The sequence below is a fragment of the Somniosus microcephalus genome, chromosome 10 (assembly GCF_052327205.1).
Source record: "Somniosus microcephalus isolate GS21.2 chromosome 10, FLI_Smic_1.0, whole genome shotgun sequence".
In the NCBI taxonomy this organism is placed as follows: Eukaryota; Metazoa; Chordata; class Chondrichthyes; order Squaliformes; family Somniosidae; genus Somniosus; species Somniosus microcephalus.
In genome coordinates, this window is record NC_140996.1 from 88,481,443 (window position 1) to 88,553,531 (window position 72,089).

Sequence of the window (72,089 nt, forward strand, 5' to 3'; positions counted from 1 at the left end):
TGTAGCCTGGTTCTGCTCCTGCTTCTTGTGTTCTAATTATGTGTTAGATTCCAGGAGATGGTTCTATTCCTGTTCCTGGCTGGGGTGGAGATCACCTTTTACAAAAGGTAAGCACTGTAGAAAATATAGGGACAGTGATCTCCTGGACGAGTTTCGATCGCCTAGATGGGTCGGAGAGGAATTGCCCAGATTTTTTTCCCCCACATTGGCCATTGGGTTTTTTATCTGGTTTTTCGCCTCTCCCAGGAGATCACATGGGTTTGGGAGTGATAGTAGATTTGAGGTTAGGATCAGATCAGCCATGATCTTATTGAATGGTGGAGCAGGCTCGAGGGGCCAATTGGCCTACTCCTGCTCCTATTTCTTATGTTCTTATGTTCATTCACACCTTTGATTGCTGTGATTATCTCTCTGCTGAGGTGTGATAAATGGCAGTTAGAAAGATTACCTGTAATCATCTGGCATTATTCTCTGACTATATAAGCTGTGTCTTTATGCATCTCTGCACTTCACCTGACGAAGGAGCAGTGCTCCGAAAGCTTGTGATTTCAAATAAAACTGTTGGACTATAACCTGGTGTTGTGTGACTTCTTACATTTATCGGAGGAAGGCAGCAGCAGCCAACTTCCTGGCACCAGGACGGGAGGATAAAGAGCAGATAGAGCTATAGTGATAGGGGATTCTATTGTAAGGGGAATAGATAGGCGTTTCTGCAGCTGCAAACGAGACTTCAGGATAGTATGTTGCCTCCCTGGTGCAAGGGTCAAGGATGTCTCAGAGCGGCTGCAGGGCATTCTGGAGGGGGAGGGTGAACAGCCAGTTGTCATGGTGCATATAGGTACCAACGCTATAGGTAAAAAATGGGATGAGGTCCTAAAAGCTGAATATAGGGAGTTAGGAGGTAAATTAAAAAATAGGACCTCAAAGGTAGTAATCTCAGGATTGCTACCAGTGCCATGTGCTAGTCAGAGTAGAAATAGAAGGATATTTTAGATGAATATGTGGCTAGAGGAATGGTGCAAGGGGGAGGGATTCAAATTCCTGGGACATTGGAACCGGTTCTGGGGGAGGTGGGACCAGTACAAATTGGACGGTTTGCAACTGGGCGGGACCGGAACTGATGTCCTAGGGGGAGTGTTTGCTAGTGCTGTTGGGGAGGCTTTAAACTAATATGGCAGGGTGTTGTGAACCTGTGCAAGGAGACAGAGGAAAGGGTAGCAAGGATAGGAACAAAAGACAGGAAGGAGAAAAGCAAAAGTGGAAGGCAGAGAAATCAAGGGTGTAAATCAAACAGTGCCACAGTAAATAAGAATTTTAAAAGTACTAAGAGTGTTAAAAAATCAAGCCTGAAGGCTTTGTGTCTTAATGCAAGGAGCATTCGTAATAAGGTGGATGAATTAGCTGCGCAAATAGATGTAAATGGATATGATATAATTGGGATTACGGAGACATGGCTCCAGGGTGACCAAGACTGGGAATTCAACATCCAGCGGTATTCAATATTCAGGAAGGACAGGAAAAAAGGAAAAGGAGGTGGGGTAGCATTGGTGGTTAAAGAGGAGATTAACACAATAATAAGGAAGAATATTAGCTCTGATGATGTGGAATCTGTATGGGCAGAGCTGAGAAATACCATGGGGCAGAAAACGTTAGTGGGAATTATATACAGAACCCCAAACAGTAATGCTAAGGTTGGTGACGGCATTAAATGGAAAATTAGAGATGCGTGCAATAAGGGCACAGCAGTTATCATGGGTGACTTTAATCTACATATAGATTGGGCTAACCAAATTAGTAACAATACTGTGCCGGTGGAATTCCTAGAGTGTATATGGGATGGTTTCCTGGACCAATATGTCGAGAAACCAACTAGAGATCAGGCCATCTTAGACTGGGTATTATGTAATGAGAAAGGATTAATTAGCAATCTTGTGCGAGGCCAGTTGGGGAGGAGCGATCATAATATGATAGAATTTTTCATTTAAATGGAGAGTGAAATAGTTGACTCAGAGACTAGGGTCCTGGATTTAAATAAAGGAAACTATGATGGTATGAGGCAGGAGTTGGCTAGAGTGGTTTGGGGAACATTACTTAAAGGGTTGACAGTGGATAGGCAATGGCAAACATTTAAAGATCACATGGATGAACTACAGAATTTGTTTATCCCTGTTTGGCATAAAAATAAAACAAAAAAGTTGCCTCAACCGTGGCTAAGAAGGGAAATTAGGGATAGCATAAGATCCAAGGCGAGGACATATAATTTGGCCAGAAAAAGCAGCTAACCTGAGGATTGGTAGCAGTTTAGGATTCAGCAAAGGAGGACAAAAGAATTAATTAAGAGGGGGAAAATATTTTATGAGAGTAAGCTTGCAGGGAACATAAAAACTGACTGTAAAAGCTTCTATAGATATGTGAAGAGAAAAAGATTGGTGAAGTCAAGCATAGATCCCTTGCAGTCAGAATCAGGGGAATTTATAATGGGGAACAAAGAAATGGCAGACCAATTAAATAAATACTTTGGTTCTGTCTTCACAAAGGAGGACATAAATAATCTCGCAGAGATGTCAGGTAACATAGGGTCTAATGAGAGGGAAGAATTGAATGAAATCAGTATTTGTAGGGAAATGGTGTTAGGGAAATTGACAGGATTGAAGGCTGATAAATCCCCAGGGCCTGATAATCTACATCATAGGGTACTTAAGGAAGTGGCCCTAGAAATAGTAGATGTATTGCTGGTCATCTTCTAAAATTCTTTAGATTCTGGAACAGTTCCCATGGATTGGAGGATAGTTAATGTAACCCCACTATTTAAGAAGGGTGGTAGAGTAAAAGCAGGGAATTATAGACTGGCAAGCCTGACATTGGTAGTGGGGAAAATGATAGAGTCCATTATAAAAGATGTAATAGCAACGCACTTGGAAAACAGTGACAGTATCGGACAAAGTCAACATGGATTTACAAAAGGTAAATCATGCTTGATTAATCTACTGGAATTTTTGAGGATATAACTGGTAGAATAGATAAATGAGAACCAGTGGATGTGGTGTATTTGGACTTTCAGAAGGCTTTCGATATGGTCACGCATAAGAGATTAGCATGTAAAGTTAAAGCACGTGAGATTGGGGCTAAGGTACTGTCTTGGATAGAGAAATGGTTGGCAGACAGGAAGCAAAGAATTGGAATAAACGGGTCTTTTTTCGAGTGGTAGGCAGTGACTAGTGGGGTACCGCAGGGATCGGTGCTAGGACCCCAGCTATTCACAATACATATTAATGATCTAGACGAGGGAAATAGATGTAATATCTCCAAGTTTGCAGACGACACAAAGCTGGGTGAGTGTGTGTGCTGTGAGGAGGATGCAGGGAAACTCCAATACGATTTGGACAGGTTGGGTGATTGGGCAGATGCATGGCAAATGCAGTATAATGTGTATAAATGCTACACTTCGGTGTCAAAAACAGGAAGACAGATTATTATCTGAACGGCAATAGATTGGGAAAAGGGGAAGTGGCAATGAGACCTGGGTGTCCTTGTGCACCAGTTGCTGAAGGTAAGTATGCAGGTGCAGCAGATGGTTAAGAAGGCAAATGGTATGTTGGCCTTCGTAGCGAGAGGATTTGAGTACAGGAACAAGGAAGTCTTGCTGCAGTTGTACAGGACCTTGGTGAGACCACACCTTGAGTATTGTGTGCAGTTTTGGTCACCTTACCTGAGAAAGGATGTTCTTGCCATGGAGAGAGTACAGCGAAGATTCACCAGACTGATACCTGGGATGGCAGGAATGACGTATGAGGAGAGATTGGGTCGATTGGGCTTGTACTCGCTGGAGTTTAGAAGAATGAGAGGGGATTTCATTGAAACTTATAAAATTCTAACAGGACTGGACAGACTAGATTCAGGAAGGATGTTCCCGATGGCGGGGGCGTCCAGAACCAGGGGTCACATTCTAAGGATAAGGGTTAAGCCATTTAGGACAGAGAGTGGTGAACCTGTGGAATTCTCTACCACAGAAGGCAGTTGAGGCCAATTCAATAAATATATTCAAGAAGGAGTTAGATATATTTTTTTAAGGCTAAAGGGATCAAGGGATATGGGGAAAAGACAGGGACAGGTTACTGAATTTGCATGATCAGCCATGATTTCATTAAATGGCGGAGCAGGCTCGAGGGGCCGAATGGCCTACTCCTGCTCCTATATTCTATGCTCCTATGTTTCTATATAAATGATTGTTATACATGCACAGTGCTTGAAGGTGGTCACTTCAAGCAGTAATTTGTTCTCTTCTACTATCTTAGGAATGGAGCAACTACAGCTTGTATCCCCAAGGAAGCTTGAAACTCACAGCGTCCTGAGTCACTATGACCACCACTGCCAAGCAGCAACACACTGACACACACCCTTCTTTATCATGAGGACCGCAAGCAAGGTGGAATTATGGAGCATTCAGCTGACAACAATTATTCATGAGACCATAAGGACATTGCACAGCCAGCATCAGCAAAGCATCTGAAGTGTTGTCTTGAAAAATGAACAAAGACTGCGCCTTTCATGACCTCAGGATGTCCCAAAATGCTTTAGAGCCAACAAAGTACTTTTGCAGTTTATTCACTGTTATAATGTAGGAAACTCGACCGCCAATTTTCAGACAGCAAGGTCTCTGATAAAGACCAGATAATCTGTTTTAGTGCTGTAAGTTGAGGGATAAATATTGGCCAGGACACTGGTCTCCTGATCTTCTTGAAAGTAGTGCCATGGGATCTTTTACATGTACCTGAGAGGGTAGATGGGGCCTTGGTTTAATGTCTCACCCAAAAGACTGCACTATTGTGCCAACCTTGATTTTTGTGCTCACGTCTCTGGAGTGAGACTCTGAATCCATAGCCTTCTTCCTCAGAGGTGAGGATGCTACAACCCAGATTCCAATGGTCTGTTTGATAATAATTCTGGTTGTAGCATTAACTTCAAAGTATCTGTACTTACTCCTGGCCAAAATTCACACAAGAGCATCAGGATCATGGGCACACGAGATACTCTTGCACTCCCAGGAGCCATCTTTACACTCTTCATTCTTCTTCAAATGGATGATTGCCTTAAAGTAAAGGTATCATCAAAGCTCTCAGGTTAATCAGGTTTTCAGCTTCCGCGTTCTGTGCAGGTGGTCACCTACCCTTTGACTTACTTAATGCATAGCCTTGTGCTCAACAGCTTAAATGACAATATAGGTGCAATGAATGACAGCCTACATTGTGAGATAGCCAGTAGAGCTATAGAATTGTATGGCAATACCGTGATGCTCCTATTGATCATTATCAGTGCCGAAAGAGAAGAAAATATTATCCCTGCTAAATAACATTGAAGGGGGCACCCAAAGCACCCACCTGTCTCAGGCGTCCAATACAGTTTGAGGCTTCCCAACAACTGGCTGCCCCTGCTGCCAGAAAGATAAGTGCTAGGACCACATTATGCATATTAAAAGGGGCTTACCGCTGGACATATATGGATGGTAGACCTTTTCTAGAGGTCTTCTTGAAGGAGATGGAACAGCACCATCATCCTCCCTACTACAACCTCACCCTCCTTAGACGCATCTCATCTATCATTCCCTGGTGGCTGTGCCTGGGTTGGTACACACACAGTGACGTAATAAAACTCACTACGCACTTGGTTTGAGCATAAAGCAAAGCTTTAATCAACTTGTTTCAGAACATGGAAGTCTAGTTGTATCCATTAGCTCCTTGTCTTACAAAATGTCCCTGGCAAGCTGGGGCCAACGCCTGAGTATTAATACTCCTTGGATGGTGCCACCAGCTGGTCGTCCAGTGATATTTCCTAGGTAGTTTCTCGATGATGAGATTTATGACATTCTTCCTGCCTAAAAGATTTGGAAGTCCGACGACTTCCTCTTAACGGATTAGGCGGACCACGAATATCTGCAGACTTTTAGATTTTTGTTTATGGCCAGAAGGCACGTTTCCCCGGACCATGTCTTGGTCCCTGGGCTGCTTGATCCGTGCCGGTGGATTGACAGGGCCCGTGTTGCTCTGATCGACCCGAGGGAGGCTGGGGAGATCGTGACTCCGGGTGCGGGTCCCCACAGGCGCAGAACTGGTATCGTCCCATTGGTTAGCCGGAGATTGACTGGCGTCCTGGCCCGGGGTGGCCATTCCATGGGGAGCGCTCAGCTCCCTGAGCAGATCCGGCGGGGCAGGTAGGGCGTCATCCTCGGGGGATCGCAGGGTGTCGGCCTCATCCCCGCGAGTCCCTCCATCAGTCGGGTCTGCGGAACCGGCCGGACAGGGAGACAGGTCCCGGAGTGAAATGGTGGACTCCCGGCCATCTAGGTACCGCACGTGGGCGTATGTGAGGTTGACGTCTGTAAGTTCTACCTTGTTGACTAGAGGATCAGTTTTTGACGATCGGACGAATCTTCGGAGCAGCATGGGGCCAGGAGCTGCCAACCATGACGGCAGAGACGTCCCATGGGTGGAGCGACGCTGGAAGCTGAAGAATCGCTCATGAGGTGTGACATTGGTAGAAGTAGAAAGGAGAGAACTGATGGAATGCAACGCGTCAGGGAGCATAGTTTCCCACTGCTGGTCTGGTAGATTGCGTGACCTCAGCGCAAGACGAACAGTGTTCCAAATGATAGCATTGTATCTCTCAACCTGTCCGTTACCGGTGGGATGGTATGGTGTCGTTTTACTTGTGGCGATTCCCCATTGGGAGAGATAACTTTTGAGTTCACTTGACATGAAGGAGGGACCCCGATCAGAATGGATGAAATTGGCCGTACCGCCAAGGGAAAAGGCTTGATCAAGGCATTTGATCACTGTGGAAGTAAGCATATTGGAACAGGGGAAAGCAAAGGGAAAGCGTGAATATTCGTCCACCATAGTCAGTAAGTAGGTGTTCCGCATTGAGGAAGGCAATGGCCCTTTAATATCAATGCTGAATCGCTGCATAGGCTGCATAGCGTGTATGAGCGAGCTATCTGATGGACGGAAGAATTGTGGTTTTAACTCCGCACAAATTTTACAGGAGGAGCACGTTCTTTTCACATTTTCCGTAGAAAATGGGAGATTTTTAGATCGCACAAAGTGCAACATACGGGTAACGCCAGGATGGCATAAGTCAGTATGAAGATTCGCCAGAGTTGAAGTTGACATAGAAGAGCAGAATGCCCGTGTGAGGGTATCCGGGGCCACATTCTCTTTGCCATGTCAATAATGTATGGTGTATCCAAAGGCAGCCAATTCCATCCTCCAGAGTTGTATTTTGTTATTCTTGATCTTTGTGCGTTTCCGGTTATCCAGCATAAAGGCCACGGAGCGCTGATCGGTTATAAGTGTGAAATGGCGATGAGCAAGAAAATGACTCCATTTATGTACCGCTTCGATGATGGCCATAGCCTCCTTCTCGACAGGAGGATAATGGAGCTCGCTACCCTGCAAAGTTCTGGACAGAAATGCAACGGGTCGACCACCTTGATTCAAGGTAGCAGAGATCGCCACATCCGATGCATCGCACTCAACCACGAAAGGCAGATTTTCATCAATGGAACGAAGCGTGGCTTTTTCCAGTTGTCGCTTGAGGAGGTTGAAAGCTGAAATAGCCGTTGCCTCCAATGGAAATTACTTTGCGTGAAGCAGGGGCTGGATCTTGTCAGAGAAGTGGGGTATCCATTTTGCATAATAGGCGAACATGCCGAGTGCCCGACGAAGAGAGCTAAGATTCGTAGGGGGAGGGAGCTCCTGAAGCGGACAAAGTCGCTCCGGATCCGGTTTGATGACACCGTTGCCCACCCAATAGCCAAGGATGTTGACTGATGGTACTGATTTCACAGATTTGGACTCATTTAAGATTAAATTGCGATGACGGAGAACGTCAAAAAATTTCTGGAGGTTGGCATCATGCTCCTTCTGGTCATGACCAGCAGTGGTGATATTATCCAGATATGGAAAAGTGTCCGTTAAGTTCTACTGTTTGACTAAGCTATCCATTGCCCATTGAAAGACGGCCACCCCATTGGTGACCCCAAATGAAAGGCAACAAAACTGGTAAAGCCGACCATTGGCCTCAAAGGCTGTATACTTTTTGTCAGAGTCCTTTAACGGTACTTGATGGTATGCGCTCTTTAAATCAAAAGTTGAAAATACCTTGTAGTTGAAAGGTTATTGACCATGTCATCGAAGCGTGGTAGTGGGTAGGCATCCGGGTTGGTATACTGGTTAATAGTTTGCGAGTAATCGATGCAAAGACGTTTCTTGTGTTGCTTCAGAGGATTTTTTAACAATGACGACTTGAGCCCGCCAGGAAGATGAACATGGCTCAATGATACCGTCAGCTAAAAGGCGAGAGATTTCTGCCTCGATAAAGGCTCGATCATCTTGGCTGAAACGTGATTTAGTGACTATGGGCTTACATTGGGGGGAAAGATTGGCAAACAAGGAGGGCTCATCAAGCGAAGCCGCCGAAAGCGCACAAAACGGTACATTGGAAATAGTAAGCTCTGGCTTTGACCCTCCAAACTCGAAAGTGAGTCTTTTGTGTTGTTTCTGGAAATCCTGCTCCAGGAGCACATCACAGCATAGGTTCTTGAGCACCCCAAGCCGGGTGGAAAAATAAGTGCGGCCATTGAGAATAAGGTCAACAAGACAAAAGACGGAAGAATTGGTGGGCAGTGTTGTCAGAGCCATTGCAATTTCCCTGTCCGAGGGGTAAATACGCAGTTTTAACTTACTGACAGCCCACTCACTAATGAAGCTGTCAGAGCTGCATGAGTCGATTAGTGCGCTCAGAATGTATCCATTTTCCAAAACCTTCGTGGCTGCATGGGTCAAACTTTGAGGAAAAACAGCTGTGATGGGAGGAGGGGCAGTTTTACCCTTGACAGCTGTAACCTTCATAGTGGTTCTTGGGGGAGGAGCAGTTTTATAGATTGCAGCTGTAACCTTAGTAGTGGCTCTTGGGGGAGGAGCAGTTTTATAGATAGTAGCTGCAAAACTAACAGGAGCTCTCGACCGGTATACCTTAGAAAAGTGGCCTTTCTTACTGACAGCGGCTCTTGACTGGCATACCTTAGAAAAGTGATCTTTCTTGCTGCAATGATTACGAGCAGGACAAAATTTCCTATAATGGAAAGCACCTCCACAGACGAAACACTTCCTTCCAGATTGCCAAGATGCCGCTAGGGCAGGGTCATCATCAGTGTAGATTTCTAGGGTAGGGTTTTCATCAGCCGGGTTGGAGTCGTCATCCGTGAGGGCTTCTGCCCGAGGCCTATCAAAGGAGTCACTAAAAGAGATAGCAGCAGCCCGTGCACGTGGTGAAAGATAGGTGTCTGCATTCCTCTTTGCTAAGTCCAGAGTACATGCCTGGTCATAGGCAGCCTGTAACTTGAGGGTTTTATTCTCCAACAGACGCTGACGTATGAAGGGAGACGCAATCCCATTTATAAAGGAATCACAAATTAACTCCTCCTGCTACTGCTCAGCCAGAACAGCTTTAAGGTTACAATCCTTGCTGAGACTGCGAAGTTTCTGAAGGAATTCGTCAAGTGATTCCTTGGGTTGTTGTCGAGTTGTGGCCAGTAGCTGCCGAGAAAAAATTTCATTTGCGGACTTGACATGTAGCTGCTGTAGTATTTGGATAGCGGCGTCATAGTCTACACAGTCTTCGATATAATCAAACAAATGAGTGGATACGTAATTAGCAAGTATTTCTAATTTATCAGGAACATTTTCACCACACACCCTGAGGAAGTTGCTGAAAGTACGATACCAGTTTTTCCATACCTTAGCAGCTGTAAGTGAATTCGGGTCCAGGTCAAGACGGGCGGGTCTGAGTTGTTTCTCCATGATGGATCGATTACTTGTCTGAGTTCCCTTCTACGGTTTGAGTCATAGCTGGCTGTTCCCGAAATCACCCAAAGCGTGGAGTCGCTATCAAGTTGATTAAATTGACGTAATAAAACTCACTACGCACTTGGTTTGAGCATAAAGCAAGGCTTTAATCAACTTGTTTCAGAACATGGAGGTCTAGTTGTATTTCACTAGTTCCTGTCTTACAAAATGTCCCTGGCAAGCTGGGGCCAACGCCCGAGTATTTATACTCCTTTGCCGGCGCCACCAGCTGGCCATCCAGTGTTATTTCATAGGTAGTTTCTCGATGATGAGATTTATGACACACATTCTGTTATGTATTTCATATATGTCTTGTGTGCCACCTTTCTTGCTCTTGGTGATCACCCATTGTCAATTGCTATGTTAGTGGAGCAGTGAATTCAAATCAGGTATAGACTTTCACTCAAGTACACAGCAGGCCACTTGTCAATAAATAGGCAAACAGACTGCAACCCTTACAGCAACACTACACTCCACTGGAGTGGAGCTAATTTACAGAACAAATGGGAAACTGTTCAACCTCCGTCACCTCCAGTCCAGATCCAAGGTCGTCCCATCCTCTGTCGTCGAATTACAGGATGCTTGCGTCTGCACTCACTCGGAGATCGAACTCCAAACCATCGTCAAAACCTTCACCGAAGTGTACAAGAGCATAGGCCTTACACTAAACATCGATAAGACAAAGGTCCTCTACCAACCTGCCCCTGCCACACAGTACTGCCCCCCGATTATCAAAATCCACGACAAGGCCTTGGACAACGTGGACCACTTTCCATACCTCGGGAGCCTACTGTCAACAAGGGCAGACGTCGACGACGAAGTCCAACACCGTCTTCAGTGTGCCAGTGCAGCATTCAGTCACCTAAGGAAGAGAGTGTTTGAAGGCCAGGACCTCAAACCCGGCACTAAGCTCATGGTCTACAGAGCAGCAGTGATACCCGCCCTGTTGTATGCCTCAGAGCCATGGACCATGTACAGCAGGCACCTCAAAGCACTGGAGAGGTACCACCAACGCTGCCTCCACAAGATCCTGCAAATCCATTGGCAGGATAGGCAAAGCAATGTCAACGTTCTTGCTCAGGCCAACATCCTCAGCATCGAAGCTCTGACCACGTTCAATCATCTCCGATGGACGGGTCACATTGTCCGCACGCCCGATACGAGACTCCCAAAACAAGCGCTCTACTCAGAGCACCGGCACGGCAAGCGAGCCCCAGGTGGGCAGAGGAAATGCTTCAAGGACACCCTCAAAGCCTCCTTGAAATAGTGTAACATCCCCACCGACACCTGGGAATCCCTGGCCCAAGACCGCACAAAGTGGAGGAGAAGCATCCGGGAAGGCGCCGAACACCTCGAGTCTCTTCAGCGGGAGCAAGCGGAAGCCAAGCGCACGCAGCGCAAGGAGCACACGTCAACCCAAGCACCCCACCCACCCGCCCCTTCAACCACCGTCTGCCCCACCTGTGACAGAGACTGTAGGTCCCGCATTGGACTCATCAGTCACCTGCGAACTCATTTTTAATGTGGAAGCAAGTCATCCTCGGTTCCGAGGGACTGCCTAAGAAGAAGAAAAAGAATTCATATGAGGCCCTGTAGCCTACCATGGGTGCAATGTGATTATTCTTGTAATATGGTGCGATTTGCATTGAAGTATCTATTATTCTGACCATAATAATGTCAACTATCAACCCATGCCTTCAGCGTACCAAAGTCTGCACAGTAATTTGGCAGTATACAGGAAACAGGCAGGAATTTTGTGCTACAACACGTTCCTGATATTACTGGTCTACAACCTTCCACAAGATCAGGCATTACAGCTATAATCCTCAGCTATAATATTAGGTGTAGAAGTTGGAAGTGTGTCCCTAGTGATGCCATCCTTCACCTCTGAATTCACCCCCAATCCATTTGTCACTTTATTGGTCTGCTCCTTATTCCTTGTTCTACATCTTGTACTATAAATCTTTTGTACTTGCAAATAGCAATAAAGTAGTTTCTTTTTATGTATGCATAAATTAATTATTGGATCATCTACGACTGATGGTTTCTCTCCGATCTTGTTTAAGACTACAGGTACGGTAAACTCAGGCCCCATGCCTTGCCGCTTAATTTTTCAATCATTCAACTTCAGCTGGGAGTCTGGAATTAAATTGTGATTTTATGCAGTTAATTACTTGGGTCGAATGCTCGATTAGTAACCGTGAGTGAGAGCTGTTCCCTACTGAGCTGCAGCAAAGCAGTCAATGTTATAACTTTGAATGGTGCCAGAATCTAATATTATAATCTTAAATGCAAATCTTACTGTTGGTGTAGTAGCAAAGACATGCGTTATTTATATTGTAAATTTATATGTTAACTGATCTTACACTGAAGTACTTGTGTTATGTTAAATAAAACATCTTTTAAGATATGGGAATCTGGGGGAAAACTCTCCACTGGCTAAAGTCATACCTAACACAAAGGAAAATGGTTGTGGTTGTTGGAGGCCAATCATTTCAGTTCCAGGTCATCGCTGCAGGAGTTTCTCAGGACTGGGGCCTCAGCCCAACCATCTTCAGCTGCTTCATCAATTACCTTCCCTCAATCAACGAGACCATACCTGGAGTACTGTGCACAGTTTTGGTCTCCTTATCTGAGGAAGGACATGCGTGCCTTAGAGGCGGTGCAACAAAGGTTCACTCGATTGATCCCTGGGATGAGGGGGTTGTCCTATGAGGAGAGATTGAGCCTATATTCCCTGGAGTTTAGAAGAATGAGAGGTGAACTCATTGAAAGATATACGTTACTGAGGGGGATTGACAGAGTAGATTCTGAGAGGTTATTTCCCCTGGCTGGAGGTTCTAGAACTAGGGGGCATAATCTCAGGATAAGGGGTCGGCCATTTAAGACTGAGGGAGGAGGAACTTCTTCACTCAGAGGGTTGTGAATCTTTGGAGTTCTCTACCCCAAAGGCCTGTGGATGCTGAGTCATTGAGTATATTCAAGGCTGAGATTTTTGGACTCTAGGGGAATCAAGAGATATGGGGATCAGGCGGGAAAGTGGAGTTGAGGTCGAAGATCAGCCATGATCTTATTGAATGGCGGACAAAGCTCGAACGGCCGTATGGCCTACTCCTGCTCCTAATTCTTATTCTTATTCAGGTTTATCATTTTGTCATTGTTCTCATTTGATATGGTGTGAACAGACACAGTGATGCCATTTAGTTGCAGAAAAAAAGGAGGCAGGTATAAAATGGTTTTGACTATAATAAGAAGCACTACCAGAAACGGTTGCCTCTTTCACTTATATCCTGTGGATTCAAATTGCAGATTTTAGACTCGGTAAGATGAGGAAAGTAGAAAAACGCTTATTCACACAGAGAGACATTTAGGGCTAGAAATTAGGTACCTTAACACCTCCTGTTAGCGCCTGCAGGGGTGCTAATGGAGCGCTAATGACTTACTGCCCGGGCGCGGCGATGTTAGTGCCACCGGCGAAATTCACCATGCAGTTTGCGGCGGCGCTAACCACTATCGCCACGCCCGCCTGGGGCCGGAGATTGTGAACTTCCGGTTTTTTTTAGTCGGCAAACAATGCTGCTTTGTCAGTTTGACAGAAGTAGACAGGCGTTTTGACCCATTTGAGGTTTTCCTACTTGAAGGAGTTTTGCTCCTGAGAAAAATTTATCAGTTTCATTTGTGTTACATTTGATACTGCAACATTTCCAACACTTAATGGGTGTGAATGGCATGGGACTTTGACCTCCAGCTTCACTGTCAGAGACAGCGGAAGCAGAGAGAAAGATTGGAAAACAAGGCCAGAGGGAGGAGGGCCAACAGGGCTCATGACAGGAGACCTGTCCCAGGGTATTCCGGGAGCAGTTCTCCTACATTCATCTGTCAGAGGAGCAGTGCCTTAGAAGGCTCCACTTCAGCAAGGAGGTGGTCACAGAGCTCTGCCACCTCCTGCAGCCAGACCTCCAGCCTCAGCCCAGGACCAGGACGTCCCTCTCAGTGGCAGTGAAGGTCACAGTCGCTCTCAATTTCTACACCAGTGGATCCTTCCAGGCTTCAACAGGGGATATTGCAAACATTTCACAGTTCGCCTTCCATTGCTGCCTCTGGGAGATGCTCTGTATATCTCATTCTCCATGACCAGGGAGAAACAGGATGAACAGGATGTGGTTTTGCCAGGATAGCAGGCTTCCCCATGGTTCAGGGTGCCATTGACTGAACCTACGTGGCTTTGCGGGCAACTCATCACAATGCAGAGGTGTTCCATAACCGCAAAGGTTGATAACACCACTCCGCAAGCACAACACTCCTGCTCAGCACGCATACAATGAGAGCCATAGTGCCACCAGGAAGCTGATCGAGCACACTATCGGGGTGCTAAAGCAATGGTTCCGCTGCCTTGATCGCTCTGGAGGAGCCCTGCAGTACTCCCCTGATCGAGTCTCCCTTTTCATCGTGGTGTGTTGCATGCTGCACAACCTGACCATTCTGAGGGCCCAGCCATTGCCACCAGATATTGGAGGTCCACCTCAGGAGGAGGGAGAGGTAGAGGAGAAGGAGGAGGATGATGAAGAGCAGGAGGAGCAGCAGCAACGGAGGAGGGAGGCACTCAATCTTGTTTCTGCAAGGACCGTTCATGAACGCCTCATTACACAGCGCTTCCAATAAATGAGATGGTACATGGCCTTTGTGCAGAAAAATGATGGCAACCATATCATTACATCCAGCTCGCAGCCCCTATCACCAGGCAAAGGTCAAATGAGAAACATCACAAAATATGCTATGTTGAATTAAAAATGTATTATTGTGCACAACTCTCTTTTATGAAACACAACCAATAATAAACAAACACAACAATTTAACAACAAACACAACTGGTTCTTAGCAAACTGAACTATTTGTTACCAAACTCAACAATATATTTACAAACACATCAAATTATTTAAACACACTCCTCGCATTTGCCAATAACATAATGGCCCAGAAATCCAGGTCGGGGGCTTCCCGCGGGTGTAAGCCCCCGACCTGCACTTACCTTGCGCGCCGGCCGTTGAGCTGTAGGGCCCCGTGGAATTCCGATCCGGGGCCTGGCCCAGCTGCCGGCGCGCTGTGCTTGCGTATCCCAGAGCGCAGTTAGTTCGATGCGTTCCCTGGGATCACGTGAGCCATGGGCAGCCAATCAGAGGAGGGAAAAGCCCATTCATAAGTCTGACAGGAAGACCTGTCAAGACTTATAAATACTACGGCCCCAAAATAGCAGTAATCCTTCAAATAATTTTTTTTTTAAATCACACTTTTTAAATAAACTATAAATTACATTAAATAACTATTTTAAACAATAATTTAAATTTTTGAAAAATATAATTTTATATTCTAACGGGGCTAAAAATAAACTTACCTTGCTTTAAAGTATTTAAAAATAATAAACCTGTGGAAAAAATGTTTTAATTTTAATTAATTGACCACTTACTTACCTTGTAAAAAGCAGGCCTTACACCTGCTTTTTACATTTCTAAATCCTGCAGGCTTACGATCCCGGGAAAACCTGCAAAAAAAACCTAAGTTCAAAGTGCACGCGCAGCTTCTCCTGCGCACGCGTTCGGCCTCTGAACCCCTTCGTTCAGAGGATCGGAAGTACCGGTTTCCCGCGCATACGCAGTGCATGCAGAAAACCGGCACTTCCATTCGGCCTACGGGTGAGTACCCCGTGCGTACTCACCCGTGGAGACCCAAATTTCTGGGCCATTATTTACTCTCCCTTCCTCAACGATTTCCCTCCTCTTTCAATTCCCACCTTCCCACCCTACTGCTCCTCCGTAAAGTGGTCCCAGTGGCTGCAGCAAGGCTGGTGGAAGGCTGCTAAGTCTGGGAGCCAGAGACTGCAGATGACCTTAAAGAAGATGCCCTCGACCAGCTCTGGGCCTGGAAGTCCTGGCTGCAGACTGCAACACCTCAGCATGTGCGGCAGCAGTTTGAGATTGCTGGCCGGCTGTGGCACCGTGAGAGCCCCGGTGGACTGCAGGCAACACAGCGGCGATGGCAGCAGTCAGCGCTTGCGTGGCGTCAATCTGAGACTGTATGAGAGCAGTCTGAGACTGGATGCCAGCAACCACTGACTCCATTACAGCACTAAGCCATTGCGTTGCCTCGGCCTGTGCTGCAATAGCTGCTGCAAAGTGCCAAGGATGGGCTCAATTGTTTGTGCAGAGATGAGAGCAATGCTGGAGGTGGACTCCTCCACGCTCCTAGCCAGTGTATCCATGCTCTCGGGCACCCTTGCCATTGCACCCATGAGCTCAGTATACATGCTCATCACCTGTGTGGTCAACGCCTCCACATCGAGGTACTCATCTGAGTTCTGTGCAGTAGCACTTGTGCGTGCACTCACTCTCTGGGGAGATGGTTCCCGAGCTTCCCTTTCCCCATGGTGTTGCTGCAGCCCATTGGGTACCGGAGCTTCGCCCACATCAGCCCCATTTCCTAGGCTCCTCTCCAGCGACCGGGTGGCCCCACTGTCGGACCTCTCGCCCTCGGGAGACACAGGCAGTGAGGCTCTGGCTTGTTCTTCCTCCTCCTCTCCTGCGTCACTGCCACTGGGAGGCTGAGGGCAGGCTGGTCAGATGGTAGCTGATTATCTGAAAGCATAAAGGCACAAGAGTGGGCTTAACATCAGGGGAGGTGGGCCGGAAGGGAGCAAGGAATGGAGACAGTATACTTCGATGGAAAGTGGGAAGCGATTGTGTTGTGAGGGGAAAGTGGTATGAGAGAAGAGGTCAAGGTGATGAACATACTGTTGTTGTCCCCAAGGGGGTCAACCTCTCCAACTGCCACAGCGCCCACAACCTGGGCCGCAATGATACTGCACACTTGCTCCTCCAGGTCTGTAAGGGGGTGCAGCTCCGCCTGACCTCCTCCCATGCATTGCTGCTCCCTCCTGTTATGAGCAAGCTTGGCCTACAAGAAAAAGGACAGCGTGTGAGTGAGTGTGCAGCCATGTGTTTGGCAGGTGTGCCTACCATAGTTGAATAGCTGTTAATGTATGCACGGAGTGAGATGTGGATGTCACTTTTAGTAGGTAGGCATAGTTAGTGGGTGACTGATGGGGATTTGGCGGTTTATACAGTGTGTGCATAGATTGAGGTTGAGATAGTGAGATGTAGAGGTTTTTGAAGTATGTACTCACCCTGACCACCCGAGTGAGGTCGTTGAACATCTTACGGCACTGGGTGTGAGTTCTGTGGACCACACTTCCAGCCGAGACGTACTGGGTGACCTCCCTCCACATCCTCCTGAAGTCCTGCGGCAATGGCCTCCTGCCAGAGCACTGTGCATTGGTGTTCCACGGCTGCGACCAGAGTCTCCAAAGTCAGGTCGCTGAACCGGCGAGCTCTCTCCCTAGGCCTCTGATCAGCCATGAGATTTTTCAATGATGGTTTGCAGCTCCTTGCAGGCCCAGGTCACAAGCAGCAATGATCAGAGTGAGGCTGTGCAGCATGATTGAACCTCCCTTTAAGAACTGGAAGGCACCAGTCTGTCTGAGTACTTGTAATTGGCAGCGCCAGAACTTGAGTAGCGCTCTGCGGTAGCGCCCCGCTCTCTGACGTTAGCACCCGAAGAGGAGTGTGTAGCAATTGGTTTTAGCGCTCCACTTCCCTCTTGGGGCGCGAAAAGTGAATTTCGCAGTCGCCAGTGCTAATTAGTGCCCAGGCGATGTTAGCGCCCCAAAATGGTCGATACCGAATTTTTCCCCCTTAAAGCCTAAAAATTGATTGTGTTCATGTACAATAGTTTAATGCATTTGTATGATCGCCCTCTCTTGTGTTTTAATTAAGGAATTCAAAGGATTATCTATTGCATTAACACAGTGGGAAGAGTCATTTCTTGAAAGCGTGTTAAACAATCATACACTAATACTGCAAACAATAATTCCTTAGCTTTAATTTATTCAGACATGGGGAAGTCATAAAAAAGGTACAGATCAACATGAAACTGCTCCCAGTGTGACTGCGAAGAAAATTAACTCAAGCTGACCAATTGAAGGTGCTCTCTGGGGGTTTGGATTTCAAACTACTCTTTTAAAAAATAACAGCAGTTTATAGTAGTTTTACAAGAATAAAATTGTAACAAATACCAATGGTGAAGCGGCAATCATTGCATAAAAAATGTGCAATTTCAAATAGAAAAACAAATCAAATCTTTCCCAAATTATTTACGTATTAATGACCGAGAAAATTATAGGGAAACTAGGGGAAGAATTTCAAAGAAAAAGAGAAATTGTTGCTTATTAAAATGTGAGAGCAGAAACAACTGCAAACAAAAACAATCCTACAATGAGAGCCAGTGGTGTGGAGAGGTGGGGTGCGCAGGGGTGGGTGAGACAGAACAGACCCACGCAGAAAATCAAGAAACACAACGTAATGTCAGTGAACACCTTAAACTCATTTAAATCTTAGTCCAACATTCGTGAACCTGCAGAAATGTCGATAAAATATGCATGAGGATGCAAACCTTGTTATATCCCCTGCAGCACACTTTAGGAAGTTTGGATTACCAGTGATGTTAATGAACTCCCAAATGGTTAGTCCTTTACAGGGCCTTTAATTGCTCCTCATGCAGACAAATATTTGTGTAGCCTCCCAATCCTTGTCTCAAATGTAAATGGGGATGAGAATATGGAATTGGGGCAAGGGGGAGCCATTGCAGTTTAATGAGGGCAGGCATAACAGAAGGACAGGACTTCATGCAAGGATATGGTTGGTGCCAGGGAAATTCAGGCTTGTTGCTCATCTCTAATGGGCAAGAATATAGGAACATAGGAACAGGAGTAGGCCATTCAGCCCCTCGAGCCTGTTCCGCCATTCAATGAGATCATGGCTGATCTGTGACCTAACTCCATATACCCGTCTTTGGTCCCTATCCCTTAATACCTTTGGTTAACAAAAAGCTATCAATCTCAGATTTAAAATTAACAATTGATCTAGCATCAATTGCCATTTGCGGAAGAGTTCCAAACTTCTACCACCCTTTGGCCTAGAAATTGAGTTGACGCCGCGCCAGGTCTTTAGCGCCGGAAATTTAGCGCCGGCGCTAATTCCGTTGCGCGCGCCAAAAATTCAGTAGCGCCGCGCCCAGACGGCTGCCGGCGCTACTGGCGGGCGTGAGTGCCTCCCAATGGGCGCTGAGTGCCACATTGCGGCGCTAATCCGGCGCTGCGGCACCCGATGCGGTGCGGCAGGCTGGGGAAGTGCAGGCCTCCTCCTCCCGTTAAGGAGGCGCTGCCTTCACCCGATCGCTGGCCGTTTGATTTTTTCAAAAATGAGCCCGGCACCTCGGACAAGTGCCGGGCTTGCAGGCCAGACGCATCTGTTCCGCGGGGGGGGGGGGTGGAGGAGTCCGGGGAGGGAGGGGCGGGCAGGCGGCCGGCGGGAAAGCGGCCGGCCGCCGCGCGACCTTAATGCGCCGGCGCTAACTTGTGTAAGACTCGGTTGCCAGATTCTTAGGCCTAGAAATTCACTGGCCTTAGCGCCGCTTTTGAGGCGCTAGAGGGCCTAGCGCCGAAGTTATGGCCAGTTTAGAAATTGACAGGGGCCCTAAATCGGCGTTAGGCCGGTAGCGCTGCGCCGGCACCGATGACGTCATCGGTGTGCGCAGCGTCCCGGTTGCCGTGGTAACCCGCCCGAACTCCAAAATTGAGTTGCGGCCGCCTCGCCCGTGGCAGCCGCAAGTAACGTTCTGGCAGAGGTGCCTTACTCCAGTTTGCGCCGGCGCATTAAAGGCCCCGCGGCGGCCGGCCACTTTCCCGCCGGCCGCCTGCCCGCAGCTCCCTCCCCGGACTTCTCCCCCCCCCCCCCGGAACAGATGCAAGCCCGGCACTTGTCCGAGGTGCCGGGCTCATTTTTAAGCTGATTTGCGCAGGCCGCGGCCGGGTGCAGGCAGCTCCTCCTTAATGGGAGGAGGAGGCCTGCACGTCCCCAGCCTGCCGCACCGCATCGGGTGCCGCAGTGCCGGAATTGCGGCGCGAAACGGCAGTTAGCGCCGATGTACCGCCGCAAAGACCCTTCAGTAGCGCCGGCAGCCGTTTGGGCGCGGCGCCACTGAATTTTTGGCGCGCGCAGGGGACTTAGCGCCGGCACTAACTTCCGGCGCTAAAGCCCTGGCTAAGCCAAAACCCAATTTCTAGGCCTTAGTTGCGGCTGCCACGGGCGAGGCGGCCGCAACTGAATTTCGGCGCTGGGGCCCGTCGGCATGGCAACCGGGACGCTGCGCACACCGATGACGTCATCGGTGCCGGCGCAGCGCTACCGGTGCAACGCCGCTTTAGGGCCCCAGGGAATTTTCCAACTGGCCATAACTCTGGCGCTAGTCCCTCTAGCGCCTCAAAAGCGGCGCTAAGGCTAGTGAATTTCTAGGCCAATGTGTGTAGAAGTGTTTCCTAATTTCACTCCTGAAAGGTCTGGCTCTAATTTTTAGACTATGCCCCTTGTCCTAGAATCCGAATCAGCGGAAATAGTTTCTCTCTATCTGCCCTATTTGTTCCCCTTAATATAGATTACTTTTAGAATCTCCCTCTCCTCTAACTTATTCTGCTTGCTGAGGTTAATTTTTGGGAGTAACGGATGAACTTTAATGTTACTGTGCAGCTGGCACAATTACAGCCATAACGTCACTCCACAGGGGGAATTTTCTGACTTAGTACTGCCAGTGGGGAGTCAACAATCGTCCACAGGTTGCACCAGAAATGCAGTTGATGCAGTTGGTGAAGTTATGGATGAGTTACTCAGGAGGCCTGCGAGGAGTTGACAAAGAAATGGTTGAGGGTTTCAACAACTGTTGGAATGTGGATGAGTTACGTACTCTATTCAGTGAGTAAAGCCTCAATTACTTTCTGGTGGTAAATTTATAATTCCAGTGTTTTGGCTTAAGTGTCAGCTGTGGCTCAGCGGGTAGCACACTTGCCTCTGAGTCAGAAGGTTCTGTGTTCATAGTCCCACTCCAGAGACTTGAGCACAAAAATCTAGGCTGAAACTCCACTGCAGTGCTGAGGGAGTGCTGCACTGTCTGAGGTGCCGTCTTTTGGATGAGACATTAAACCGAGGCCCCGTCTGCTCTCTCAGGTCGACTTAAAAGATCCCATGGTACTATTTCAAAGAAGAGCAGGGGAGTTATCTCCGGTGTCTTGGCCAATATTTATCCCTCAATCAACATAACAAAAACAGATTATCTGGTCATTATCACATTGCTGTTTGTGGGACCTTGTTGTGTGCAAATTGGCTGCAGCATTTCCTACATTATAACAGTGACTACACTCCAAAAAGTACTTATTAATTGGCTGTAAAGCACTTTGAGACATCCGGTGGTCGTGAAAGGCGCTATATAAATGCAAGTCTTTCTTTTTCTTTTCTTTTTAATTCCAGAGAACAAGGTTTACCACAAATCAGAGAAGCATCTGTTTAGAATACGGAGACCTTCATAATCCAGAAACACACAGACACCCAATTGTAATTAAAAACTTATGTTTTCATTTAGCAGCTTATTTGGCAAAGCAGTATTGCGGTTTGTTTGCATAGCAGTAGATTGACTTACAGTGGTTAGTCTCCATAAGTAAATAGTTATCTTTATTAGTTTGTTAAAAAAATAACGACAAGGTGGTCTCGTTGATGTGCTTCATTTCATCTTTTTAAGCTGGGAGTCTTTGTCTCTCTCACCAAAAATGTGCTTGCGTTGCTCCCATTACTGTGCTTGCTGGTAGTTGCAGGGCCTTGTCACTAACTCGGTCTTATCCCACTGTCACTGAGGCATTTTCACTGGGATTTGCAGATTCCATGGCGCATTCTCCAAATGTTTGAAACTTGAAGAGTTTGTTAACTGCTTCACAAGCATGAATGATCATTATTGTTGCTGTATCATAATTGTTTTTTATTTCATTATGCTGCTGCCAATCAAGTTACCTATTTTATAGTTGACACTTAGGAACAGTGGACACTCTTGTGATATCAAAAGCATTTTTCTTAAAATTGCCATTTGTTTCACACCAACAGGAAAATGTTAGCCCCAGATGTTTTGGCAAAGTTTGTCATCTCAGATCTGTACATATACAAGGGAAACAATGTTATGTTAGAGTAAGGAATTCCTACGCTGGGTAAAAGATCAGATTAGTAATAGGGCACTAAATGGTGAAGGATACAAGGAATCCTGTGTGAGACCAGAAGTGCAAGTTGATCATTGGAAGACATTCGACAATCCGAGAACTCCATGCGAGAAGTGGCACTCTCAGGGATACAGGAAACTTTGGTTTATCCAGAGGTTAACTGTCTGGAATGCTCAAGCCACCGGCAAAAATCAGGAGCCGTTTCGTTAGGTTTTTTTTCTTTTTGTTGCTTTTTTTTCACCAGTCAGGCTCTGCAAGGTCTCGCTGAAGCTGTTGTTAAGCTACAGAGACGCTTGCAAGGTACGGCCGACTGTTTAGAAGCTGTAAGCAACAGGGTTTGTTGCCAGATACGGAGCTCAAAATCTCCGTATGTTTCAACATTAGTGCTGGTTTGTCCGGCAGTTTTGATTGGACGGCAACAGCTCGGTCCCGTCGGTGCCGGATAGCACAAAGTTTCCTGTAGTATCTTGAGGAATCACCAGCATGCAGCAAGTGACGTTCTGCCCGGATGCAAAATCACTGGCTGTGCCACTGCAGTGTCCTATATGCACCATCTGTAAGCACCATTCCCCTCTGGGAGTATTGGATCATAGAACCCCCCCCACCCCCCCTTCTGAAAAGTAAGGAAAACTTAACAGCATAGACAAAAGGAACTAAAAAATAAATGTAAAACATTCTCATCATAAATAAATGTTTGCAGTTGCTGTAACTCTACATGTAAACTGTAGATGTAGTTCTCACTATGTGAGAGCTTACCTTCCACAGCACGCCTTTTTCCAGGAAACTATACTTCTGTGGAAAGTCCTTCCTTCACTGGAATTAATTTGCTCGCGAGCTAGTGCACACGCTATTTTCAAATTAAGGTAGTTTAATTTTATGAGTAATGATGAATGAGGCAAGCACTCAGAACCAACATTAAGCTTTTTTGCTTGTTAAATACTTGTTGAGGAATAATTATGTGGAAGGTTCAAATTTACCCAGCATTTACTTTACTCCCATATTGTGTTAATTAAAGCAGTGGAAGGAGCCAACAGAGCTTTAGGTTCCATGGCGAGTAATGCAGAAGATATTGCCTAAAGCCTCTCCATGGTTGATTCCTGAGATGAGGGGGTTGTCTTATGAAGAAAGGTTGAGCAGGCTGGGCCTATACTCATTGGTGTTTGGAAGAATGAGAGATGATCTTACTGAAACATATAAGATACTGAGGGGGCTCGACAATGTAGATTCTGAGAGGATGTTTCCCCTTATGGGGGAATCTAGAACTAGGGGGCATAGTTTCAGAATAAGGGGTCGCCCATTTAAAACGGAGATGAGGAGGAATTTATTTTCTCAGAGGGTCATAAATCTTTGGAATTCTCTGCCCCAGAGAGCTGTGGAGGCTGAGTCATTGAATATATTTAAGGTGGAGATAGACAGATTTTTGAACAATAAGGGAGTGAAGGGTTATGGGGAGCGGGCAGGGAAATGGAGCTGAGCCCAAGATCAGATCAGCCATGATCTCATTAAATGGTGAAGCAGGCTCGAGGGGCCAAATGGCCTACTCCTGCTCCTATTTCTTATGTTCTTATGTTCTTATGGTAGATATTTTGGAGGAAGAGGAGTGACAACAGCGAAACACATCAGAAGGTTGAAGTCCATAGGACTTTTAGGACTCACTGCTGCCTGATGCATTGAAAGTACTAGCGACATGTCACTTACCTGAACCTCATATAGAAACAGTGTGTGAGGAAGTTTTGCTTCAACATTGAGTCACAGACCTGTGTCAGCATTAGAACTACACCAGGTACAACAGTCAGGTGGTGAAAATGGCTCCTGTACTCAATTTCCATGCCATGAGTGCTTTCAGCTGCCAATAGAAAACATCAGATCAGTCAGGTCAGAGAGTGTGCAATTCACCACTATAACACTGAAGTAACACATGCCCTGTCTTATCATGCGGTGAAATACATCAATTTGAACAGTAGTGCTCAGCATCAGCTTGCAGAGACTGACTCAATGGGGCAATTTTAATCCGCCAAGTTACTAACCAGGTGGCGAAGTTGGAAATTACTCTTGCTGTCTTTCTGATGAGATGTTTTACTGAGGCCGTCTGTCTGTTCAGGCCGATGCAAAAAATTCCATAGCACGATTTGAAGAAGAGCAGGGTGTTCTCCTGGTGTCCTGGTCAACTATCTTCCCTTAACTGACATTACCAAAAACAGATTAATTGGTCATTCAGAGAGTTTTAAAGAAGGGCAGAAACCCAGAACTTCAACAGTGTTCTCTCCAAAGATGGCTTACTGAAGGAGTGGGTACATTTAATTTTGCTGGGCCAAAGCTGTTGAGCAAAATTATCACATTTAAGCCCTGTTTCCTTACAGTTTTCTTGCGCAGGGAAACACCCTGCTCTTCTTCAAATCATCCTGATGTAATGCACCTTGCCTGTTTTAGAAATTTCTTGTAGTCCTAGAACATCAGTAAAAATGAAAGGGCTACCTACAGATTTAGCTTTACCCTAAACTGTAACCCAAGATAAACAATAGGTAAAGGAGAGAAAAAGTTATAGATGAAAGAGATCTGCAATAAGAGCTATGGGCAAGCGACACTGGGCTATCCAATTATCTGCACCTGAAAAGATTAACGTATCATATTGCCGGCCACAACATATGTTCTGTCTAGGGCAGGGTTGCTCATTATATGGTCCGCAGGTGAGTCTCTCTTTAAACAGATTCAATTCAGTGCTGTGCTTCCGAGCCCACCCACTCCTGCGCCCAGTCACTTAGCTTTTAAAGTGTAAACCATCGAGGAGATCCTCCTTCATAACAGTTACTTCTGGATTTGGGCTGAGAGCGCAACAATTTTTTTCATCTGAATCTCCTCAACAGCTGGTACCTACAAGTCAACCAATAAACAGCACAATCTGCTGCTCTCTCAGTTAAGAGTGGTCTTCTAAAACAAAGGACACCGAACATATAACCAGTGGTGCTAATACAGCAAGGGGCCTTCTTCACTTGTGAAGTTGGAAATGGAGGGGTAATTTAAAAATAACTTCAGACCACTATGAAGCGTGCTGAAGAGAGGGACTTGCAATTATTGCCACAAACTGCCACCAATCTAAAAGATGCCACACAATCCACAACCCCTCCCCCTCCTCTGCCAGCATTATTCAAGTTGAGCTGATTTTTTTTTAAGCTACCCCCTCTTACCAAAAATCGCTGGGTGCTAGAGTATCTGGCTGCAGGGAGCATACGGGCAGCAGAGATGTGCCCACAGTGGCACATGCACTCACGGGCCTCACACAAATTAGGGTGGCCTACTATTCAGCCTTTAAACTCCTGTGGGAGCAATGCTGAGCAGTGAATGCAAACCAGGTGTAAATAAGTTAGGAGGCACAGTAAGTTGTGATGGGAGCAGGAAGTTATAAAGAGACATAGACAGACATAGACATATCTGCCCTGCAAAACTGTGGCAGATGGAGCTCAACGTGGGGAAGAGTAAAGTGCTTTGGATCTAAGAAAGCCAACTCAGAATGTATTCTTAATGACTGTAGGGGGTGGCGTGTGCCCAGTCAGCTCTGCCCCTGATTGTCTCTGAGCGGTTCGAATCGCTCCCACACCCCTGGGTTCTAGATACTGGACTTAGGTACAGGCGACGATACAGAAAATAGATTAGACAACTGGTTTGGTACAAGAAACCGTAATTTTTATCAAAGGCACAATAAACTCACAACACTGAGAATTACTAGAATAATTACAGGCATATAAAATTACACTTATTTGGGAATGGGGAACACATGGCACATCGAGGGAACAAACAAATAAAAAAAAAACCCTTACCCTTATCCCACCCCCAATACCTAACTAGATTAAGCTACGAGGGGCCAGGGATTCATGCTCACCAATGGGGTTTCTTTTTGATGGTTCGAAACCTGTCGATCAATCCGGTTGTGGTTTTGGGGTTCGCTCTTGTTGTCCTTTGGGGCCTGCCGTCGTCACGTGGTCACAGGGCATGGCGATGGAGTCATCTGTGCGAAGTACCCTCCTTTTCCTTCGTTAGAGTAAAGTCTTTTGTTGGGTACTTCAGCTTGCAGGAATGGTTGTTCTTCTGGTGGTTGTCTGGTTGCCGACGGTTTTGTTGCAGTTGGGGCTCGGTTGGCGGTTTATATTGTCATTTTGATTTTTCTACCCATGCTTCAAGCACCAGCTTATAACTAGGCTGGGGTGTGTGCCCGCTTGTCCCCAATGCTTCTTTTTCGCTGCCCTTCTCTGCCTATCGGTTTTGCCGTTCATCTTGTCTCGTCTGCCCATTTGTGGCCCCGTGTATTATGTGTGTGTTCGAATCGGGTTCCGTTCTCCTCCCGCGTTTGGCCCCCGGTGTTATAATGGGCGTCCTCGGTGTCGGGAGAGGCAAGAGCAAGAGGCAAGAGACAGGAGAGCTTGGCTACCGGTGAGACTACAATTATACCCGGTTCTTCACCCCTTATCTGCGCGCCAAATCAGGTCAGTTCTTTGTTTAATTTTGGCAGGCTCATCTAAAGTGATTACAGTCATCCACTTTAACTGTTTTTGGGGTGGTTGTCTCCTTGTTTAATGGCTTCGATATCCTGGCTGTTTGTTATTTATGAAATTTAATCGTCTTTTCCTGGTTTGGTAGCTACCTTGAGCTGTTACCGATTATTTATGCAAAAAGTTAATGGCCTCAAGATTAGGTCCATCCTGAGTTGATCTGTTACAAGATGAAGAATGCATATTCTGTGTTTACCTAGCTGTCTGGCTTTAGAAAATGGCAAGTCTTTCACAGATCCATGCATGTTAGGTTCCGTTTCAGGATTTGAATGGGCCTGCCTTCTGCAGGGCCTTGCTTTTAAAATCCTGCAAGCCTTGGTCACGAGGTTTCAGAAGCCATTTTGGGTACCCTTTTTAATAACTGGTCCATACAGGGTCCCTTTATCCATAACTTTTGGGGAATGTGGGAATTTTGAGAACCCTACATGACAACAGATTTGGACCTGTGGAGGAGCAAAGGAATTTGGGTGTCCATGTATACAAATCATTAAAGGCTAGTGCACAGGTACAAAAAGTAATCAAAAAGGCAAATGGAATGTTGGCTTTTATCTCAGCAAGGCTAGATTACAAAGAGAAGGAGGTTATGTTTCACTTGTGTAGAGCCTCGGTCAGGCCACATCTTGAGTACTGCGTTCAGTTTTGGGCACCTCACCTGAGGAAGGATATACTGGCCTTAGAGGGGGTACAGTGCCATCAAAATGATACCAGGGCTTAAAAAGTTATATTTAGAGGACAGGATGCATAAACTTAGCTTGCATTGCCTTGAGTTTAGAAGTCTGAGGGGTGAACTAATTGAGGATTTTAAAATTATAAAGTGATGCGATAGGGTAGATGCAGAAAAGCTATTTCCTCTGGTATGGAAATCCAGAACAAAAGGGCATAATAATAAAATTAGGTCATTCAAAAGTAAAATTAGGAAGCATTTTTTCACATGAAGGTTAGTAGTACTCTAGAACTCTTTCCCCCAATTTTCAAGACTGAAATCGACAGAATTTTATTAGGTAAGGGTATCAAGGGATATGGATCAAATGTGAGTAAATGGAATTGAGGTACAGATCAGCCATGATCTAATTGAATAGCTGAATAGGCTCGAGAGACGGAATGTCCTACTCCTGTTCCTATGTTCCCGGTGAAATTGTCTGCAGAATTCCAAGGCCATTATATCTGTGGGCTCTATTTCATTATCAGTAAGAAATCTAATATTTTTAACTCAAGGTGAATCATTTCCAACACTGTTTCTTTAAATTTACTGTATTATAATTATCAGAAGACCACTACTGTTGTTAAGCTGCAATTGGTCCATGTTATTTATCGGAAATCACACCCCAGATCCCAGACTATCTTTGAGCAATGCCACAGGAGATCTATAAATTTTAAAAGAAACTAGAGAAGGTTAAGCGAAGATCTGATAAAGGTATACAAACATACAATGGGTTTTGATAATGTGAAGAGAAAAACTATTTCCACAGATCACTCAGTCAATAATAAGAGATTGTAAAATGAAGATTATTGCCAAAAGAACAAAGGGAGACATTAGGAGTATTATTTTTGTGCAGACGGTTATTAGTATATGGAATACCCTATTAGAAATAATGGTGGAAGCAGAATCCACAAGAGTTTTTAAAAGGGAAGTGGATAAATATTTGAAAAGAAACATTTAAAAGGGTGGGGGAATTAGATTAATGGATTGCTGTTTCAGAGAGCTGGTACAGATGCAATAGCTTAAATGCCTCTTTCGGAGTTGTAGATCTGATTCCATGAAATTAAAATAAAAACTATATACACCAGCCCCAGTGAGCCATGTTTCCTTATCTGCCAGCACTGATTTTGTTTTGGAGATGAGAATTAGTTTCTGTCCTCTTCTTTTGTTAGGTTGAGGATGAAAAGGACTTCTTTTTTGTACTTCCCCATGTGATGGACGAGGGAATTTGTTTTTAATTATTCATCCTCAGGATTCGGGTGTCATTGGCAAGGACAGCATTTACTTCCCATCCTGAATTACCCTAAGAAGGTGATTGGTGAGCCTAGTGCTTCAATTGCTGCAATCTGTGTGGTGAAGGTACTCCAACAATACTGTTACATAGGGAGTTCCAGGATTTTGACCCAGGGACCATGAAGGAAAAGCGAAATAAGTCCAAGTCAGGATTATGTATATAACTTATAAGGGAATTTTGAGGTGATGGTGTTCCCGTGCACCTGCTGCCCTTGGCATTCTAGGTGGTGGAGGTGACGGGTTTGGGAGATGCTGTCAAAGAAGTCTTGGCAAGTTGATGGACTGCATTTGTAGATAGTACACACTGCAGGCATTGTGTGCCGGTGGTGGAGGGGATAGATTTTTTGGCTGGTGGATGAAGTGCCGATCAAGGGGACTGATTTATCCTGGATGGTGTTGAGCTTCTTGAGTGTTGTTTCAGCTGCACCCAACGATGCAAGTCGAGAATATTCCATTACACTCTTGACTTGTATCGTTGGTGACCCCCCAGGGTGTTGATGGTGGGGGACTCAGAGATGGTAGTGCTATTGAATGTCAACAGGAGGTGGTTAGGCTCTCTCTTGTTGGAGATAGGTATTGCCGGGTACTTGTGTGGCATGAATGTTACTTGCCACTTATCAGCCTGGATGTTGTCCAAATCATGCTTCATACGGATATGGGCTGCTTCATTATCTGAGGAATTATGAATGAAACTGAAGTCTGTGCAATCATCAGTGAACAGTCCCACTACTGATGGAGGCAAGGTCATTGATGAATCAGCTGAAGTTAGTTTTGTCTAAGATGCTGCAGAATAGATGTAAAAATATTAGTAATTATTTTGAATGCTAATTGGTAGTCTGAGCTACCATCCAAGATGGGCAATCAGTGCTTGGAGACAGTGTGCAGGCATTATGTGCCCTTTTTAGCCTTGTGTTGAATATTGCATTGTGAGTTTTCTGTTTATTATTCTTCCTTTAGCAGTGCCATTTCCTGGAGAAACCTATTTGCTGTTCATAATTTTAATTTATTTTCTAAAAATGGAGAGATGAATGCACATTGTGTCAAATCATTTTAATTTATCACAGCAGTTATAAATGAGTCATGTTGTTAAATCCTGCATCTTGTCTTTGGGAAGACATCAAGCAGCTTTCACCCTTCCTAATCATCACAGAACCTATAGAGTAGACTGGGCCAGATAGGTTTTTTAATTGTTTTATTGTGCATCATGAATGAATCTGTGAAAATGAGGGAAGTGAGGTATGGTGATAATTAGTAACTGTAGTGTCCGAGGATCAATAATACTCAGACTGCAGGAGGACAATAAAACAGGTATTTACTGAACAGAGAGTAATTCAAGACTGAAGTACAGAAGCCTGCTATGGCTTTATATACAGGGGTGGTCACTGCCAGTACTGCAGTATAGAATCAGTTCTTCTCTTAAAGGTACATACACAACAATTCCTCCCCTCTTAGATAAACAGTACATGACATTCATTTAACAACTAAATAATAACTAATTGCAATTACAATTTTCTCTGTACTATATACATCAACTGAAATAACCATTTATAAGTTCAGTCTTTGAGGAGGCTTCCTGATCCTGACTGGATAACGCCTTTCTCGAGTATCCTGTTCTTGCGGCGGAGTTGATTCTGGCTCATTGACATTGGTTGGTTCGTCAGCTTCCAATACCACTGCTTCTGAGGTAGACGCAATCTGTACTTTGGGTTGATTACCAGGTGCACCTGCTCGTGGTATGGGTTTGGCTTGTTCCTGTGACTCTAGAATCTGGTCAGCATGGCATCTCACGATGCTCTCTCCAACATCCACTGTGTACATTAGTGGTCCCTGCTGTGTGCATATCGTTCCTGGCTGCCATTTTTCTGTTCGGTAGCGGGCCAAGACTGGTTGCCCTATCTTGAAGCTCCTGGTTGGCTTCTCATTTATGTGCTGGAATTGCTTATCCTCAACATCTTGTCTTATGTTTGGTTTGAGCAAATCCAGGCGACATCTTAGCCTTCGGTTGAAGAACATTATGGCTGGAGTTTGGTTGGTGACTGCATGTGTCGCATTCCGGTAAGCAAACAAGAATTTATCCACCTTGTGTTGTAGTGGTATGTCGTCATTATGCATTGCCTTTATTGCCTTTTTAAAGGTCTGAACATACCTCTCAGCCAATCCATTTGTGGCTGGATGATATGGGGCAGATGTGTAATGTTTCACTCCATTATTCCTCAGAAACCTCCGGAAATCCTCGGACACAAACTGTGGCCCATTGTGGGAGCAAATCTGTTCTGGCAAGCCATTCCTGGCGAAGATGGTCCGTACGACTGCAATAGTTTTCTCCGTGGTGGTGGAGGACATTTTGATGACCTCTGGCCATTTTGAATGGGCGTCCACAGCGATTAGGAACATTGAGTCCATAAATGGACCAGCAAAATCAATGTGTACCCATTGCCATGGAGATGAGGGCACTCCCATGGATGTAGCGGGGCCTGTGGTGGAGCGTTTTGGACCTTCTGGCATCCTGTGCATCTCTTGGTCATATCCTCGATTTCTTTATCAATTCCCGGCCATCACACAAACGCCCTGGCTAGGCTCTTCATTGTTCCCCCTCCCAGATGACCCTCATGAAGCTCATTGAGCACTCTACCTCTCAACTTGGGTGGAATTACCACTCGGGATCCACACATCAAGGTCCCCCGGGACACTGACAGCTGTTCTCTCCTTGGCGATAATGCTGGCAACAGTGAGTCGCCATGTGCTGGCCATCCCTTCACCGTCAAATCATAGACCTGAGAGAGTGTCGGGTCATTTCGGGTTTCCTTCTCTATACTTGAGTTTGTAACAGGTAGACATTCGACTATGGTCGCATGGAATATCTCAACAGGGTCCACTGCAGGTGCTTCCTCTACCTTAGGCAACAGTAGGCGCGACAGCCCATCAGCATTTCCATGCTGTTTTGTACCCTTGTACTCTATGTCGTACTGATGTGCCCCTAGAAAAAGAGACCATCTTTGCAGCCGTTGCGCCGTCATCACCGGAACGCCCTTCTTTGGGTTAAAAATGGAGACCAGGGGCTGATGATCAGTCAGTAGGGTGAATTTCTGCCCATGCAGATAGTGATTGAACTTCTTCACCCCCCCACACCAGGCTGAGGGCCTCCCTGTCAATCTGGGCGTAGTTACGCTCGGCTGAGGTTAACGAGCGTGACGCAAAGGCTATTGGCCTCTCTGAACCGTCAAGGAATTTGTGTGACAGCACCGCTCCGATGCCGTAGGGAGACGCATCACATGCTAACTGAATCGGTAGTGTTGGATTGTAGTGGGCCAATACTTCTTTTGAAGTGATTAGGCATTTACATTTCTGAAAGGCACGCTTACACTCATCACTCCATTTCCATGTTACTCCAGTTTGCAGTAGGGCGTTCAGTGGGTGCAGAATTGTAGATAAATTCGGCAAGAACTTATGGTAGTAGTTCACCAACCCGAGGAACGACCTCAGTTGCGGCACATTTTCCGGTGCTGGAGCCTTGACTACAGCCTCAATCTTGTCCGGCGACTTATGCAACCCTTCCTCATCAATCATGTGGCCACAATACGAGATTTGTCTCCTGAAGAACTTGCATTTGGGGCGGTTGGCTCGTAGCCCATATTCCTGCAATCTCGTGAGCACCTGCTCCAGGTTGGCAAGGTGTTCACTGTCATTTTTGCCCGTAACCAGGATGTTGTCCAAATAACACTGGGTCCCCGGGATCCCTTGCAGGATTTGTTCCATCGCCCTCTGCCAAATAGCCGGGGCTGATGCTAACCCGAATACCAGTCGATTGTACTGGTAAAGGCCTTTGTGAGTGTTTATCGTGAGGTATTTCCTAGATGCTTCTTCCACCTCCATTTGTAGATACGCTTGGGCCAGATCAATCTTTGTAAAGCGTTTCCCTCCAGATAGTGAGGCGAAAATATCTTCTATCCGTGGAAATGGATATTGTACTGTGTGCAGGACTGGGTTCACAGTTACCTTGAAGTCCCCACAGATGCGAACCTTCTTTGGTTCCCCAGGCGTGCTGCTCAATGATTTCTTCATTACAGGAACGATGGGTGTGGCCCACTCGCTCCAGTCCACCTTGGACAGCACACCTTAAAGCTCCAGACTCTCCAGCTCTGCTTCAACGGCTGGGCGGATCGCGTAAGGTACCGGTCTGGCCTTAAAAAATTTTGGGTTTGCGTTATCTTCGATTTTTATCATTGCCGTTACTCCTTTTAGAGTCCCAAGTCCTTGTTAGAACACCTCTTTCGCGTCAGTTATAATTTTTGACAGTCATCCAGGTGTGACGTCACCATCCTTTTTATCAGTCACAGTTAATGCCAATCCAATTGTATTTTTCAGATACATTCACGTCCCAATAGTGGTGGTCCTCCATCCGGTAGTATATATAGATACAGTTTCTGTGTTTCCTTGCTGTTGTATTCAACTGGCACCCTTATTTTTCCTCTGGGGTAGAATTTTTGCCCCGTGTATGTCTTCAATACAATGGACGTGTCCTTCAAGGATATGTGTGAGAATAGCCGCTCATAGTCTCGTCGATTCATGAAAGTTAGGGCTGATCCTGTATCCAATTCCATCTTTACTTGGGACCCTGCTATCATGAGGGTGACCCAAATGGTTCGGTGATCCTCCTTTGCGATCACGTTGTGTAACTTTAGACAACTTAGTCTCCTGCTCCCGGAGTCATTATCACTCTCCTGATCTTCCGAACTACTGTCTGTCATTTTTTTTACTTTCTTGTACTTTTCCTTAGTAGTTCTTGTAGTGTTGGTTTTCTTTCCCGACCTGCAGACTCTTGCTATATGTCCCATTTTCCCGCATTGCCTGCATACTTTGTCCTTAAACCAGCAGTCCTTCTGATCATGGGTTGTTCTGCCGCAGCGATAGCGCTTTTCTGCTCCATACGCCATTTCGTTAGCGCTGTATTCTTGTGGTTTCTGTTGTATTTCCGCAGCTCCCCGTGCTGCTGCTTCGTAGGATACTGCCACGCTGAAAGCCTGTTCTAGCGTCAGGTCCTTTTCTGAAAGTAGTCGTTTCTGGGTTCCTTCACTCTGGAGCCTGCAGACAAACTTATCCCGTAAGGTGTCTGCCAGTCCTGCTCCGAACTGGCAGTGCTTCGATAACTTGCGTAGTTCCGTAAGATAGTCAGCATTGTTCTCATCTTTGTGCTGGTTTCTTTTATGGAACTTGAATCTTTCTGCTATCAGCAGTGGTGTAGTGTTTAGGTGTTCCTGTAAGATATTAACAATCTCTTCAAAACTTTTCTCCATTGGTTTAGCTGGGGTAATTAAATTCCGCAACAGGCGGTATGTTCTCGCGCCCATCAAGTTTAATAATACCGACACCTTCTTTCCATTGGCCACCTCATTGGCATTGCAGTACACTTCAATTCTTTCCACCTACGTGGTCCAGTCTTCTACCTCGTTGTCGAAAGCAGTGATACTGCCACTCTTCATCATCTTGGGTGATTTAAAATGGTGCCTCCCGTGCTTTTTCTTCTTCCCCTTGCTGCCACGCTGCTCCTAGCATTCTACAGGGTAATGGTGGCGACCCGCGGCTTCGGCGCATCTCACTTTTCCTTCCCCGCGTTCTATCCTCTCCACGCTGCCCTGTTCTTGAGCACCGACCATGCCCTGTGCGCTCCACCCTCTCTCTCTCTCTTCCTCCCGACCACGCTGCACGGCCCCTTTGCAGAGCCGCTCGATCGAGCCCAAGCCCGCCGCAGTCCGGAAGGGTCAGCGCACTACCTGCTACCAGCATGACCTGCTGGAATACCTCGACTGGGGAGCCAGGCCCAGCTCTCCACAGCCTCCCGTGCAACTCTCTGATGGATCCCTGGGCGGTTGCCCGCGGTCGACACCCGCCGTTCTGACTTCGACCTCCAAGAAGCTTCTCTTCAGGGAAAGATCCCCATGAGGTGATGCAGTACTGCAGGTGAGTTCAAAGCTGCCCGTCGCCAGTGTAGTGTCCGAGGATCAATAATACTCAGACTGTAGGAGGACAATAAAACAGGTATTTACTGAACAGAGAGTAATTCAAGACTGAAGTACAGAAGCCTGCTATGGCTTTATATACAGGGGTGGTCACTGCCGGTACTGCAGTATAGAATCAGTTCTTCTCTTAAAGGTACATACACAACAGTAACAAGTTGGTAGCTATCCGTCTCTTGTGGTATATTATGCTGTTAATACCTATTGCCAGTCTGAAACAGTGCTGTCAAGCTATTGATCTGCTGTGCAGAATAATCAAATGGCTCACTCTTGCTGTTAAACTCTCAGTTATGACACTGTCTCTTCCAAGGCTATTATTGGACAATGTGTCCTAACTTTACATGTTTGTGAGTATATTATTGTAGTTACGACAATCCCTTATTACAGCCTGTGTTAATAAAGATGTGGAAAGTTTACAAAGGACAATTGATTTAAATTGATATTGCAGGATTGTTGCACATTTTGAAGATTAAAGTAATACTTCTGCAGATTCTAAGATTCTGAGAAATTATTTTCTCACACTGTATAATAAAGAGACATGCTTTGTAAAATTGTCATTGATCAGTGTGTTGAGTTAGATTATCTCAACCAAGGTGATAGTAGGATTGCCTTGCTTGCAGCATATATGAGAACAGGATGGAGCTTGGTTGTGATATCCCCATGGTCAAATGCCTGCTAACACCCATTATCAAGGGTCACACATGAATCATAACCATTTGAGCAAGTTACCAGAGGGCAAAAGGTGCCAATGGAATGATACCCTAACAAGGATCCTATGCATTGAAGGAGAGCAGAGGAGAAAACTGAAGAAAATTTAACGAAATTCATTGTGAGGATTTTTTTTTTGGTTACATTCTGCTAAGACTCATCTGGGAAGATTTTCAACCTGCCACCAAGGTGTAAAACCAGCATTGCAGATTAACAGCTCATTATAGAAACCGTTCCATTTTCAATTCCATTCATTTCAAGGGATTTGAAAAGGGACTGGGTATGGAGAACATTTAAAAACATTAGATGGGGAAAAGAGGTTGGTGATGAGGCAATAGTTGGGGAGAGCAAATAGGAATAATTACTAGCCCTAGCCCTTTTCGGGCTACCCCAGATCAGGCGTATTCCCCAGACATTCACCTTCAACTAAAGTTAGATATAGCCGAATTCTATAAGATGCTTAATTGGGTCTAAAGGCTCAGACCATCTCTCCCTAAATGAAAGAAATTATGTGAAGATGTTACCGCCCTCCAGATAGCAATTTTAATAAATGTAACTAGACTGCAACCTTTCGAATAATATGAGGGTCCGGAATACCCCCCAGAATTCTGCAACTCCTTTCAAAAGAGTGTACTGAAATTGAGTTCGCGAGATTGATACAGAAATACTACTTGAGACAATTCTAAAAATGTATAGATTTATTTAAGAGCCGACATACAGTTAACAGCTTTTGAGTCAATCGCATCATTAAAAGTTCAAAAACAAATAGCTTACATTTCTTATCCTCCGAGATCCTTATTCTCAAATCTTAACTTTGTACATTTTTTACATTTCTTATTCTTAATTCTAATCCAGGATATCCACCAAAATCAAATACCTTGATTACCCAAGACTCAGAGTTGTAGGCTTACAGAGTGGTTCTGAAGCCGAGGATCGCTTGCCTCTTCCCAGCGACTTCTGACTGTCTGTCTGAAAAAGGTCTATTTTTATACTTTTTTTAGTGGTTTATCCTTTGAAGTTTTCTGCTGATTTAAGCTAATTATCTCAAGTCATCGTTCTGCAGACTTTTTTCTATTCTTACTGTCAATTTAGCTGCTGCATGCATAATTATGTCTCTACCTTTAGGTGTTCCAAAAACTTTTTAAAAAATGGCTGCAACAGATTTATCTCTGATGTAATTCTTATCGGAGGTCTTCCATTCAATTCTTAATATTGGCTTAACTGTTTATTAGCAGATGTTGTGTCTCCATGGTGTTCAAATTCAATACAAAAACCATATGATTGCTTGGTATATCTATTGAAGTCATATCTTCAAATGTTCTGTTGGTATCATATTTACAACATGTAAATTAAAGACACTTCAACTAGGGTGTTTACTTGTTTTCTAGCTATCTCAATGGTTGTATTCAGAATTATGTCTCCTGTCTTCCAAGTTTAACATAAAAACTATTTGACCAGCAGATGTTTCTTTTACTTGATGTCATCTTTTCAAAGGCACATGCCTCTTTTAATGTTTCTGTGTTCCTGTTCAACGTGTTAGTTTATAATACTTTACTTGGGTCATTCCATTGTGTTTCTCCCAAACTCCAGACCTTCTGGAAGTGCCAAATTTCTATTTCAATAGGGCCATTGTTTTAGTATTTTTAAACAATTCCCATTTCAAAGCTGGTATGGTGTTTTACAACTTTTGTGTTATCAAACCATCCCATCTCAGAAGCCTGTATTGACACATTTTGTGTTGCCGAGGCTTTCCAGACTTTTTAACGCAGTACATCATTTATTAATATCAGAAATCTGTTCATATGATGGTGTATTTTTCTGAAATATGGCTTATTCCTTCACACCCACTTCTTGACCAAGAAATGAGCTGGAACATCTAGACAGAGCTTGGTCAATATTCCTCATGAGGTTACAATAGCATATTAAGTTCTCAAGATGCACAATCATGTGCTACATGAAAATTCCTTTGAAGTCATCCTAGGGCAATGTTTTGTCTTATTTAGGATGATAAGTACATAGTCATGCTATGAGCGAAACAACATGTACTCAGAATGTCCAATCGGCAGATGTACATTCCGTAGATATGAGTTACTCATACGAGTCAAGGAGATGTCATTTGAAATTAGTTGAAGCTTGACACACTGTTCCTTTAATCCGGCATGTGTACATATGTGTGTTTTCATAAAGACCCTGCCAGGCACTCAGTTGATTCCTTCTTTATCCGTGATGTCTTCCTCCTTTGCTGAAGTAACTCGTTGATCTTTCCTCGTTTCAGTTGTTGCTTTTCGCAAATCCAATTCCTGATGTGTTGCCAAGCAACATGTAGAAGAGCCAGCAACACCTTCTAAGTGACCATCGTCAGTAATTCGAGTGCATCCATTTCCTGTGTCATGCTCCAAGCTGGGTTTTGAAAGACAGTGTGCGACTGCACCTTGTATTGTTCTTCCTTTTCGGTATCCCGCAGGACATATTTTGAGATTGTCTTTGGAGACAGTTTTAAGAATATGCTTGCCATTCTGCTGGTTAATATGCATTTGAACTGTTCTTACGTTAATAACAGAATGTATTTGAACAGGTTTTTTCCACTTCAGTCTTAAACCAGGTTTCTGCTCGAACTTCTTTTCCTGTACCCATTCTCCAACTATGGGTTGCCATGCTTTATTTGTCAATTTTTTCTACCTATTTGCTTCCCTTATCCTCTGATCAATTCGATGAATCTCCTTTGTTACTTCTTTTTTTTTCTAACTGTCGCTGTCGGGTCAAGCACTCAGAGTGTCAATAAAAGAACTATGGGTAAGCGGTGTATGCCTCTCAACCCCATACATCAGATAATATGGAGTTTTAGGGGACACTGTCCCTGATGCAGATGTGGGCACATTATTGAGTGATAGCTGTACCTCCGGAATGATGGTGGTCCACTTATTCCCCCTGATTCACAGCAGTTTGGCCAATAGCATTATTACTTTCCGAGTTTTACATTCCACCAGTCACGCAAAATGCAGATGAGGTGGTGTGCTGTGCTTTAACCAAATCCCCCTTTGTTCGCAGTAGTCTTTGAAGACCTTAGATACAAAGGCTCTGCCTTTATCGGAGTGTAAGATTTTGGGTGCACCAGCTACAGTAAATATATCAGAAATAGCCCTGGCAAGTGCGTTTTCCGAAACAGTTTTTGTGGGGAACAGCCAGCAGAAGGAGGTGCATCCATCTACACAAACAAGAACATATCTATATCCCAAAGATGGGGGAAGTGGTCAAATAAAGTCAATAAAGAATTTTCCCATTGGCTCATCAGCTTTCACAGTAACCAATGGTGGTGGTGTGGCGACACGCCACCATTGGACATAATCCGCTCACGGCGGCACGGACAGTTTACGCAGGCGCACTGCCGGCAGCAGCCGCCTCCAGCCGGGGGCCCTTTCCTCCGGCAACTTGTTTCCCACAGGGACAGGCTGCCGGGAGCACTTCCTGTCTGGGGAGTATTTAAGTGGTTGCGCGGGCTTTTCAAGCTCTCTCTTTGCCATGATGTAGATTAAAGCAGTTGTGTTTCACCAACTCTGGTCTCGACTCCCACGTTTGCCGCGGTACCTCAACAGTGGCTTAATTAGTGATGACTTATTGGTTAAATAGCATGGCTCACAATTTGCCACGTATGTTTTACAGGCTTTAAGCATGCCTGGCCACCAATATAAGGGGTTCAATTTGCAGAATGTTGTTCTGGCACCACAATGTGCTTGACTTATGCCCTCGTGAGCTTTTTTAAAAAAAAGCTGTTCACGTTTGTGTCTCGGGGGTATCTCTCGGTTTCCTTTGAGTAACTTAACTAGTGCAATACCCGTAGGGGCTTCCGAGTAAACGTACATTGGTGGGTAACCTGGTGGATTCCCTTTTGTCGGGTCTAATAGCTGAATCAGTTCCTCATCCTGATTAGCTGCCTGTTCTGCCTTAGTGATTAGACAAACATTGGCAGGCCCCTCTCAAGGGGGTGTCATGCAGACAGAACATTTTGCTTGTTCATCTGCAAGGCTGTTTCCTTTTGAGTATACTGTCCCAGTATAGAAATAGAACGATATTTCAGATGAATACGTAGCTAGCGGAATGGTGGAAGGGGGAGAGATTCAAATTCCTGGGACATTGGAACCGGTTCTGGGGGAGGTGGGACCAGTACAAACTGGATGGTTTGCACCTGGGCAGGGCCGGGACTGATGTCCTAGGGGGAGTGTTTGCTAGTGCTCTGGGGGAGGGTTTAAACTAAAATGGCAGGGGGTTGGGAACCTGAGCAGGGAGACAGAGGAAAGGGAAACAAGGATAAAAGCAAAAGATAGGAAGGAGAAAAACAAAAGTGACAGTCGGAGAAATCAACGGTTTAAATCAAACATGGCCACAGTAAATAATAATTCTAATAGGTCTAAGAGCGTTAAAAAAACAAGCCTGCAGGCTTTGTGTCTTAATGCGAGGAGCATTCGTAATAAGGTGGATAAATTAGCTGCGCAAATAGAGGTAAACGAAAATGATTTGATTGGGATTACAAAACATGGCTCCAGGGTGGCCAAGCTGGGAACTCAACATCCAGGGGTATTCGATATTCAGGAAAGATAGGCAAAAAGGAAAGGGAGGTGCGGTAGCATTGCTGGTTAAAGAGGGGATTAACACAATTGTAAGGAAGGATATTAGCTCTGATGATGTGGAATCTGTATGGGTAGAACTGAGAAATACCAAGGGGCAGAAAACGTTAGTGGGAGTGGTATATAGACCTCCAAACAGTAACGCGGAGGTTGGGGATGGCATTAAAAGGGAAATTAGAGAAGCGTGCAATAAGGGCACAGCAGTCATCGTGGGTGACTTTAATCTACATATAGATTGGGCTAACCAAATTAGTAACAATACTGTGGAGGAAGAATTCCTGGAGTGTTTACAGGATGGTTTCCTGGACCAATATGTTGAGGAACCAACTAGAGATCAGGCCATCTTAGACTGGGTGTTATGTAACGAGAAAGGATTAATTAGCAATCTTGTTGTGTGAGGCACCTTGGGTCGGAGCGATCAAAATGTGATAGAATTCTTCATTAAGATGGAGGGTGAAGTAGTTGACTCAGACACTAGGGTCATGAATTTAAATAAAGGAAACTACGATGGTATGAGACACGAGTTGGGTAGGATTGATTGGGGAATGTCACTCAAAGGGTTGACGGTGGATAGGCAATGGGAAACATTCAAAGACGGCACAGATGAACTACAGAATTTGCTCATCCCAGTTTGGTGTAAAAATAAAACAAAAAAGTGACTCAACCGTGGCTAACAAGGGAAATTAGGGATAGCATAAGATCCAAGGAGAGGACATATAAATTGGCCAGAAAAAGCAGTAAACCTGAGGATTGGGAGCAGTTTAGGATTCAACAAAGGAGGACAAAGGGATTAATTAAGAAGGAGAAAGTAAAATATGAAAGTAGGTTTGCAAGGAACATAAAAACAGACTGTAAAAGCTTTTATAGATATGTGAAGAGAAAAAGATTGCTGAAGTCAAGCGTAGGTCCCTCGCAGTCAGAATCAGGGGAATTTATAACGGGGAACAAAGGAATGGCAGACCATTTAAATACATACTTTGGTTCTGTCTTCACAAAGGAGGACACAAATAACCTCCCAGAGATGTCGGGGAACATGGGGTCTGATGAAAGGGAGGTACTGAAAGAAATCAGTATTTGTAGGGAAATGGTGTTAGGGAAATTGATGGGATTGAAGGCCGATAAATCCCCAGGGCCTGATAATGTACATCCTAGGGTACTTAAGGAAGTGGCCCGAGAAATAGTAGATGCATTGCTGATCATCTTCCACCATTCGATGGAATCTGGAACAGTACCCATGGATTGGAGGGTAGCTAATGTTACCCCACTATTCAAAAAAGGTGGTAGAGAGAAAACGGGGAATTACAGACCAGTAAGCCTGACATCGGTCGTGGGGAAAGTGCTAGAGTCCATTCTAAAAATGTAATAGCAGAGCACTTGGAAAACAGTGACAGGATCGGACAAAGTCAACATGGATTTACAAAAGGTAAATCGTGTTTGACTAATCTACTGGAATTTTTTGAGGATGTAACTGGTAAAATAGATAAGGGAGAACCAGTGGTTGTGGTGTAATTGGACTTTCAAAAGGCTTTCGATAAGGTCCCGCATAAGAGATTAGCATGTAAAGTTAAGGCACATGGGATTGGGGGCAAGGTATTGACTTGGATAGAGAACTGGTTGGCAGACAGAAAGCAAAGTGTTGGAATAGAAACATAGAAACATAGAAGATAGGAGCAGGAGTAGGCCATTCGGCCCTTCGAGCCTGCTCCGCCATTCAATGAGATCATGGCTGATCATCCAAATTCAGTACCCTGTCCCTGCCTTCTCCCCATATCCCTTGATCCCTTTAGCCTTAAGAAATATATCCAACTCTTTCTTGAATATATTTAATGAACTGGCCTCCACCGCCCTCTGTGGCTGAAAATTCCACAGGTTCACCACTCTCTGGGTGAAGAAATTCCTGCTCATTTCAGTCCTAAATGGCTTACCCCTTATCCTTAGACTATGACCCCTGGTTCTGGACTCCCTGGCCATCATAAACATCCTTCCTGCATCTAGTCTGTCCAGGCCTGACAGAATTTTATAAGCTTCGATGAGATCCCCTCTCAATCTTCTAAACTCCAGTGAGTATAAGCCCAATCGACACAATCTCTCCTCATACGTCATTCCTGCCATCCCAGGTACCAGCCTGGTGAATCTTCGCTGCACTTCTTCCATGGTAAGAACGTCCTTCCTCAGGTAAGGTGACCAAAACTGCACACAATACTCAAGGTGCGGTCTCACCAATGCCCTGTACAACTGTAGCAAGATATCCTTGTTCCTGTACTCGAACCCTCTTGCTACGAAGGCCAACATACCATTTGCCTTCTTAACCGCCTGCTGCACCTGCATGCTTACCTTCAGCGACTGGTGCACAAGAACACCCAGGTCTCTTTGCACTTCCCCTTCTCCCAATCTATTGCCATTCAAATAATAATCTGCCTTCTGGTTTTTGCCACCAAAGTGGATAACTTCACATTTATCCACATTATAGTGCATTTGCCATGTTTCTGCCCAATCACCCAATCTGTCCAAATCGTACTGGAGTTTCACGACATCCTCCTCACAGCTTACCCTCCCACCCAGCTTTGTGTCGTCTGCAAATTTGGAGGTATTACATCCAATTCCCTCGTCCAGATCATTAATATATATTGTGAACAGCTGGGGTCCTAGGACCGATCCTTGCGGTACCCCACTAGTCACTGCCTGCCACTCGGAAAATGACCCGTTTATTCCAACTCATTGCTTTCTGTCCGCCAACCAGTTCTCTATCCAAGTCAATACTGTGGTGTATGTAACCTGTTCCACCTTAAGAGAACTACCTTAAGAGATGTACTACTTTCTCTTGGCTGCTGTATACTGTAATACTGTAATACCGGTGGTGACCACACCGGTATATAAGTGTTGTGCAAGGATTTGCTGGGCAGTTCAGCCCTGACCTTCGAATAGTAAAGACCTGTTAAAAGTTATTCTTGTTGTCTGTGTCCAGTGATTGATCCTAAACCTAACTGGAACATACAGACTCAACAGTGGCGATGAGTCCGATCTTACCCTGCGTCAAAATTACATCCAAGGCAACTTCGTCCTCAAAACGGGCGTCGAGAAGAGGCATCCGCCCTCATCATCCTGCTGAGCACCATCGCACGGGAGGCATCGAGAACCCGGGTTAAAAAGAAAAAGAATTCTGACCACGAAGCCCTCCATCAGCGCCAGGCAGTGTTCATCCCTTCTACCATGGTGGTGGGTAAGCCGATCAGCGACACGAGCAGAAAGTCGGCCGCGTTGACTGTGGAGTAGGGGAGGGAAAACGGAGGAATAAGGGCGGAGAGCTCGACCACGGCCGGTAGAAAGGGCTAGGCTGCAATCGAGGCCGAGAGGCGCAGCGACTGGGGCAGCTTAAGGCTCGAGAGCCGCGGAGAACTCAAACGCAGCCGGTGTTCAGGACCGGGCTGCGAGCCAGGCTGCGAGGCAAAACAGCGTCGGGGTGTTGAGAAGCTTAAGGCATGAGAGCCGCGGAGAATTAAAATGCAGCCGGTGTAAAGGACCGGGCTGCAAGCGGGGCTGCAAGGCAAAGCAGCGTCGGGGAGTGAGAACCGCTGGGGAGGCGAGAACGGCAGCAGCAAGGCAATCGCCATTGCAGCCAGCGGGGGAAGAAGGCAAACGCGGGAATCCGCCATTGTAGTCGGCGGGGGAAGAAGACGAGCGCGGGAAAGACCGCCAAGTGCGGGAAGCCGCCATTTTAGTAGGCGGGGGAAGAAGACAAGCGCGGGAAGCCGCCATTTAAAAAAAAAAAAAAAATTTTTAGACTTGCAAGGATGCCTAAACATGGGAGCATTAATACCTTTGATAGTGATGTCAAAGATTGGACCACATATGTAGAACGCATGGAAGTTTATTGTAAAGCAAATAAGGTACCAGATGATGAGAAAGCATTAACCTTATTAAGCTCAATGGGGGCGAAGACATACGGGCTATTGAAGCACCTTCTATCACCAATTAAACCGGCGGATCAGACCTTTGCGAATATTGTTACTGTCCTGAAAAATCATTTAAACCCCACGCCGCTGATGATAGCGGAACGATTTAAATTTTATAGAAGAACGCAGTTGAAAGACGAAAGCAACGCTGAATTTTTAATTGAACTACGTAAGCTATCGAAGTACTGTCAGTTTGGGACAGGGCTAGCAGATGCGCTGAGAGATAAATTTGTGTGTGGATTGTTAAAAGAAGGAACACAAGAGCGACTGCTTGAAGAGAGTGATCTTACGCTTGATAAAGCTGTCACTGTTGCAACATCGCAAGAAGCCGCAGCAAGAGGCACTGCGGAAATGCAGCTACGGTCACCGGAACTCTTTACCAATCAAATGGTCTTGAGTACAGTAAAATGTTATCGTTGTGGAAAGACAACACACGATCAGAACCAGTGCTGGTTCAAAAATCAGGAATGCAGAAAATGTGGCAGGCTTGGTCACATAGCTAAAGTATGCCGGTCAGGAAAGAAGACCAGCAACAAAAAGTCACCGCAGGAAAAGTACAAAAAGGTACACAAGGTGACAGAGAACAGTTCGAATGAACAGAAGTCAGATTCAGATGCCAGCAGTAATGAACTGGGTAGTCTAAGAGTACACAATGTTGGTAAGGAAGCAGACCTCCAAACAATTTGGGTCACATTTCAGATAGCAGGAGTCCAAGTGAAGATGGAATTGGACACTGGATCGGCATTGACGGTCATGAATAAGAAAGATTACAAAAAGTTATTCCCACATATTCCCCTACGGGATACGGAGACTGTATTGAAAACATACACGGGGCAAAGAGTATACCCCATCGGGAAGATAGAGGTAAAGGTGGTCCACAAGGGCAAAGAAAGCCGAGGAATGGACTTATATGTGCTACCTGAGGGAGGTCCACCACTACTGGGACGGGAGTGGATTGGGAAAATAAATATGGACTGGCATTCCTTAAAAGCACTAACGGTAGATTCCGGTACAAAAGACGTCAAACCTAAACGATTGTCCAGAATATTGGACGATGCTAAAGAGGTGTTCCAACAAGGACTGGGAACACTGAGAGGAATTACGGCAAACATCAAGATTGAAGAACATGCAAACCTGAAATTTTTCAAAGCCAGACCGGTACCTTATGCAATACGACCTGCTGTGGAAGCTGAGCTGGAAGGGCTAGAGCATTCAGGAGTACTGTCTGAGGTAGACTGGAGTGAGTGGGCCACGCCCATTGTCCCAGTCATGAAGCGTTCATCGAGCAACAAGCCGGGGGAACCGGGGAAGGTTCGCATCTGTGGTGATTTCAAGATCACTGTGAATCCGGTGCTTCACACGGTGCAGTATCCGCTTCCACGGATTGAGGATATCTTCGCTTCATTGTCTGGCGGGAAACACTTCACCAAGATAGACCTGGCGCAGGCGTACTTACAGATGGAAGTTGAGGAAGAGTCACGCCAGTATCTCACGATCAAAACGCATAGAGGCTTGTACCGGTATAATAGACTGGTTTTTGGAGTGGCATCGGCTCCAGCAATTTGGCAGAGGGCCATGGAGCAGGTATTACAAGGAATTCCAGGTCCACAATGTTACCTGGATGATATTCTGATTACAGGAGATGATGACGAGGAACACCTTGCAAATTTGGAACTGGTGCTCACCAGATTGAAAGAATATGGTCTTCGAGTTAATCGCCAGAAATGTGAATTCTTTCAGAAGCGGATCTCGTACTGTGGTCATGTCATTGACCAGGAGGGGCTTCATAAGTCTCCTGACAAGATTGAAGCTGTTGTGAAGGCTCCCGCTCCGGATAATGTATCCCAATTGAGGTCGTTTCTAGGGTTGATTAACTATTACCATAAATTTCTGCCAAATTTATCCACGGTGCTGCACCCGCTGAACGCTCTTTTGCAGAAGGGAGTACCATGGAAGTGGAGCGAGGACTGTAAGAGGGCCTTTCGCGAAAGCAAGGCATTGATCACCTCAGAGGAAGTGTTGGCTCACTTCAACCCAACGCTGCCTATTCGTTTGGCTTGTGATGCTCCTCCATATGGTATTGGGGCAGTACTCTCACACAAGTTGCCAAATGGCCAGGAGAGGCCAGTTGCGTTCGCATCCAGATCATTGACCTCCGCTGAGCGCAATTATGCTCAGATAGATAGGGAGGCTCTCAGCCTTGTGTGGGGAGCAAAGAAGTTTAATCATTACCTGCAGGGCCAAAAGTTTACGCTTCTGACAGACCACCAGCCGTTGGTATCCATTTTTAACCCTAAGAAGGGTGTTTCGGTGATGACAGCACAGAGGCTCCAGAGATGGTCCCTTTTCCTAGGGGCACATCAATATCAGATAGAATTCAAAGGTACAAAGCAGCATGGTAATGCTGATGGGCTGTTGCGCCTGCCACTACCTACAGAGGAGGATGCACCGACGGTTGACCCTGTTGAGTTATTTCACTCGACCATCATCGAATGTTTACCAGTCACCAATGCAAGTATTGAAAGAGAAACCAGGAATGACCCGACACTGTCCAGGGTCTACGAAGTGACAGTGAAGGGATGGCCAGCACATGGTGATCCACTGTTACCGGCATTCTCAGCAAGACGAGAACAGCTGTCTGTCTGTCAAGGAACATTGATGTATGGAACAAGGGTGATTATTCCTCCTAAGTTAAGAGAGAGAGTTCTAAAGGAACTGCATGAAGGTCATCTGGGGGGAGTCAAGATGAAAAGCCTTGCTAGGGCTTATGTGTGGTGGCCGGGTATCGACCAACAGATAGAGGAGCTGACGAAAAGCTGCTCAGGGTGCCAAAAAGTGCAAAATGCACCTCCGATTGCACCGCTGCATCCATGGGAATGGCCTTCAACCCCATGGCAACGTGTATGTAGTGTATGTAACTGTTCTACCTTTAAGAGAACTGTTGTGTGTAACCGTCCACCTTTAAGAGAACTATTTTAGGTGTGGCACTACTTTATCTTGGCTGCTGTATACTGTAATACCGACGGTGACCACACCGGTATATAAGTGCTGTGTCAGGATTTATTGGGCAGATTCGCCCTGACCTTCGAATAGTAAAGTCCTGTTAAAGTTACTCTTGTAGTCTGTGTATTAATTCGCCATAATACCGACAGACTTTACAGTGGCGACGAGTTCGATCTTACCCTGCGGCAACAATACTTCCGAAGCAGTTAACGAGCGTCGAGAAGAGGCACCCGCCCTCGTCGTTCTGCTGAGAGAAAACTCGAGTCTGCAGAGCAAGGAAGAAGGAAGAATTCAGACACGAAGCCTTCCATCAGCAACAGGCACTGATTGTCCCTTCTGCCATGGTGGTGAGTGAGCCGATCAGCACGAGAAGCAAGTCGGCCACGGTGACTGTGAGTAAAGGGAAAATAAAAAAATAAAAATAAACGGAGGATAAGGGCGGTGAACTCGACCACGGTCGGGGGAAAGGAGCCGGACAGAAGTCGGGCCCAGAGGCGCTGAGACTGGGGCAGCGTGGAGCACGGAAGCCGCGGTACAAGCGGGCTGGGAGACGCAATGGCGTCGTGAGACAGCTAGACCGCGACCGGCGAAAAAGGCCGGGCAGCTACCGAGGCCACGAGGCGCTGCGACCGGGATCGTAAGGTGCGGGAAGATATAAAAATAAATTAACCGCGGTGAACTCAGCCGCAGCCGGGGAGGAAAGCACCGAACTGCGAGAGGGCTGGGAGGCGCGAGTGGAGTGAAAAAGGCCGGGCAGCGACCGAGGCCACGAAGCGCTGCGACCGGGATCGTAAGGCACGGGAAGATATAAAAATAAATAAATCGCGGAGAACTCAGCCACAGCCGGGGAGGAAAGCACCGGACTGCGAGAGGGCTGGGAGGCGCGATTGGAAGCCGCTGAGGGAGAGACAGAGCCCGAGCGAGCGGGAGAGACAGAGCCCGAGCGAGGGAGACTGAGCGAGATCCAGCCCAGCGGCTGAAACTGTTTGCCGTCAACGGGTTGTACCCAGCGCCGGTTGCCCTGCCGAGAACAGGGAACAAGGAACGCACTGAAGCCGACGCGCAGGCTGCGAACCCCGAAAGCCAGCGGTCGTCGCCCAAGGGAAAAGCTTACCCCTCCCGCCAGGGGAAGAAACGCGGGAAGCCGCCAGTAGGCGGGGAAGAAGACAGAAGCGGGAAACCGCCATTTTGAAAGTGGGCGGGGAAAGAAGACAAGCGCGGGAAACAGCCATTTTGAAAAAAAAAAGTTAAAGAAATATTTCGTTGTTGTTTCTCAGGAAGAGTGTGAAGATGCCTAAGCGTAGTAACATCAACGGTTTCGATTCCGATGTGGAAGATTGGGCCACGTATGTAGAACGCATCGAGATATATTGTAAGGTCAATAAGATAGCAAGTTATGATAAAGCTCTAACCTTACTAAACTCAATGGGTGCGAAGACATACGGGTTATTGAAGCATCTTCTATCACCAGCTAAACCGGCGGATCAGTCTTTCGCTAATATTGTTGCTGTCCTGAAGGATCATTTTAACCCCGCACCGCTGATGTTAGCGGAACGATCTAAATTTTACGTGAGAACGCAACGAAAAGAGGAAAGCAACGCGGAGTACCTGGTTGAACTGCGTAGGCTAGCAAAATACTGTCAGTTTGGGGTAAATCTGACAGAGGCACTGAGAGACAAGTTCGTGTGCGGGATGTCGAAGGAAGGAACACAAAAACGACTGCTCGAAGAGAACGATCTTACACTTGATAAGGCTGTCCTTATTGCAGCATCGCACGAAGCTGCAGCGAGAGGCACGGTGGAAATGCAGCGGAAGACAGCGGTACTCAGTGTGGATCAAATGACTTCGGGTACAACGAAATGTTATCGTTGTGGGAAGACAACACACGACCAGAACCAATGCTGGTTTAAAAACCAGGAATGTAGAAAATGTGGCAAGCTTGGTCACATAGCTAAGGTATGCCGGTCAGGAAAGAAGACCAGCAATAATAAGTCACCGCAGAAGAAGTACAGAAAGGTACATAAGGTGACTGGGAAGAGTCCAGATGAACAGAATTCGGACTCAGACTCCAACAGCAAGGAACTGGGTAGTCTGAGGATTCACAATGTGAGTAAAGAAGCTGACCGACAAACTATCTGGGTCACACTACAGATTGCAAAAGTCCAAGTGAAGATGGAAGTGGACACCGGATCGGCGTTGACGGTCATGAATAAGCAAGATTACAAAAAGTTATTCAAACATATTCCCCTACGGGATACGGAGATAGTATTGCAGACATACACGGGGCACAAAGTATACCCCATCGGAAAGGTAAAAGTCAAGGTGAGATACAAGGACAAAGATCACCAAGGGATGGACATGTATGTGCTGCCCAAGGGAGGTCCACCACTTCTGGGACGGGAGTGGATCAGGAAAATAAAGATAGACTGGCATTCACTAAACACAATGACGGTAGATTCCGGAAAGGAAGATGTCAAACCTGAACGGTTGTCCAGAATATTGGACGAAGCTAAAGAGGTATTCCAGCAAGGACTGGGAACACTGAGAGGAATTAAAGCAAAAATCAAGATTGCAGAACATGCAAGCCCAAAATTTTTCAAAGCCAGATCGATACCTTACGTGATACGACCTGCTGTGGAGGCAGAACCGGAAGAGCTTGAACGTTCAGGGGTACTGTCTAAGGTGGACTGGAGTGAGTGGGCCACGCCCATTGTTCCCGTCATGAAGTCTTCATCAAGTAACAAGCCAGGGGGACCGGGAAAGGTCCGCATCTGCGGAGACTTCAAGATCACAGTTAATCCGGTGCTTCACACGGTACAATACCCGCTTCCGCGGATTGAGGATATCTTTGCTTCATTGTCTGGCGGGAAACACTTCACCAAGATAGACCTGGCACAAGCATACTTACAAATGGAAGTCGAGGAAGAGTCGCGCCAGTATCTCACAATCAACATGCACAGAGGCTTGTATCGTTATAATAGACTGGTTTTTGGAGTAGCTTCAGCTCCAGCAATTTGGCAGAGGGCCATGGAGCCGGTCTTACAGGGTATTCCAAGCACTCAGTGTTACTTGGACGATATCCTGATTACAGGAGAGGACGAGGAGGAACACCTCGCAAATTTGAAACTGGTGCTCACCAGGTTGAAGGAATATGGCCTTCGAGTTAATCGCCAGAAATGTGAGTTCTTCCAGAAACGGATCTCGTACTGCGGTCATGTCATTGACCAAGAGGGGCTGCACAAGTCACCTGACAAGATAGAAGCTGTCGTGAAGGCCCTCGCTCCGGAAAATGTATCACAGTTGAGATCGTTTCTGGGGTTGATTAATTATTACCACAAGTTTCTGCCAAATCTATCCACGGTGCTGCATCCGCTGAATGCTCTGTTGCGGAAAGAAGTACCATGGAAGTGGAGCGAGGACTGTAAGAAGGCCTTTCGCAGAAGCAAGGCGTTGATTACCTCTGAGGAAGTGTTGGCTCATTTCAACCCAACGTTACCTCTTTGTCTAGCTTGTGATGCTTCCCCTTATGGAATTGGAGCAGTACTTTCACACAAGTTACCAAATGGCTCGGAAAGGCCAGTCGCATTTGCGTCCCGATCATTGACCTCCGCTGAGCGAAATTATGCTCAGGTAGATAGGGAGGCCCTTAGCCTTGTGTGGGGAGTAAAGAAATTCAATCATTACCTGCAGGGCAAAAGTTCACATTACTGACAGACCACCAGCCGTTGGTGTCCATATTCAACCCTAACAAGGCCGTTTCCACTATGACAGCGCAAAGGCTACAGAGGTGGTCCGTGTTACTTGGGGCACACCAATATGGCATCGAATACAAAAGGTCCAAACAGCATGGCAATGCTGATGGGTTATCTTGCCTACCGTTGCCAGTAGTAGAAGAGGCGGCTACAGTGGACCCGGTAGAGATGTTCCACTCATCCATAGTGGAATGTCTACCAGTAACAAATTTGATGATCGAAAATGAAACAAGAAACGATCCGACTCTCTCACGAGTCTACGATTTAACAGTGGAGGGATGGCCAGCACATGGCGAACCAACGCTGCCCGCATTTTCGCAAAGAAAAGAACAGCTGTCAGTGTGCCGAGGAACCTTGATGTGTAGATCTAGAGTGGCGATTCCACCCAAACTTCAGCATAAGGTGTTAAAGGAGCTTCACGAGGGGCATCTGGGTGGAGTGAAAATGAAGAACCTAGCAAGAGCGTTTGTGTGGTGGCCAGGTATTGATGGAGACATCGAAGAAATAACCAAGAGCTGTCTAGGATGCCAGAAGGTCCAAAACGCGCCACCACAAGCTCCTCTGCATCCATGGGAGTGGCCCTCATCTCCTTGGCAAAGGGTACACGTCGACTTTGCTGGTCCATTTATGGACTCAATGTTTCTATTCGCGGTGGATGCACACTCCAAGTGGCCGGAGGTAATAAAGATGTCCTCCACCACCACGGAAAAAACCATCACAGTATTAAGGACCATATTTGCCAGGAATGGGCTGCCGGAACAGATCTGTTCTGATAATGGACCGCAATTTGTGTCCGAAGAATTCAGGAAGTTCTTAAAAAGGAATGGGGTCAAGCACTACACGTCAGCCCCATACCATCCTGCCACCAATGGATTAGCTGAAAGGTTTGTCCAGACTTTCAAGAAGGCCATAAAGGCCATGGGTAATGAAGACATCAACCTACAACATAAGGTAGATAACTTCTTGTTGGCGTACAGGAATGCAACACATGCGGTCACAAACCAAACTCCCGCCATGATGTTTTTCAATAGAAGACTAAGATGCCGGCTGGATTTGATTAAGCCAAACGTCAGAAGGGACGTAGAGAACCGGCAATTTCAGGGCATGAATGAAAGGCCAACTAGATCCTTTCAGATAGGTCAACAAGTTTTGGCCCGGGACTACCGTACCGAGAAATGGCAGCCTGGAACTATTGGGAAAAGGCTAGGGCCGCTGATGTATACCGTGGACATTGGTGACAGCATAATAAGGCGCCATATTGACCAGATCATAGGGTCATCCACAAAGGACCAACCTACTCCACAACCTTACACGGCTAATGTTGAAGCAGAGATACCCAGAGCACCTACCTCCGATCTGGTAATACTGGAATCAGATGAACCTGACACTGTCCTTCAAGCCGAATCGACCTTGCCAGAAGAACCTACTACCCCGCCGAAAACTACTACACCACCGAGGCGTTATCCGGACAGAGTCAGGAAGCCTCCAGAGAGACTGAATCTGTGAACTGTTTTGCATAAGTTGTATATATGTTATGATGTTATGTTAATGGGGAATAAGTATGCTGTAAGCTAAAAAGGGAGGATTGTAGTGTATGTAACTGTTCTACCTTTAAGAGAACTATTGTATGTAACCGTCCACCTTTAAGAGAACTATTTTAGGTGTGGCACTACTTTATCTTGGCTGCTGTATACTGTAATACCGACGGTGACCACACCGGTATATAAGTGCTGTGTCAGGATTTATTGGGCAGATTCGCCCTGACCTTCGAATAGTAAAGTCCTGTTAAAGTTACTCTTGTAGTCTGTGTATTAATTCGCCATAATACCTACAGACTTTACATTGTACATATTGACTTTGCTGGTCCTTTCATGGACTCCATGTTTTTAATTGCGGTGGACGCACATTCTAAATGGCCAGAAGTGATTAAGATGACTACCACTACCTCGGAAAAGACGATCGCGGTGTTAAGAACGATATTTGCGAGAAATGGATTGCCAGAACAAATATGTTCAGACAACGGACCGCAGTTCGTGTCAGAAGAATTCCAGGGATTCATGAAGAAGAATGGGGTGAAACATTATACCTCTGCCCCATATCATCCGGCTACAAACGGGTTGGCCGAGAGATTTGTACAAACGTTTAAAAAAGCAATAAAGGCCATGAGCGAAGATCAGATTCCACTACAACACAAGGTGGACAAATTCCTACTTGCATATCGAAACGCCACTCATGCAGTGACAAACCAAAGTCCTGCCATGATGTTCTACAACAGGAGGTTGCGGTCCAGGTTGGACTTGTTAAAACCAAATGTGCGGAGGGAAGTTGAAAACAAACAGTTCCAGCATATAAATAACAAGACCACTCGGAGTTTCAAAATAGGACAACCAGTGTTAGCCCGGGACTATAAAAACGAGAAATGGCAATCTGGAACAATTCGGGCCAGACAAGGACCCCTGATGTACACGGTAGATATTGGTGAAAATGTAATACGGCGTCATGCTGACCAACTGGTAGAATCGAGAACAAGGGTCGAACCCATGGTTACGGCAGAGGCAACCGTGAAAGAAGTTAGTGAACCTGAAGCATCTACCTCAGAAGTGAATGTACCTGATGATGATGTCCAATCCATAAGAGACCAACTAGATGAGTCACCCCAGCAACGAGAATCAGAGACCCCTGAAAGGCGTTATCCAACTCGAATCAGGAAGCCTCCTCAGAGACTGAATCTTTGAACTGTTTTGCATGAAGGCGGATAAATCACCTGGACCTGATGGCTTACATCCTAGGGTCTTGAGGGAAGTGGCGGTAGGGATTGTGGATGCATTGGTAATAATTTTCCAAAACTCCCTGGACTCGGCAATGGTCCCGGCAGACTGGAAAACTGCTAATGTAACACCCTTATTTAAAAAGGGCAGTAGACAGAAGGCTGGAAACTATAGACCGGTTAGCCTAACATCTGCAGTAGGTAAAATTTTGGAGTCCATTATTGAGGAGACAGTAACAGGACATTTGGATAATCATAATTTAATAGGACAAAGGCAGCATGGTTTTATGAAGGGGAAGTCATGTTTGACAAATTTGCTGGAGTTCTTTGAGGAAGTAACGTATAGGGTAGATAAAGGTGAACCAGTGGACGTATTGTATTTAGACTTCCAAAAGGCACTTGACAAGGTGCCACACAAAAGATTATTGCTTAAGATAAAAAATCACGGGATTGGGGGTAATATTCTGGCATGGATAGAGGATTGGCTATCTAACAGAAGGCAGAGAGTTGGGATAAATGGTTCATTCTCAGACTGGCAATCAGTAACTAGTGGTGTTTCGCAGGGGTCAGTGCTGGGTCCCCAACTCTTTACAATCTATATTAACGATTTGGAGGAGGGGACCGAGTGTAACATATCAAAGTTTGCAGATGATACTAAGATGGGGGGGAAAGTAGTGAGTGAGGAGGACATAAAAAACCTTCCAGGGGACATAGACAGGCTAAGTAAGTGGGCAGAGATTTGGCAGATGGAATACAATACTGGAAAGTGTGAGGTTATGCACTTTGGCAGGAAAAATCGTAGAGCAAGTTATTATCTTAATGGCAAGAAACTGGAAAGTACTGAAGTACAAAGGGATCTGGGGGTCCTGGTGCACGAAACTCAAAAGGTTAGTATGCAGGTGCAGCAAGTGATTAAGAAGGCCAATGGAATGTTGGCTTTCATTGCTAGGGGGATAGAATATAAAAATAGGGAGGTATTGCTTCAGTTGTACAAGGTATTGGTGAGACCGCACCTGGAATACTGCGTACAGTTTTGGTGTCCATACTTAAGAAAGGACATACTTGCTCTCGAGTCAGTACAAAGAAGGTTCACTCGGTTAATCCCGGGGATGAGGGGATGGACATATGAGGAGAGGTTGAGTAGATTGGGACTCTACTCATTGGAGTTCAGAAGAATGAGAGGCGATCTTATTGAAACATATAAGATTGTGAAGGGGTTGGATCGGGTGGATGCGGGGAAGATGTTCCCGGTGATGGGTGAAACTAGAACTAGGGGGCATAGTCTTAGAATAAGGGGCTGCTCTTTCAAAACTGAGATGAGGAGAACTACTTCACTCAGAGGGTGGTAGGTCCATGGAATATGCTGCCCCAAAAAGCTGTAGAAGCTACATCATTACATAAATTTAAAACAGAAATAGACAGTTTCCTAGAAGTAAAGGGAATTAAGGGTTACGGGGAGCGGGCAGGAATTTGGACATGAGTCTAGGTTCGGATCGGTCATGGCCCTGTGGGTAGCGGAGCGGGCCCAGGGGCCGTGTAGCCTGATCCTGCTCCTATTTCGTGTGTCTAATTCTGTTAGATTCAGGAGATGGTTCTGTGATAGTGGTTTGGCGGTTAGGATCAGATCAGCCATGATCTTATGGAATGGCGGAGCAGGCTCGAGGGGCCGATTGGCCTACTCCTGCTCCTATTTCTTATGTTCTTATGTTCTAAGTTGTATATATATATATGTTATTATGTTATGTTAAATGGGGATATAACTGTTAAGCTAAAAATGGAGGATTGTGGTGTATGTAACCTGTTCCACCTTAAGAGAACTACCTTAAGAGATGTACTACTTTCTCTTGGCTGCTGTATACTGTAATATTGTAATACCGGTGGTGACCACACCGGTATATAAGTGCTGTGCAAGGACTTGCTGGGCAGTTCAGCCCTGACCTTCGAATAGTAAAGACCTGTTAAAAGTTATTCTTGTTGTCTGTGTCCAGTGATTGACCCTAAACCTAACTGGAACATACAGACTCAACAAATACCTTGCCCCCAATCCCATGTGCCTTAATTTTGCATGCTCATGTCTTTTGTGGGACCTTATCGAAAGCCTTCTGAAAGTCCAAATGCACCACATCCACTGGTTCTCCCTTATCTATTTTACCAGTTACATCCTCAAAAAATTCCAGTAGATTAGTCAAGCATGATTTACCTTTTGTAAATCCATGTTGACTTTGTCCGATCCAGTCACTGTTTACCAAATGCTCTGCTATTACATCTTTTATAATAGATTCTAGCATTTTCCCCACTACCGATGTCAGGCTTACTGGTCTATAATTCCCCGCTCTTTTTCGACCACCTTTTTTGAATAGTGGGGTAACATTAGCTACCCTCCAATCCATGGGTACTGTTCCAGAGTCTATCGAGTTCTGGAAGATGACCAGCAATGCATCTACTATTTCTAGGGCCACTTCCTTAAGTACCCTGGGATGTAGATTATCAGGCCCTGGGGATTTATCGGCCTTTAGTCCCAACAATTTTCCTAACATAATTTCCCTACAAATACTGATTTCTTTCAGTTCCACCCTTTCATCAGGCCCTATGTTCCCCGGCATCTCTGGGAGGTTATTTGTGTCCTCCTTTGTGAAGACAGAACCAAAGTATGAATTTAGTTGGTCTGCCATTTCTTTGTTTCCCATTATAAATTCCCCTGATTCTGACTGTAAGGGACCGACGCTTGACTTCACCAATCTTTTTCTCTTCACATATCTATAAAAGCTTTTACAGTCAGTTTTTATGTTCCACGTTAGCTTACTCTCATATTCTATTTTCCCTTTCTTAATTAATCCCTTTGTCCTCCTTTGTTGAATCCTAAACTGCTCCCAATCCTCAGGATTATTGCTTTTTCTGGCCAATTTATATGTCATAGAGTCATAGAGTCATAGAGTTTTACAGCACAGAAAGAGGCCCTTCGGCCCATCGTGTCTGCGCCGCCCATCCATCCCTGTCCAGTCTAATCCCATTTTCCAGCATTTGGTCCATAGCCTTGTATGCAATGGCATTTCAAGTGCTCATCCAAATGCTTCTTGAATGTTGTGAGGGTTCCTGCCTCTACCACCCTTTCAGGCATTGAGTTCCACATTCCAACCACCCTCTGGGTGAAAAAGTTCCTCCTCAAATCCCCTCTAAATCTCCTGCCCCTTACCCTGAATCTATGCCCCCTTGTTATTGACCCCCCTACTAAGGGGAAAAGTTCCTCTTTGTCTACCCTATCTATGCCCCTCATCATTTTGTACACCTCAATCAGGTCCCCCCTCAGCCTTCTTTGCTCCAAGGAAAACAACCCCAGCCTGTCCAGCCTCTCTTCATAGCTGAGGCGCTCCATCCCAGGTAACATCCTGGTGAATCTTCTCTGCACCCTCTCCAAAGCAATCACATCCTTCCTATAGTGAGGCGACCAGAACTGCACACAGTACTCCAGCTGTGGCCTCACCAGCGTTTTGTACAGTTCCATCATAACCTCCCTGCTCTTATATTCTATGCCTCGGCTAATGAAGGCAAGTATCCCATATGCCTTTTTAACCACCTTATCTACCTGTTCCGCTGCCTTCAGGGATCTATGTACATGTACACCAAGGTCCCTCTGACACTCTGTACTTCCTAGGGTCCTACCACTCATTGTGTATTCCCTTGCCTTATTTGTCCGTCCAAAATGCATCACCTCGCACTTTTCAGGGTTAAATTCCATTTGCCACTTTTCCGCCCATCTGACCAACCCGTTTATATCGTCCTGTAGCCTGAGGCTTTCCTCCTCACAATTTACCACCCCACCAATTTTCGTGTCATCTGCGAACTTACTGATCATACCTTTTACATTCTCATCCAAATCATTTATGTAGATCACAAACAACAAGGGACCCAGCACCGATCCCTGAGGTACCCCACTGGACACAGGCTTCCAGTCACAAAAGCAACCTTCGACCATCACCCTCTGCCTCCTGCCACTCAGCCAGTTTAGGATCCAACGCGCCAAGGCACCCTGGATCCCATGGGCTCTTACCTTCTTGACCAGTCTCCTATGCGGGACTTTGTCAAAAGCTTTACTGAAGTCCATGTAAACCACATCCACAGCATTTCCCTCATCCACCCCCCTAGTCACCCCCTCGAAAAATTCAATCAGATTTGTCAGACATGATTTACCCTTGACAAAGCCATGCTGACTATCCCCGATTAATCCTTGCCTCTCCAAGTGGAGACTAATTTTGTCCCTCAGAATTTTTTCCAATAATTTCCCTACCACAGATGTTAGGCTCACTGGCCTGTAATTCCCTGGTTTATCCCTGCTACCCTTCTTGAATAATGGTACTACGTTAGCTGTTCTCCAGTCCTCTGGTACATCCCCTGTGGCCAGAGAGGTTCTGAAAATTTGTGTCAGAGCCCCTGCAATCTCCTCCTTTGCCTCCCACAGCAGCCTGGGATACATCTCGTCTGGGCCTGGGAATTTATCCACTTTTTGGCCTGCTAAAACCGCTAGCACCTCCTCCCTCTCGATGCTAATATGTTCAAGTATGTCACAGCCCCCTTGCCCGATTTCTATGTCTGCATCGTCTTTCTCCATAGTGAACACAGATGCAAAAAATTCATTTAAAACCCCGCCTACATCATCTGGCTCTACACACAGATTGCCACTTTGGTCCCTAATGGGCCCTACCCTTTCCCTGGTTATCCTCTTGCCCTTAATATACTTATAAAACATCTTTGGATTTTCCTTTATTTTGCTCGCCAGTGTTATTTCATGGCCCCTCCTCGCCCTCCTAATTTCTTTTTTAAGTATGCCCCTGCATTTTTTATACTCCTCTAGGGCTTCTTCCGTCTTTAGTCTTTTGTAACTGCCAAAAGCCCCCCTTTTATTTCTAATGCATTTTTGTATATCCCTTGTCATCCAAGGTTCCCTTTGCTTGTTGGTCCCACCCGTGACCTTTACAGGAACATGTTGGCGTTGTACTCTCTCTATTTCCCTTCTGAAAGTCTCCCACTGTTTTGATGCAGATTTTCCTATAAGTAGCTTCTCCCAGTCCAATTTGGCCAGATCCTGCCTTATCATATTAAAATCGGCCTTCCCCCAATTTAGAACCCTTATTTCCGGGCCGTCTTTGTCTTTTTCCATGACCACCTTAAATCTCACCGAATTGTGGTCACTGTCGCCAAAATGCTCTCCTACTGACACTTCCACCACTTGCCCGGCTACATTCCCCAGAATTAGGTCCAGTACCGCCCCCTCTCTTGTAGGACTTTCTACATGTTGGCTCAAAAAGCTCTCCTGGATGCACTTTAAGAATTCTGCACCCTCTAAGCCTTTCACACTCTGACTATCCCAATTTATATTGGGGAAGTTGAAATCCCCCACTATTATTACCCTATTATTTTCGCACTTTTCTGAGATTTGCCTACATATCTGTTCCTCTATCTCCCCCTGACTGTTTGGGGGCCTATAGTACACTCCCAGCAAAGTGCTTGCCCCCTTTTTGTTTTTAAGTTCTACCCATATGGCCTCATTAGAGGAACCCGCTAATATATCATCCCTCCTTACAGCAGTAATTGACTCCTTAATTAATATTGCAACACCCCCTCCCCTTTTACACCCCCCTCTGTCTCGCCTGAAGATTCTATACCCCGGAATATTGAGCTGCCAGTCCTGACCCTCCCTCAACCATGTCTCCGTGATAGCAACAATATCGTACTCCCATGTGTTCAACAACAACTTCAGTTCATCCACCTTATTTGCAAGACTCCTTGCATTAAAATAAATGCCTTCCAGCCCTGCCATATTCTCTTTTGCCTTCACATATTTGCTTTGCCTTCCCAGCTGACTTGTTTTTCCCTCTGTATTTGGCTGTAAATCACCCCCTACTATAGCTCCACTCTGTACCCCATCCCCCTGCCAAGTTAGTTTAAACCCCCCCCAGCAGTGCTAGCAAACCTCCCCGCAAGGATATTGGTTCCCCTCTGGTTCAGGTGTAAACCGTCCGACTTGTACAAGTCCCACCTTTCCCAGAAGCAGACCCAGTGATCCAGGAAACTAAAGCCCTCCCCCCTGCACCATCCCTTTAGCCACGCATTCATCTGTTCTATCTTCCTATTTCTATACTTATTAGCACGTGGCACTGGGAGTAATCCAGAGATTACAACCCTTGAGGTCCTGCTCTTTAATCCTTCACCTAGCTCCCTAAATTCTTGCTGCAGGACCTCATCCCTCTTTTTACCTATGTCGTTGGTACCAATGTGGACCACGACCACTGGCTGTTCACCCTCCCCCTCCACAATGCCCTGCAGCCGCTCAGTGACATCCTTGACCCTGGCACCAGGGAGGCAACAAACCATCCTGGATTCACGTCTACGGCCACAGAAACGCCTATCTGTTCCCCTTACTATAGAATCCCCTACCACTATTGCTCTCCCACTCTTTTTCCCCCCTTCCTGGGCAGCAGGAGCACCGCCAGTGCCAGGAAGTTGGCTGCTGCTGCCTTCCCCTGGTGAGTCATCCCCCTCAACAGTATCCAAAGCGGTATACTTGTTTGAAAGGGGGATGTCCGCAGGGGTTCCCTGCACTACCTGCCTGCCTTTGTTGCTCCGCCTGATGGTCACCCCCTGTGCTGCCCTACCCTGAGGCGTGAACAACTCGCTAAACGTGCTATCCACGAGCCTCTCAGCATCGCGTATGCTCCAAAATTCATCCACCCGCAGCTCGAGCGCCACAATGCGGTCTACAAGTAGCTGCAGCTGGATGCATTTCCCGCACACATGGTCGCCAGGGACACTGGCAGCGTCCCTGATTTCCCACATAGAGCAGGAGGAGCAGAACACGGGTCTGAGCTCTCCTGCCATGACTTACTCCTTTAATTAATCTAAAAATTTATTCAATACCCCAGTTACAGGTATACTCTAGGTCGTCTCCTTGGATCTTATGCTATCCCTAATTTCCCTTGTTAGCCACGGTTGAGTCACCTTTTTTGTTTTATTTTTATGCCTAACTGGGATGAACAAATTCTGTAGCTCATCCATTTAGTCTTTGAATGTTTGCCATTGCCTATCCACCGTCAACCCTTTGAGTGCCATTCCCCAATCAATCCTACCCAACTTGCTCCTCAGACCAACATAGTTTCCTTTATTTAAATTCAGGACCCTAGTCTCTGAGTCAACGACTTCATTCTCCATCTTAATGAAGAATTTGATCATATTATGATCGCTCAGACCCAAGGGGCCTCGTACAACAAGATTGCTAATTAATCCTTTGTCGTTACATAATACCCAGTCTAAGATGGCCTGATCTCTGGTTGGTTCCTCGACATATTGGTCCAGGAAACCATCCCGTAAACACTCCAGGAATTCCTCCTCCACAGTATTGTTACTCATATGTAGATTAAAGTCACCCATGATGACTGCTGTGCCCTTATTGCACGCTTCTTTAATTTCCCTTTTAATGCCATCCCCAACCTCCGCCTTACTGTTGGGAGGTCTATATACCACTCCCACTAATGTTTTTTTCCCCTTATTATTTCTCAATTCTACCCATACAGATTCCACATCATCAGAGCTAATATCCTTCATTAAAATTGTATTAATCCCTTCTTTAACCAGTAATGCTACCCCACCTCCCTTTCCTTTTTGCCTATCTTTCCTGAATATCGAATACCCCTGGATGTTGAGTTCCCAGTCTTGGCCATCCTTGAGCCACGTTTCCGTAATCCCAACCAAATCATATTTGTTTACCTCTATTTGCACAGCCAATTCGTCCACCTTATTACAAATGCTCCTCGCATTAAGACACAAAGCCTGCAGGCTTGTTTTTTTAACGCTCTTAGACCTATTAGAATTATTATTTACTGTGGCCACGTTTGATTTAAACCGTTGATTTCTCTGACTGCCACTTTTTTTTTCTCCTTCCTATCTTTTGCTTTTATCCCTGTTTCCCTTTCCTCTGTCTCCCTGCTCAGGTTCCCAACCCCCTGCCATTTTAGTTTAATCCCCCCCGAACAGTGCTAGCAAACCTCCCCGCAAGGGTATTTGTCCCGCTCTGGTTCAGGTGCAACCCGTCCGACTTGTACACGTCCCACCTTCCCCAGAAGCAGGCCCAGTGATCCAGGAAACTAAAGCCCTCCCTCCTGCACCAACTCTTTAGCCACGCATTCATCTGCTCTATCCTCCTATTCCTATACTCACTAGCACGTGGCACTGGGAGTAATCCAGAGATTACAACCTTTGAGGTCCTACTCTTTAATCTGCCGCTTAGCTCCCTAAATTCTTGCTGCAGGACCTCATCCCTCTTCCTACCCATGTCATGGGTCCCAATGTGAACCACGACCTCTGACTGTTCACCCTCCCCCTTCAGAATGCCCTGTAGCCGTTCAGTGACATCCTTGACCCTGGCACCAGGGAGGCAGCAAACCATCCTGGAGTCATGTCTACGGCCACAGAAACGCCTATCTGTGCCCCTTACGAGAGAATCCCGGACCACTATTGCTCTCCCACTCTTTTTCCTCCCTTCCTGAGCAGCAGTAGCACCCCTGGTGCCGGGAAGTTGGCTGCTGCTGCCTTCCTCTGGTAAGTCATCCCCCTCAACAGTATCCAAATCGGTATACCTGTTTGAGAGGGGGATGGCCACAGGGGTCCCCTGCACTACCTGCCTGCCTCTACTGCTCTGCCTGATGGTCACCCAGTTCCCTTCTGCCTGTGCAGCCCTTACCTGCGGTGTGACCAACTCACTAAACGTGTTATCCACGACCCTCTCAGCATCGTGAATGCTCCAAAGCCTATCCATCCGCAGCTCCAGCGCCGCAATGCGGTCTGCTAGTAGCCGCAGCTGGATGCATTTCTGGCACATGTGGTCATCAGGGACACCGGCAGTGTCCCTGAATTCCCACATATAGCAAGAGGAGCATAACACGGGGCTGGGCTCTCCTGGCATGACTTACCCTTTAATTAATTTAAATTAATTCACTATCACCAATTAAAGATAAACTCTAAGGCGCTTGTATGGTTTACCAACAGTCCCTGCTACACCAGAAAAGACATTAGCAACTATAAACTGCAGAGTTAAAGTTTAAAAAAGAGAAATACTCACCAACCAATCACTTATCTGCTCCCTGGTGACGTCACACTCTGATTACTTTTTACCTCTCTCCCCGCTGCTGAGTTTGTCGGGCCTCGCCTCGCTCCTCCTTTATACTGCCGCCTCGGTGCTCTCCTGGTCCGATCTGGTCGGGCCTCGCCTCGCTCCTCCTTTTATACTGCCGCCTCGGTGCTCTCCTGGTCCGATCTGGTCGGGCCTCGCCTCGCTCCTCCTTTTATACCCGGCCTCGGTGCTCTCCTGGTCCGATCTGGTCGGGCCTCGCCTCGCTCCTCCTTTTATCTGCCGCCTCGGTGTTCTCCTGGTCCGATCTGGTCGGGCCGCGCCTCGCTCCTCCTTTATACTGCCGCCTCGGTGCTCTCCTGGTCCGATCTGGTCGGGCCTCGCCTCGCTCCTCCTTTTATCTGCCGCCTCGGTGCTCTCCTGGTCCGATCTGGTCGGGCCTCGCCTCGCTCCTCCTTTTATACCCGGCCTCGGTGCTCTCCTGGTCCGATCTGGTCGGGCCTCGCCTCGCCCCTCCTTTTATACTGCCGCCTCGGTGCTCTCCTGGTCCGATCTGGTCGGGCCTCGCCTCGCTCCTCCTTTTATCTGCCGCCTTGGTGCTCTCCTGGTCTGATCTGGTCGGGCCTCACCTCGCTCCTCCTTTTATCTGCCGCCTCGGTGCTCTCCTGGTCCGATCTGGTCGGGCCTCGCCTCGCTCCTCCTTTTATACCCGGCCTCGGTGCTCTCCTGGTCCGATCTGGTCGGGCCTCGCTTCGCCCCTCCTTTTATACTGCCGCCTCGGTGCTCTCCTGGTCCGATCTGGTCGGGCCTCGCCTCGCTCCTCCTTTTATCTGCCACCTCGGTGCTCTCCTGCACTTTTTCCGAGTGGCAGGCAGTGACTACTGGGGTACCACAGGGATTGGTCCTTGGACCCCAGCTTTTCACAATATATATTAATGATCTAGACAAGGGAACTAGATGTAATATCTCCAAGTTTGCAGATGACACAAAGCTGGGTGGGCGTGTGTGCTGTGAGGAGGATGCCGAGAAACTCCAGGATGATTTGGACAGGTTGGGTGATTGGGCAGAAACATGGCAGATGCAATATAATGCGGATAAATACGAGGTTATCCACTTTGGTGTCAAAAACAGGAAGGCAGATTATTATCAGAATGGCAATAGATTGGGAGAAGGGGAAGTGCAACGAGACCTGGGTGGCCTTGTGCACCAGTCGCTGAAGGAAAGCATGCAGGTGCAGCAGGCGGTTAAGAAGGCAAATGGTATGTTGGCCTTCGTAGCAAGAGGGTTTGAGTACAGGAACAAGGATGTCTTGCTGCAGTTGTACAGGGCCTTGGTGAGACCACATCTTGAGTATTGTGTGCAGTTTTGGTCGCCTTATCTGAGTATGGATGTTCTTGCCATGGAAGGAGTTCAGCAAAGATTCACCAGGCTGATACCTGGGATGGCAGGAATGACATATGAGGAGAGATTGGGTCGATTGGGCTTATACTCACTGGCTTTTAGAAGAATGAGAGGGAACCTCATTGAAACATATAAAATTCTGACAGGACTGGACAGACTAGATGCAGGAAGGATGTTCCCGTTGGTCGGGGAGTCCAGAACCAGGGGTCACAGTCTAAGGATAAGGGGTGACCCATTTAGGACAGAAATGAGGAGGAATTTCTTCACCCAGAGAGTGGTGAACCTGTGGAATTCTCTACCACAGAAGGCAGTAGAGGCCATTTCACTAAAAATATTCAAGAAGGAGTTGGATATATTTCTTAAGGTTAAAGGGGTCAAGGGCTATGGGGAGAAAGCAGGGACAGGGTACTGCATTTGGATGATCAGCCATGATCGCATTAAATGGCGGAGCAGGCTCGAGGGGCCGAATGGCCTACTCCTGCTCCTATCTTCTATGTTTCTATGTTTCTATGTATGCCCGTTTACATGATTCAACTGACAATTCTTTTTCTCCATTCTCAAACAGAGAATATCTTCCCACAGTGTGGGATTAACAAGGCCTGCTTCCTCTAAAGCATACCATAATGCTGCGGCTTCAGCATATTGTTCTGTCTTATCGCCAAGGGGTATAGACAGTAATTCTTCTCGATAAATAGAGTAGGAATCTCAAAAAGTCCCTACTACTAATCCCATCCCAGCTGAGGATTGTTGGGATGTCTCTTTTTAAATCGTCATTGACGATCGTTCACAGTAAATAACTTGATGGTATTCTGTAAGTGGTCTCATAGGTATTTATTTGATTCCCTCCAAGTATCATCATCCTCCATTATGGGGAGATGCTCTATCTTTCCACATTGATTTGGATGGCGTTGTAGATAAGGATAGTATTTATTATTGAGTTGCTCGAGGAGAACATAAGCGTATATTTGAACCCAGTTGTTGCACAGGTTTAATGGGAGTATTAAGTCTGAATTTAATATCATTTGCAGTAGTTGCCTCAGGTGTTGAGCATTCCAATCTTGGCAACAGGTTTCCAATTTATCAAGGTTAGTTAGAATCCAGCAGGTTTTTTCCTGGCTGGTGTTTCCTGGTCTACCACACATTGTGTAGATAGAGCTCAGGTTTACTTGACCTAGGGGTGCAATTTGTGGTTGCTGGGGTTGGTTTACTGGGCCATTAATTATTGCACCTCCAGCATTTAGATAAGAGTGAGCTAGTGCCTGTCAGCATTGGTTATAATGAATTCTAAGCTGTCTATAGATTTCTCGAAGATGGTTGTCATTTATTTCATCATGAGTTTGCCACCTTAACTGGAATCCATGGCCCCCAGGAGCATAGGCTGCTCAGGGTCCTGCTATTCGGCCATGGTTGCCACCACCTTGTTGGGCACCGTTCATTAGGCCTCCCAATTGTGCAGGTGTGCACCTTATCATTAAGGAATATAATGGATTTGGAGTATTTGTTTGATTATCCCACAGGATATTCTGTATTCCTGGTTCTGGTGATCAACATTAATCATGCCATGAGTTCTAACAGCTCCTTCAGCATCAAAGCCTTCTATTTCAAAAATTATCACTTGGTTTTGTGGAGGTACAGGGTAGGATTATTTCCCCTAATAAAGCAATCATTTGAATTTTCTAATAAAGACTTGGCCAATTCTGACAGGGTTTGCCATTTCTTCAGGACCTAACCTCGGTTAGGGTTTAAATTTTTCATCAGGACCTAACCTAGGTTAGGATTTTATATGAACTTTATAAGAAATTTCTAGACCTCAATGGTATATTGAGGGAGTTCTGATTTAAGTTCTACAAGGCCTGATTAGGGTCTTGTCATCTCTAGAGACTTAAATCTGGGTCTTAGAACCACTGTCAGTAAAACACTCCTTCTATACTTAACAATCTACAAGATGGATATAGATATAAATATAAGTATAGGTTCTGTATCAACTCATTAACACACATGTTGGGCACCAACTGAAGGGATAGTTACTAGTCCTAGCCCTTTTCGGGCTACCCCAGATCAGGCGTATTCCCCAGACATTCACCTTCAACTAAAGTTAGATATAGCCGAATTCTATAAGATGCTTAATTGGGTCTAAAGGTTCAGACCATCTCTCCCTAAAGGAAAGAAATGACGTGAAGATGTTACCATCCTCCGGAAAGCACTTTTAATAAGTTTAACTAGATTGTAACCTTCCGGATATTATGAGGGTCTGGAATACCCCCCAGAATTCTGCAACTCCTTTCAAAAGAGTGCACAGAAATTGAGTTTGTGAGATTGAGACAATTCTGAAAATATATAGATTTACTAGCTGGAGTGCCCGGCGGTGCCAAGGCTTTTTCGAGGGCATGTTGTTGTTGGAAGAGAGAGAGAGAGCGACTGGGGGGAAGAGAGAGAGCGACTGGGGGGAAGAGAGAGAGCGACTGGGGGGAAGAGAGAGAGAGCGACTGGGGGGAAGAGAGAGAGCGACTGGGGGGAAGAGAGAGAGCGACTGGGGGGAAGAGAGAGAGAGCGACTGGGGGGAAGAGAGAGAGCGACTGGGGGGAAGAGAGAGAGCGACTGGGGGGAAGAGAGAGAGCGACTGGGGGGAAGAGAGAGAGCAACTGGGGGGAAGAGAGAGAGCGACTAGGGGGAAGAGAGAGAGCGACGGGGGGAAGAGAGAGAGCGACTGGGGGGAAGAGAGAGAGCGACTGGGGGGAAGAGAGAGAGCGACGGGGGGAAGAGAGAGAGCGACTGGGGGGAAGAGAGAGAGCGACTGGGTGGAAGAGAGAGAGCGACTGGGGGGAAGAGAGAGAGAAGGGGGAGGGAGGGGGAGGGAGGGGGGGAGGGGGGAGTGGGGGAAGGGGAGGGGGGGCAATGGGGGGAGGGGGGAGTGGGGGAAGGGGGAGGGAGGGGGGAAGGGGAGGGGGGAAGGGGGAGGGGGGAAGGGGAGGGTGGGAAGGGGAAGGGGGAGGGGAGGGGAAGGGAGGGGGGAGGGAGAAGGGGAGGAGGGGAGGAGGGGGGTGGGGGAAGTGGGAAGTGGTGTGGGGGGGAGGGGGGTGTGGGGTGGAATGGGGAGGGTGGTGTGGGTTTGGAAGGGAGGGGAGAAAGGGAGGGGGAGAAAGGGAGGGGGGAAGAAAGGGAGGGGGGGAGCCAGCAGACCCTTTCCCCTCTGCCGGCGATGGCTCCGCGGAGCTCCGTGCCGCCCCACGCACTGACATGGACCAGCCGAGCGCAGCGCCCCGGTCAGCCCGAGCCCCGTCCTCCCCCAAGCTCCACTCTCCCGAGTCCCGCCCCCCGCTCTCCCGAGTCCCGCCCGCTCTCCCGAGCCCCGCTCTCCCGCGTAAGCCAGCTTCAAGACCGCCGAGCGGGGAAGAGAGAGAGAGAGACGCCGCATCTCACCTGCTGGCTTTCCGCGCTTTATGCCTCGGGCTTCTGTGTGTCGCCTGCTGCGCGTGCACCCTGTGCCTGTCCTGTGTCGCTCGCGGCCAATGCCGTTGCCCCGGGTAACGTGACGGGGGAGACTGGGTGAGGGGGGGAGGAGCTTGCCACAAGCCGTGGGACAATTACCTAGCTCGGGCGTGGCTGGGCAGGAGAGGCCCAGGCTTTGAGGCCTTACAAAAACGGGGAAAGGTAGGAAAAAGAATCAGGTTATAGAAAATATTTACAAATGAATTAACTTTTTTAAAAAACAATTTAATAAAAGCAATTTTTTTTTGCTGGAAATGTAGATTTGAAAAGAAACGCGCAAAAAGTGGGAAAAAGAAATGAACAGTTTGGAATCAAGATGGCGGCCACTCACCTTGGTTCAGAACGATAAGGCCCGCCCACACACGCACCGATTGGTCAACCATCAGGTCGCTGAACTGTAGGATTGGTCAATCATCACGTCACTCAACTGTAGGATGGCCCGCCCGCACACACAATGAACCCGCCCTCACTCGATGCAAATGAGCAGACAATGAGCGGAATTTTGAACGTTTTTTGGATACCGTCGGCACAAGTTTTGTCCAACCAAAAAGTAAATACACCTACAAGAGTCCCCTAATGATAAGCTTTCTTTTAATATAACATATGTGTAGGTACGCTCTATAACTTTTGATTGTATAGCCGGACAGACAGACCGACAGAGAGACATACTGTTTTATATGTATAGATTTAAGAGTTGACATACATTTAACAGCTTTTGTGTCAATCGCAACATTAACAGTTCAAAGACAAATAGTTTACATTTCTTATCCTCAGAGACCATTATTCTCAAATCTTAACTTTGTACATTTTTGCATTTGTAATTCTTAATTCTAATCCAGGATATCCACCAAAATCAAATACCTTGATTATCCGAGACTCAGAGTTGTAGGTTTACAGAGTGGTTCTGAAGCCGAGAATCACTTGTCTCTTCCTAGCAACTTCTGACTATCTATCTGAAAAAGCTCTATTTTCATACCTTTTTTAAGTGGTTTATCCTTTGAAGTTTTCTGCTGATGTAAGCTAATTATCTCAAGTCATCTTTCTGTTGACTTTTTTCTATTCTTACTGTCAATTTAGCTGCTGCATGCATAATTATGTCTCTACCTTTAGGTGTTCCAAAAACTTTTTTTTAAAATGGCTACAACAGATTTATCTCTTTGATGTAATTCTTATCGGAGGTCATCCATTCAATTCTTAATATTGGCTTAACTGTTTATTAGCAGACACTGTGGGCCCGATTTTGTGGCTTGTGTGGGAAATGGTCGGATTCCCCCGAATGTGGGGTTCTGACACACAAAAAAATGTGTCAGCCAGCTCCACGCAATTTTCCCTCAAGTGGCCAATTAATTCCCAGCATGTGGGCAGCCTTGCTAATTGTCCATTTCTGGTCAGAAAGCCCCACAGTATGATGTCATCATTTGTGGTGCTTTCAAGGTCCATAGCAAGCACTGCATCCTCTGAAGGCTTCCAAATGAACCATACAGAATGGCAGAGGAGCCTGCAGCAGCTGTGGCCAGTGCCAGACCACGAGCTGCCTCCAAATTCGACGAAGCTTCACTGCAGGCATTATTGGATGGGGTTAGGGCCCACAGGGAGGTCCTCTTCCCTAGGTCAGGCAGGAAGAGGCCTCCCACTGAGACCAATGCTGCATGGATGCAGGTGTCAGCAGATGCCAACTCGCTGGGAGTCACCAGAAGAACCTTGGCATTACATCTCTAACTCCTTCCTTTACTCCCCCACAGTACCATCCAGAGCCCCCATCCTCACTGTGGAGGAGGAAGAGGCTGTGCAGCCAGACTCCTCAGAGGAAGCTCCAACCTCTGAGGTTGCAGCATCAGCAGAAGTAAGCACACCCAGCACCAGCGCAGACACTCACACCTTGGGGGGACCTTCGGGACATAGAGTAGTGTTGTCACCTGGTGTTTCACAGCTCACAAGTGAGCCTCAGCAGATTCTGGAGACAGGGACAGCAGTGGAGAGTCCTCGTCGGAGGGCGCAGGACTCTGCCAGCTCAGCTCAGCTGCGCTGCATGTCGACCCTCTGCCTCTGGGTCCATCCGCAAGAGAAGAGGCGATGGATCTCCATGCACAGATGCAGGAGTCTCTGGCAGGTTTTGTCTCCAGGGTCGCTGTGAGCGTGGAGCAAATGGAGGAGTCCATAGCGACCATGAGCAGAGCCTTTGTGGAGTCATTGGCACATGAACGCATCATCATGGAAAGGTTGGCAACCTCCATGGAGGAGATAACTCACCAGGGTACTGAAAACATGATGAGTGCTCATAAGAGAATGACATCTCTTGAGGAGCATTGGCTATCTATTGAACAGAGAAACCAAATCTTCATAGAAGTCCTTCTGTGTAGGACTGCCAGTGCATAAACGGGTCCCTATGGCCCCCTAAAGTGTAGCAAGGTGCTTTCAAGCCACTTCCAAGCGCTGGCCCCTTCTGGTTCATCATGCTGTTCCTGGTTCTGCTGCTGCCGCCTCTGCTGCTGGAGATCCTCTAATGGCAAGAAGGGAACGAAAAAAAGACGTCCCATGCTTCTCGTAGATGCCTCCGCTGAGGAAGTGCTGAGTGAGGGTGGCGAGAGGGGCTTCCCAGGAGATCGCATTGGAGAAGTGTGTGAGGCTCCAACCTTCCACAGCTGTGCCTAAGCTTTGAAGAAGTAGCCCCAAACCTACAACAACAAGGTCCTTCAACATACAAATGCTGTCGCTTTAAATCGCAGCTTTCCCGAATGACCTGCAGCTGACAGCAAGCAAGTCGGCAAGCTCCACGCCAGGTTTCATCAGCGGGGTTCCCCGCAGGCATGTTTAGCGTGGGGAACCCCTGAAAGTCACAACGGCCCCTGAAAATCAGCTTAAACAAGGTAATAATTGCTTATTAGTGTTCCGAAGGCCAGTCCAGCCAGCGGCGGGCGGGACTGATTCGGGTCGCAGGGAAACTGCGGTCCAAAAGTCAGATGGGGCGGGGAATCAGGCGGCGGGGGGTCACAACCCGCTTTTTCGGTGATTTTCGCCGCCTGGAAAGCCGCCCGACGGCTGGCAGAAAATCGGGGCCTGTGTCTCTGTGGTGTTCCAGGTTCAATACAAAACCCATGTGATTGCTTGGTATATCTATTGAAGTCATATCTTCAAAGTGTTCTGTTGGTATCATATTTACAATATGTAAATTATAGACACTTCAACTAGGGTATTTATTTGTTTTCTAGCTATCTCAATGGTTGTATTTAGAATTATGTCTCCTGTTTTCCAAGTTTAACATAACAACTATTTGAGCAGCAGGTGTTTCTTTTACTTTATATCCTTTTTCAAAGGCACATGCCTCTTTTAATGTTTCTGTGCTCCTGTTCAACATGTTAGTTTATAACACTTTACTTGAGTCATTCCATTGTGTTTCACCCAAACTCCAGACCTTCTGGAAGTGCCAAACTGCTATTTCAATAGGGCCATTGTTTTAGTATTTTTTAAACAATTCCCATTTCAAAGCTTGTATGGTGCTTTACACCTTTTGTGTTATTAAACCATCCCATTTCAGAAGCCTTTATTGACACAGCTTGTGTCGCTGAGGCTTTTCAGACTTTTAAACCCAGTATATCATGTATTAATAAAATCAGAATTCTGTTCATATGATGGTGTATTTTTCTGAAATATGGCTTATTCCTTCACAGGTCAAGGATGGGCTTTGTAAGGAAAGGGGCAATGATAGCAGTTTTGAAAGGGAAAGGGATAAGCTCTGAGCAAAGGAAGTTTAGGATGTTGGCAAACACATGGGCTAGGAAAGGTGAGCAGGAATTGAATGGAGAAGGATCAGTTGGAAAGTAATTATCCTTAATATTACCCACAATGTTCATATTAAAGTGTTCCTTTATAACAAATTAATATTTCCATTTTATATTGCTGCTAGTTTAATTTATTATTGTGAACCTCATTATTGAAAGAAATATGTACTGAAATTGTACTTGCTTTACACAAATGTAAAAACTGTCAGCGCTCAACAAGCTCATGTAAACTTTTATCCGTGAGCTTTGTTTTGCAGCAGTCGGCAAATACCTAATGATTACAACAACAGCAACAACAACTTGTATTTATATAGTGCATTTAACATAGTAAAATGTTAAGGAGATATTAGGACAGATGACCAAAAGCTTGAACAAAGAGGTAGGTTTTAAGGAGCATTTTAAAAGAGGAAAGAGAGGTAGAGAGGCGGAGAGATTTAGGAAGGAAATTCCAGAGCTTAGAGCCTTGGCAGCTGAAGGAATGGCCGCCAATTGTGGAGCGATTAAAATCAGGGATGCTCAAGAGGCCAGAATTAGATGAGCACAGATATTTGGTGAGTTGTAGGCAACGTTCCCTGCCGCGCAGCTCTCTGGCGATCCCGCGCAGCCCAGGACCGGCTTTTTCAATGTTAAGTTTCATGCAAGTGCAAAACTGTGAATGAAATGTGCAGCCCCTTAAAGGGGCTAAATAAAAGGGAACATTGGTTATGGGGCTGGAGGAGATTACAGAGATAGAGAGGGGCGAAGCCATAGAGGGGTTTGAAAACATGGATGAGAATTTTAAAATCGAGGCGTTGCTTAAAGGGGAACCAATGTAGGTCAGTGAGCACAGGGCTAATGGTGAATGGGACTTGGTGTGAGTTAGGACACAGGCAGCAGAGTTTTGGATGACCTTAAGTTTACGG